The following is a 72,089-nucleotide window of genomic DNA, read 5'->3' on the forward strand; positions in this document are numbered from 1 at the left end:
TACAGATAGGGAAACTGGCAAACAGAGGTGAAATGACTTGCCACCATTACACAGCTAGCAAGCAAGCATCTGAAACTGGATTTGAACTCCTGTCTTCCAGGCTCCAAGCCTGGCCCTCTACCCTGTGTGTTACCCTTACTAGATGGAAGCTCTAACTGCATAGTTTCAGGCAACAGACAGCAGCTTGGAAGAGGTATAAGAGTTTAATGTCTTTAAAATTACACTGTGCTAACTAGGCATGTGGCATCTAGGTGACACAGCGGATAGGGCACCTGGACTAGAGTCAGGAAGATCCTAGTTCAAATCCATCCTCAGACGCTTGCTAGCTGTCTGACCCTGGGGAAGTCACTTAACCCCTATTTGCCTCAGTTTATCATCTGTAAGATGGGGACGGACTGGAGAAGGAAACGGCAAACCACTCCAGTATCTTTGCCAAGAAAACCCTAGTCCATGGAGTCATATAGAGCTGAATGTAACTGAACAAGGACAAGTAAGCACTGTGCAGTGATGGAAAGACTTTCTTGCCTTCAAGTAATTTACATTTTACTACCTGGAGGAAAGAGGAAATAACTCACGCCTCAGTTTCTTCATTTATAAAAATGAAGGGGGTCGGGTAGAGTGATTTCTAATGACTCTTCCAGCTCTAAAATTCTAGGATCAAATATGAGAGAAATTGACCACCTATCAACAGACAGTTGACAAACAGTTTCTGCGCACTTCAAGCAGGGGGAGACATAAGGGACAGGAAGAGAGGTGAAAGAGGGAGAGGGGAGAGGGACAGAAAGTCTACTTTGACCACAGAAGTAAGAAAAGGGTTAATTGCCTGCCGTTCTTCAATAGGGCGCTTGCAAACAAATACAGACATGTGCGCCATTTACCAGCTACCTTGAACTTATTAAGCCTCAGTGTTAAACTAAATTGTTAGCAGCTGGCTATTCACCTAAACCTAGCTCAACTACCAAGGAGCTCCTGAGCGTCCTTGCTTGCCTACGGTATTAAAAACCTGTCTTGGCGTGTACTGACTGACTTTACTGTTGGAAACAAAAAGGGGACGTTTTCAGAAACTGTCTGTAATTTAATTGTCCCAAATCCCTCCTCAGAAACGTGGAGAGCATTTCTCTTAAGCACACCATGAAGCAAAAGGAAGGGCTCTGTGATATTTCAGGGGATCCTCCCAGGGATTTTCTGCTAGGTGCCCTTCAGGCATCTCTTGGGGTGCCCACAAGAAATGACACTAGTTTTCATTTCTATGGCTCTTTAAAGGTTGCAAGGAGCTTTGCTTACAACAATACTAAAAAGTCAGTTGGCCCAAGTGTGATTATTCTTTTTTAATGGGTAAGGAAAATGGGGCTAAATTATTTGCCCGTGTTTGCACATGTAATAATTGTTGCAGGGCTGAAGTTGATGGATGCCCAGGGCTTCTCAAGGCTGAGCCAGTCCAATGCACCTTCCCCTGTACTCCTGTGTTTCTCACGCAAGCATCAAGACTCCAAAACAAAGTTGGACCCGGGTGCCTACTGCCTTCCTGACCTCAGGCAAGTCATAACACCCCTGTGCCCTATTTCCTTATCTGTAAAACAAAAGGATTGTGAACTAGACGGTTCCTTTTCAGTTCTAGCTCTATAATCCTATGATCTTAAATGTTTCTTAACTTTCATGGTATCTAAAATCCTTGATACACGAAAGAAACAAGGGATGGAAACTGGACTTGTGATTACATTAGTATAGGGAACTCTCAGTAAAAATTTTGCTTTACCAATGCATGAATTGCCAGCAATTCACAGTCTTAAAAGAGTTGCAGAAAAGCAAGATTGTGAATATCTATAGAGTAGGTCTTATTTTAAATCTTCTTTGCTTTAAGTATCTGGGAATTCATCCACCAAGTTGTGTATTTATTCAGTCAATCAATCAACCAATAGACATTTATTAAGCACTTATTATGTTCCAGGTACTATGCAAGGCCTTCAGGGATATAAAACCAAAATCAGAAATGGTTCCTGCCTTGAAAAAGTGGGAGATATAACTGGTCTTTGTATAGAAATAGACAAAATAAAAACAAGTTAATTGGGCCAATAAACATGTAGTAAGTACCTAGTGCACACAGTACAGCATGCTGTATTGCCATAGGTCTTGGATGAATCCCTCTCCTGATGAAGATAAGAAGATTTTAGAAAATATTTTTAATAAACTTTGATTAAAATGACAAGATAGAAAATATCCTTTTAAGTCAGTCATGTATTTTTTCCTGTTTCCACTTTGATTTTCATTGTTTGGTCCCCTTTCCTTCTAAAACAATTCTTTCATAAGGGGAAAAAGGAAAATAAAACCCAACCAAGCAAACCTTGAGTTACCTTGATCTCCCTGATTTTGTCTGAATTACACTGTTGGGAAAAGAAGTTTAGGGGCTTGGATTAGATCTAGTTTGACTGTCTTCACTGATGAAATATACTGCACAATTACCAACATTTTGCCTACATGCCTTTGCTTCTATTCATATGGCATTTGGAGAGAACACTGCCTGTGCCCCCTGAGTCATTGCAGAAGTGAAAGAAGACTCTGCAAAGAATGCTTTGCCACAATACATAAAGGCAAGTTGAATATTTATGAGTTTAATTGCTACATATCATGTGCAAGCTGGTTTGTACAGTTTAGTTCACTATTTACATATTTAAAGGGCAAGCAGGAAAGCTGAGTGCTTGGGATCCTCTACTTGCTGAGTGAGTGGCTGGCGAGTTTTTAATTAATTCAAAGCAAAACTTTGAGGGGGGGAATCGCTTCAGGAAAAAAAACAATGATGCATTATTTATATGGTAATGTGGTTTATAGGCTGGTGAATTTTTTTTTATTCAAAGCTGAACTATTTTTTTAAAAAATCGCTTTTAGAAAAATATATATATAGTTCTGTATTGTTTATATGGTAATACAGATTATATAGGTGCAGTTCCCAAAGACGCAGGTTGCTTTCTCACAGGGACTGGAAGTAAATAAACATTATCAATTCAGACTCGCAGGATGTAACATCTGTCTCTGAAGTTCCCTGTGTACGAAAAATAAAAAATAAAATTAAAAGGAATGAAAGCATGAAGGAATTAATTAAAGTGAAAATGTCAAACACGCGGTGCCTATCCAAAATACATTAAGCAGTTTGCTTTTTACTACTTGAGGAGCTCACTTGCCAGCCTACCACGCACAGCCTCCGAGGGTGTATCTGTAGATTTGTGTATGTGTGCATGTGTGTGCATGTGTATGTGTGTTTGTGTGTGTGCTAAAAATAGACGGAGAAACCTAACAACCAGGTTCTGATTGGCTGCCCGAGAAATCTGCCCAGCCAATGGGAACGTCTGGGAACAAAAGTGATTCTTTTGTGTGTGAGATGTTCAACCCACGTCAAAACAGCTTCGGGCTGTAGGAATGATTTTGGATGGGGTTTAACAAGGTAATAATGCATTTCAGCCCCCTGAAAAGGTTTGAGGCAGAAACAAAGAGGGTGGTGAAATCTACACAACAAATGAAGTGTTCGTTTTTTTCTTTCTTTTTTTCCCTTGCTGAGAGGAGAATGAATCACTTGCAGTCCTTTTCCTTGAGTCTCTTCTATAGCCGATCTGCCCTCCTTATTTTCTCCTTCTCGTTTTTGCAAAGAGAAACATAACGTTCAGATTGATGCAACATTGTTCTACGATTGACAAATTTTATATTTGACCCAACATTCTATCAGCCACTAACCTCTTCCGCTTGCGCTAAAACAAAAACAAAACAAAACAAAAAAGAACAAAGGTGAGACTCTCGATTCAAGGACAACGTTTATTTATGCACATCTTGTCTTTCCTTGTTTTTTGTTTTGTTTCCCTAGCAGAAGCCAGTAACTTTGCCTGGCTGGCTGACTTTTAGAAATTTTGCTTCCTGCAAATTGTGCTAGGAGAAAATAAGGCATCCTATGCCTATGCGAAGAAACTTTTGGGCTTGGGTTTGAGAGCAAAATAACCGGCTCGCAGACTGAATGGGCGGCCTGCTGTGAAAAACCTTCGGAAAAGCTGAATAAATAGGGACTTGATGGGAATCAAAATCATTAAGCTTTATATGCTCCTCACCCACGGGGGAGGAAGGTTTTCTGCTGTTTTTTTTTTTTTTAAGGCATTGGTCCTCTAGGGGATGCTATTACACAGCAGAAGATGTAATCCGCTCTTTCCTCTTTCAGTTATAGCCCCTCTAATGTGTTTAAATCACCCAAGAAAACCAGATCCATAGGTGTCTTTCAGGTAGGACAAAGCGAAGAAATACTGTATTTTAAATTCGCCAGCTTGGTTCAGAACCATAGCTATCAGACAAAGAAACACCTAACCGCGCAGCCCGCTTCTTCCTGAGCTGCCATGGTGTTGGCATAAACAACAAAAGGCCAGCTACATAGTAGCTAATAAGTGAATTTCATGGACTTCATGGTCTTTTTGAATATGTAGTTTTGAATAACTACATGGCAACAGTGATGCTGTTTGTCTTCCAAGGTTTATGAAAGATAGGGGGAGGGATTTTCTAGCTAGCCTCTGGGATAGGATGCATATACATACATATACATATATATGCCTGTATGTATATATTTATATATGTATACACACATGCTTACATGCATACATGCCTGGATCAATGTGCATATATTATATGTATATGCATACACATATATATGGAAACCTCATATATAAAGAAACCTTCATATACATTGGAAACCTTGTTATGTGTGTATATGAAACCTTTAAATATATATATGGAACCACCACATGCATGTATATGTATATATTGAAACTTCATATACTTCATCTTATGTATGTGGGTATATATAAAACCTTCAAATACATATGGAACCATCATATGGATGCATATGCATATATTGAAATTTCATGTATTTTGTATATGTGTGTATATGAAAACTTTAAATATATGTATATATATTAATATGGAAACTGCATGTGTGTGTATACAAATATATTCAAATATATTGAAGCTTCATATACATTGTGTGTGTGTGCGTGTGTGTATATATATATGCATACATATATGTGTGTGTATGTGTGTGCATATGAAACCATTATATATTGTGTGGAACCTTCATATACACATATATGGAAACTTCATTTTGTTCTTCTACCACTAAATGGATGAAGAGGACACTCACCGGCCTGTATACATGCATATTAAAAACACAGTATCTGAAAAAGAATGTGCGCTAGATTCATTCTCAGTATTTTTTTTTAATTTATGAGTGCCTTTGTCCTACTGGCAGGTCAAAGGGACTTCTCATCAAATATCTAACTACAGTGATCTCCATGGGAATAGCCAGCTGTTAAGCTTTTTAAGATTCAGGACCCCAGGAGGTCGAGATGGGGCCCCTGAAGCTAGGTGTATGCCTTGTACTCTCACCATCGAATGACTTTCAGATTTCTACACATCTCAGTGGCTTCTCAGCAGTCTGGTCCTTGGCCCTGCCTTTATATTGCAAGGACTGATGATGGGGGAGGTGGGAACCCCTTGTGATCTGTCCCTTCCAATCCATGACCTCTTGGCTACAATGCACTGCACTGCTGAGCTCAAATCACTAGCTTGATGCCTTAGAACATTGGAGAAAGCACTTTTTGGTGCCTTCCCTTGGGTCCTAGTTTGCCCCTTCTAACTCAGTGTGCCTGTGTACTTCAGGATTGTGGTAACTTATAAAAATCTCTCACACTGGTAAAACGGTTCATGTTTTTAAAGGCTTTCATGTTCACCTTCTTATCTGAGCCTCAAAACACCCAGTGAGACAGTGAGGACAGACAGTTATCATGCATCTTTTATGGAGAAAAAAATCCTTCACTTTATTATTTTTTGTTAAGTTATCCTTTACAGATCTTTATGAGACCGGACAGAGAATTGAGCAGAGAATTTCTGAGCAGTGATTTAAGATGTCTTCTGGATAATTTGGACCAAAAAACTACTCATGACAAATTTACTTCTATTCTTTAGGTATTTTATTTCCAAAATAAAATATAAGCATAGATCCAGGGATTGTAGATTTCTGGATGGAAAAGACTTCCCAATCCTGTCATTTTACAAATGGAGAAACTGAGGTTCAGGGAGGTTATGGTTTTGTTTAGAGTCACGGCCCATGTCACATTCATGCTTTAAAAAAAATCTTCAGTAGTTTCCTGTTACCTACAATGTAAAATACAATTCTTAGCCCAGAACTTAAATCCATCAGCACTCTGGTTACAACTTGCCTTTCCAGGCTTTTTTTTTTTTAATACTAATCTTCCAGAACTCAGTGTTCTAGCCGAAATGGGTACCTAGGTATTCCGAGAGCTCATTCTGCTCACTCTTGCCTCAGCAATCATTTAGGCTAGACAGCATGCCTGGAACATGCTCACTTCACATTTCTGTATATTAAAATCCCTTTCTTCCTTCAAATCCCAACTCAGGCACCTTTTCATCTTCCATGAAGCCTTCCCTTTGTCCCCCAGCTGAAAATTATCTTTCTGTCTGCATTTTTTTTTGTTTAAATATCTCCTTTACCCTTATCACGTTCCTCCCCATAAACCACTTGTTTGTCCAAGTCTACCTTATCAGAATTTAAGCCCCTCTTGGACTGGGATGGTACTCTTTTAAATCTTACTACCTAGAGTGCCACAGTAAGTGTTGAATAACTATTTGACCCAAGTGAGTTAAATTGAATTGAATTGGAAAGGGCAGTGGTTGAGGAATAGGAGAGCTTCTCAAGGTTTGGAACAATGGATAGGACATTGAACATGGAGCCAGGAGGACCTGGTTCAAATCCTACCTCAAACATTTTGTATGATCCTGAGCAAGTCACTTACATTCTCTGGGCCTCAGCTTCCTTGTCTGTAAAATGGGGAGGGATCAGGTTCAATGACACCTTCCAGCTCTAAATCTGTGACCCTTTTTCCTTGGCTCTTATGCTAGGGTATAGGTGTCAACAAGGCTGAAACAGTGAGTTAGCACCACCCCTAAGAGATATAGGCATAGTCAAGACCTTAGATGATTAGTGTATTAATGGACCCAGAAGCAATACAAACTGAAAAAGCAAAGGGTCCAGAATTCAGGTGGTCAAAGAAACAAGCCAAGGAGCAATCAGTTCTTGGATTCAGGTCTAGGTTCAGAAATCAGTTAGCCCTACATCAAACAAGTTGTAACTACGGTCAGGAAAAAGAAAAGAGTAAATCACAATAATAGCAAAGGAATTAGCAGGAAACCAGTTGAGAACTCATAAGGAATTGAGTCCAGTACTCGAGTCAAGTCATTGTCATTAAGGATGTGAGCTAACTGTAGCATAGAGACACATTTATTTCCATGTGCTCCTGGCTTTAGAACTGGTGTTGGATTGTACAGGCAGCAATGGACCCTGCAGAATCAAGATGGTGGTGGTGACTGTAGCTGATTGGGGAATAAAGGAAAAAAGACCTCCAGAGAAGTGTGATCCCAGCTCCTGTGACAGGGCAGAAGCTGTAGAATAGAAGAAGGTATTGACATTCTTTCTACCAGGGAGGAATAGAAGGATGACTTCAGATTGCAGAGTTCATGTTGGGAGATTTGGTCAGTTCAGTAAAGATCAATTGCTCTGGTTACCTGGTGTCATAGAGTGTTAAAAAGAGAAGTTGATTGAATTTGGGGGTGTTAGTTTTCGTGTGTGTGTGTGTGTGTGTGTGTGTGTGTGTGTGTATACACACATATATGTATGTGCTGTCATTCAGGAGATTAATATCTATATCACAGGAATATGGTGTGGCTAAAATGAAATAATATGCATCAAAAATAGTATATCTAGAATTAATAAGTATGTCATGTTACTTCAATTAGATTCTATTTAGTAACCATTTAGTCATCACCTGCTTTGAGTGAGACACTATGCTAGGCCTAGAGATACAAAGACAAAAACTATTCCCTGCCCTCAAGGAGCATACAATCGAGCATTCTACATACAGTCTAGCAACTGAACTTTTTTTTATTTAATTGATTTATTTTTAGTTTTCAACAATCACTTCCATAAGCTTTTGAGTTTTAAATTCTCCCCCTCCCTCCCCATCTCCTTCCCCAAGATGATAGGCAATCTGATATAGGCTCCACGTATACATCCCTATTCAATATATTTGCACATTAGTCATGTTGTAAAGAAGAATTAGAACCAATCAGAGGACCCACAAGAAAGAAGCAAGAAAACAAAAAAGAAGGAAAAAAAGTAAATAGTATGCTTCTACCTGCATTCTAACTCCATAGTTCTTTCTCTGGATGTGGATAGCATTTTCCATCATGAGACTTTTGGAAATATCTTAGATCCTTGCATTGCTGAGAAGGGCTGAGTCTATCAAGGTTAGTCATTGCATAACGTGGCTGTTACTGTGTACAACGTTCTCACCGCACTTAGCATCAGTCCATACAAGTCTTTCCAGATTTTTCTGAAGTCCATTTGCTCATCATTTCATATAGCACAAGAGTATTCCATTACATTTATATACCACAACTTGTTCTGCCATTCCCCAATTGATGGGTATCCCCTCAATTTCCAATTCTTTGCCACCACAGAAAGAGCTGCTATAACATTTGTGTACATGTGGGTCCTTCCCATTTGTATGATCTCTTTTGGATAGAGCCCTAGAAGTGCTATTGCTGGATCAAAGGGTATGCACATTTTTATAGCCCTTTAGGCATAGTTCCAAATTGCTCTCCAAAATGGAGATCAGTTCACAACTCCACCAACAATGTCCTAATTTTGCCACATCTTCTCCAATATTTATAATTTTCCTGTTTTGTCATGTTAGCCAATCTGATAAGTGTGATGTGGTACCTCAGAATTGTTTTAATTTGCATTTCTCTAATCAATACTGATTTAGAGCATTTTTTCATATGAGTATAGAGAGCTTTAATTTCTTCATCTGAAAACTGCCTGTTCATATCCTTTGACTATTTATCAATTGTGGAATGACTTGTATTCTTACAAATTTGACTTAGTTCTCTATATATTTTAGAAATGAGGCCTTTATCAAAGACACTGGTTGTAAAAAATTCTTTCCCAATTTTCTAGCAGCTGAACTTCTATTGAGGGTTATGTTGATAACACTCAACAACTGGCTAGGAATTTTTTAAAAAACCCTTGGTTGATTAAAAAGCCATTTTCTCTAACACCAAGATAATTTTATGCATTTTTTCACTGAATTAAACATTTATTTATGTGAATTGACCAAACCAAATGTTTATTTTAGCTTCATGTGGACAAAGACATAAGCTCAGTTTTCCTATGTCCAATCCTTTTCATATGTCCTTATGCCCCCAACTGCCGATCCCTATTCAACAACCACTCTGTTGAGTTGACAACAGCTCAAGAAAATACACAAAGCTGCAAAATACACAAGAAAATACACAAAGTCCCCAACTGTAGCTCTGTGATGCTTTGGGGTGATAGAGAAACCTGAAATTTTGTTAAATTCATGACTTTGAAAGCTATTCCAAAATTTTGTATCCATGAATTAGAAATCTATGGGAAAAGGCTTCACACAATGTTGAGTACATTATTCAGTCCCAGATAAAATCAGCTTGGGCAGAGAGGCACATGAATGACAAATGTGATTTTATCTCTTTTACTGACAGTACCTAATTTATTAATGGTTTATTTTCCAAAAGTTTATTTGCAAGTCAATCCTCTGCAACTGAGAACACATTTCCCCAGAAAACCAGGGATATAAATGATGCTTGGGTTCCCACCCCAGGGAGTCCCATATAGCTGGAGGAGGCCTGGATTATGTGGCAAAATGCCTGGATTAAATTACAGGGTCTGCCTTTAGAATCAACTGAGGCCCAGGAAGATGAAGTTATTAGATGGTAATCTGGGCCAGATTAGTGGACCTCACTGTATCTCAGCTACCTCTGCGGTAAATTTGGGGATATGGTTATACCTCCATAGCATTTGTATGTGTGTGTGTGTGTGTGTGTGTGTGTGTGTGTGTGTGTGTGTGTGTGTTGGTATGTATGTATATGTATGTATATATGTATATATACACACAATAGATAGATGATAGATGGATGGATAGATGGTTGGATAGATGGATGGATGGATGGATGGGTAGAAGGATGGATGGATAGATAGATAGATAGATAGATAGATAGATAGATAGATAGATAGATAAATAGATAGAAAGACAGATGGATAGATGGATGGATAGATAGGTACATGGATGGGTGGATGGATGGATGGATGGATGGATGGATAGATAGATAGATAGATAGATAGATAGATAGATAGATAGATAGATAGAAAGAAAGACAGATGGATAGATGGATGGATAGATAGGTAGATGGATGGGTAGATGGATGGATGGATGGATAGATGGATGGATGGATGGATAGATGGATGGATGGATGGATGGATGGATAGAAGGATAGATAGATTATTAGATAGATAGAAAGATAGATAGATAGAAAGATAGATAGATAGATAGATAGATAGATAGATAGATAGATAGATAGATAGATAGACAGACAGACAGAGGTTGTTTTTATTTGGTTTTTTTTTCAGTTGTGCCTGACTCTTCATGACCTCATTTGGGAGTTTCTTGACAAAGATACTGGAGTGGTTTGCAATTTCCTTCTCTAGCTCACTTTACAGATTAGGAAAGTGAGGCAAACAGGATTAAGTGACTTGCCTAGGGTCACACAGCAAGTAAATGTCTGAGGCTAAATTTGAACTCAAATCTTCCTAATTCTAGTCCTGGTGCTCTATTCACTGCACTACCTAGCCACCCTACATATGTGTGTATGTATATGTGTGTGTATGCACAGACATACACTCACACATATAAACACACATATATACACACATGATATTAACATATGCATATAAAATGTGAACAAAATATATTTTGTTTTCATATATGTATGTATATAAGAATATATGCACAAAAGAAGACTATGTGGGTATAATCACATTCCCTAATTTTATAATTGATATATATGTATGCATATTATTACATATGTATACATACCTATATCTCTATCTAGATTGATGGAAAGAGATGATAGATAGATAGATAGAAGAGGGGGGAAGGGGTGTCAGGCCTCTACACCAGTGATTAAATTGTTGCATAAGATGCTCCTAATGGGGAATGAACTCTGAACTCTGCACAGTCCTCCTCACACTAGAGACACCTCTACCCTTCTCATCTATTCATTTATATATCCATTGTCTATATCTCTATTTTTATGTAATCTATCTACCCACCTATTTATTCATTCATCTATATATTATCTGTATCTGTCTATCTATCATCTATCCACTTACCCATCCATCCATCTACTTATCCATTCACCTATCCATCTGTTTATCTATCTCCATCTAATTTACCTATCTATCCATTCCATTCATTTCTCCATCCATCTATCCATCCATCAATCTGCCTATCTATCTATCCATCTATAATCTACCTACCCACCCATGCATCCTTCTATTCATCATCTATCTATTTTTATATCTATCTATCGTCTGACTTCCAGCTCTCTTTCTCTTGCCCCTATATGTCTGTTGTAAGTTTCAAAATATGTTGTAAGATGATCTCTGTTATAAATTTCAAAATCTAGGTTTATTTCAGATATATGCAAAAGTTTGGGACAATTTTATTTTTAGTCTGTGTCGATTTATTTATTTATTTCCTAGTGCATAGAAATTTGAAATTTGATCATCTAATTCCCAATACCTATCCAATTCTGCCATACCTATCTGTGGAGTATCAACAGCGCTGAAATTAAAGGATACTTCTTTAAAACTAGACTTTGCACTAAAAGAAAGAAATGGACTTCATTCAAGACTACTCACTGTTATGTTGCTTTTCTTATTTAGTTTTTGAAGGAGTAAATAGCATTTCTATTTATTTAAATTTCAAATGCAGATAATGAATAGTTCCTGTGATAATTACCAAATTTACATATTTATAGGAAACAGTCAGTTTGAAGTATAAAATTGTACTAGCTACTATGTACCAGTTTGCTATATAAATACAGATCCATTAATTATCACTGAAGCTATTGTCATTAGCTCCTTAAAAATTATAATTAATGGAAAATGCTTTTTTTTAGCATTTTAAAATATCCCTAAATGAATAAAACTTCTTGTATTCTCATTGCTGAATGTAGATAAGCTTGGTGTTTTTGTGTGTGAAGAGTTTCTGAAGGGGCCCTGAGGGAAAATAAATTTTTCCAAGCAAGCAAAAAACAGTCCCCTTTGAATCTAGTTTATTGCCTTTCCAAAAGGCCCCATTGCACATTTGTTGATGAAAGAAAGAAAGAAAGAAAGAAAGAAAGAAAGAAAGAAAGAAAGAAAGAAAGAAAGAAAGAAAGAAAGAAAGAAAGAAAGAAAGAAAGAAAGAAAGAAAGAAAGAAAGAAAGAAAGGAAGGAAGGAAAGAAGGAAGGAAGGAAAGAAGGAAGGAAGGAAGGAAGGAAGGAAGGAAGGAAGGAAGGAAGGAAGGAAGGAAGGAAGGAAGGAAGGAAGGAAGGAAGGAAGAAAGAAAAAGAAAAATTGACTTCAGGTCTATTGCGCTTTTAATAGATGAACTTCCTAGAACAATCTACTCAGGACCCTTTGAAGTTTCAGACTCAAGGTGCCAAAGATCAAAACATAGAGAGTCCAACATAGAAATTGGGAATATCTGTTAAAGTCAAAGTTTAAATTGCTAAAAGGAAAAATAAATAAATCTTGTTTTTCTCATGTGAGCCAAGACTAAATTGTCAGGCCCTTTCTTCCTGTAGTCACCAAAAAGAACACAGAAAGAAGCAATCTGACTTAGTAGGAAAAGAATTGAATCCTGGAGTCGGAACATTTGGATTCATATCTTGCTTCTGGAGCTTACTATCTGCGTCAAATCGAGTTAACACACATTTATTAAGGGCCTACTGTGCGACCCTGGGCAAGTCCCTTAACACTGTTTGCCTCAGTTTCCTTATCTGTAAAATGAGCTGGGGAAGGAAATGGCATACCAGGCCAGGATTTTTCCCAAGAAACCCTCAAATGGGGGTCACGAAGAGTTAAATGTGACTAATCAACTAAAGAAGAAATTTACCTGCTCTAGGGGCAGCTAGGTGGCGCCATAGTGCATAGAGTGGTAGGCCTGGAGTCAGGAAGCTGTGTCTTCCTGAGTTCAAATTTGGCCTCAGACATTTTGGCGCTGGGTGACCTTGGATAAATTACTTAATCTCCGTTTCCTCAGTTTTCTCATCTGAAAAATGAAGGGGCTTTGACTAGATGACCTTCTGATGTTTCTTTTAATGTAGAACCATGATCTAGGCTCTATTCGACTGTTGTAAATTTAACTGTTAACATTTATGGGCTCAGAGTTTTTGAGTTAGACAAGACTTGAGAAATCTTATTCCAGTCCCCTTCATTTTCCAACTTCTCTGGGCTCAGTTTCCACATTGGGCAAATGAGGGATTTGGAGGAGACGTCAGGTAAGGTCTCTTCTGGCTAGGTGGCCCAGTGAATGGCATATCGAGCCCACATTCAGGAAGAGTTGTTTAGTCGTTTTCAGTTGTGTCCAACTCTTTGTGGGGTTTTCTGGGTGGAGATACTGGAGTGGTTTGCCACTTCCTTCTTCAGATGAGGAAATTGAGGAAAACAGGGTCAAGTGAATTGCCTAGGGTCATGCAGCTAGTAAGTGTCTGAGGCCAGATTTGAATCCAGGAATATAAGTCTTCCTGACTCCAGACCCAGGGCTCTATCCACTGGGCCACCTAGCTGAGTTCAAATGTGGTCTCAGATACTTACTAGCTGTGGAAGCCTGGGTAAATCACTTTATCTCTATCTGCCTCAGTTTCCTCATCTGAGCACCCACTTACAGGGGTTGTTGTAAGAATCAAATGAGATATTATGTGTAAAGAGATTTGCCAATCTTAAAATACCATATAAATACTAGCTTTTGGAGTTATTCCTATTGCTATTATCCTAGAATCCATCATCTAAAGTCAAAACTCTAGAATTTAACCTAGACTTTAAACACTTAAGACTCTCCACCATCTCTAATCACAGTCCAGATTAGTCTAAGAACTGCTCTAGTGCCCAACCAATCCTCTCACCCACCCCACTCCCAACCCAAAAGAGAAAAGAAAAGTTGACATTCTCACCTTGAAAACTTCTGGGACTCTCTCTGGAATACTCTTTCTCCCTACCAAACAATTCCTCATTCTTCAGGTTCTAGCCCAAGCTTCTGTTCCTTGACCAAAAAGGAAAGTTAACTCAATTTAATCAAAAACAAATGAAGTATTTATTTCAAAGTAAGAAGATATTGAAAGTTAACTCAAATTATATTCCTCAGTTTACAAAAGTTTTCAAAATAGTACAGTGGAAAGAGCATTTACTAGCATTTACTTGCTTACTTCCTGTGTCTTTGGGCAAACCACTTAACCACCCTGTGACTCAGTTTCCTCATCTGTAAATCATAAGATGAGACTAGCTTCTGAAGTGTCTTATAAGTCTAGATCATTGACCCTAGGATACTATAATCTTTTGTCTAATAAGGATAAAATTATACAGAAAGAATGGGCAGAGAGACCACAGATATAGATATACATACAGAGAGCATATTTGGGTGGGGGGGATGGATAGAGAGTAGGAAAAACCTGCCTCTATTTATAGCACCCCCTTCTCTCTCTGTCTGTCTCTATCTTTTTGTCTCTGTCTCTCTGTCTCTGTCTCCATCTTTCTGTTTCCATCTCTGTCTCCGTCTCTGTCTCCATTGCTTTATCTCTGTTTCTGTCTACAATTCTTTGACTCTGTCTTCATCTCTTTATCTCTGTCTCTGTCTCATCTCTCTGTCTCTATCTCTTTGTCTCTGCCTACATCTCTTTGTCTCTCTCTGTCTCTGTCTCTCTCTCCACTTCTACCCCAGTCTTTCAACATAAGATAAAGAAGAAATAATCTATACATACCATATACTGGATGGCTAATAATTAACAGAAAGACACTCAAGGCATCCCATTCCATTTTGGGGGAACTTTGGAACAGTAGGATGTGTGGTCCTTGTATTCTGCTTAAAGCTCTCTCTCTGTAGCTTCTATCTAGTATTTCCATTTGAACTGAAGTCATAAAAGTAAGAGTAGTTTTACACACTTAGTAACTCTGACACATCATTTACATCACTTACTTGTGTGCTGCCTTGTGTTCTTCATTGATAATTCCTTAGGTATCTATACCATTAGGAGGTCATGTTATATAATAAATAACGGGGGTAGAATATATTTTGCCTCTCCCTACCTCCTTGCTTACATTCTAATAATGTAGGAACAAAAGTTTACACAAATGAGTCCATGCAGGATGAATATAAGGTAGTTGGGGGAGGGGATGCTGTAATAGGGGATGAAAGACTGAAAGTAGAAACAAAGTAGGTGCTCGTTGATTGGGCAATGACTAAGTGGATTATGATACATGAATTCAATGTAACATTATATTATGATACTGTAAGAAATGATGATTATGAAGAAGACAGGGAAGATTTAAAGCAAAGTGAAGTAAACTGAGTCAAGAAAACCATATACACAAGGAATACAATACTGTAAATGGAAACAACAGTGACCAAGCTCTTCTGAACTATTTGATCATCATGACCAACTTCACCCCAAAGAAGAGGTATGAGCATGCATCCCTTTGCCTTCTGTGCAGAGATTGGGGTGGGGGTGGGAAGTTGTAGGTGTGGAAAACTGCATTTACTGTCAGATTTGGTTGATTAGGTTTAATGAACTGCTTCTCCCCTTCCTGGTCCCCCAAGTTTCTTCTTTATTTCTTGGTATAAGGGATGGCCCTCTGGGTGAGAGAGGGCAGAGGATTCTTTTGACAATGAAGGTGCTGTAAAAAACAAAGACATCTGTAAACATTTAAATATGTTTTTCAAGGACTTAAGACTGGAAAACAGGCCTTCCATAGAGAGGAGAAGTATCCATTCATTCAATTCTCCTTACAAAATTTACTTTTTTATTGCAATTCTCACATTGAACACATTCAGATGTGCTACTAGCCCTCTCCCATTCTCTCACCTAATTGGCCCCCTTTCGAAAGCAGACCACAGGATCAATGGGGCTGAGTCAAGAAGCAGGGCACTCCATTGCTGTGCAAAAATGCTAGGCCTTCCAATTTGACTGTCTCACAGGGACTTTTCTGTAACAAGGGCTTATTCACAATGAGCTCGCCCTTTGCTTAATCCTAGGTCTCAGAACTTCCTCCATAAAAGTTGTGGGGTGTTCCCTGAGGCCAAAAGAAACTTCATGAGAACATTTCTTTGCCTACAACACCATGGACTCTTGGGCCAATATTAACACACGGGCTCTTAAAAAGAAAAAATCCTTTTAAAGTTTTTAAAACAATGATCGCAATGTTTTCCTGTGGATAGCTAGTGGCAAAAATAGCATCAGAAAAAAAAATACTTTGTTAGTTCTGACTCCTTCAGAGGTAGCTGTCATGGTAGAGGAAGGAAGGCTGGACCTGGAGAGTAGAGAGTTGGAATCTGGCGTATAGTCAGACCGTAGGGTTATAGATTTAGGGCTGAAAAGTACCTCAGGGACTATCAAATCCAACACTCTTATTTTATAGATGAGGTAAATGAGGCCCAGGGAAATTAACCTTGCTGGACCTCAGTTTCCCCACTGATAAAATGAAGATGTCCCAAGAGTTGTGACTTGTTCCAAGATCACTGGAGATCCAATCCTGACCCTACCTGTGTGATCTTGGGCAGGTCCCTTCACCCCACTAAACCTCAGTTTCCCCAATGTAAAATAATGAAGCTGGACAAGGTGTGACCCCTAAGGTCCATCTTCAAGTCTGTGATCCTAAGGTTCTACTTGTATACGTACTGCTCAGCATCTCACACAGAGTAATCATGTAATACTTATTCATCAACATCTTTTTAAAAAAATGAAAAAAAAAAACCCAAAGCAACTCATGCCAGCTTGTTTCTATAGGCAAAGTGCAATAAATGAACAGGAGTTATTAAAAACAGATTAGAATCTGTGATCACATCCTATAAATCTGTAGAAAAATGGCTGTTGGAATCCTGGGGGCAATTCTGTGAATAATATGCCAGAAGAGAAAATAAATCAGTCAAAAAATACAAGTTAGACATTTTCTAAATTACTATACAGAGTGAAAAGGAAAGTGGGACAGAAACTTCCTTGAGGTATCTGAAAGAGTAAAAATTTTTCTGTGTGCCCATCTTCTGATCTTGGCATTTATATTAAAAGTTATGATGGATTGTAGAGAGTCAATAGCTCAAAAGTTTCAGATAAAAATATTTGGCAGCCAAAAACTTTAGGGGGGAAAAGTCTTTAGGATGATTTAAGCAGGACACTGTTTAGCAAGAGAGCATTCAGCAGCGGGTAAGCAGGGGGGTGAATGGCATGAAGATCATGCCAAGACAAGGACTGATTAAAGGAAATGTGGATGGTAAGCTTGGATAGTAAAAGTTTTTTGGGGAAAATGATTATAACTGTCTTCCAGTATTTGAAAGGCTGCCATGCGGAAGAAAGATTGGACTTGTATTTGGCCCCAGAAGGCAGAGCAAGGATTATGAAATGGAAATCACCATGGAACCTTCTGATAACTAGATCTATGGAAAAAGGGAGTGATCTAGCATGGAAGGTACTGAGTTTTCTCCTCACTAGAAGTGTCCAAGTGATAGGTGAATAACCACTTGTTAAGGTCGTCAGTCAGAAGTCAACAAGCATTTATTAAGCACCTACTATGTGGCAGAGAGTGGGCTAAATGTTGGGGATACAAAAAAAGGCAGAAAAAAACTTACATAAAGGAAAAATTGAAAATATTCCACAGATAGAAGGTACTGACATTAGAGAGGACTAGGAAAAGCTTCCGGAAGAAAGTAGAATTTTAGCCAAAACTTAAAAGAAACCAATGAAACCAGGGGACAGAAGTGGGGAGGGAGAGAATTTCAAGCCTGGGAGATAGCCAGAGAAAATGCATTAACTTGGAAAATGGAGTCAGGACAGGGACTGGATCTGTGATTTCTTTGGTTGAGGGAAGTCTTAGGTGGAAAACTCCCTCTACCAATGTAGGCCAGCACTTTAAAACTTAAAGTGTTAGGTAGTTATCAGATTACTGAATTCTGTGACTTTGCCCAGGGTCACAGACAGTATGTTTCCAAGGTTCGAAAAATTATTATTTTGCTGTTATGTTAACAACTAATTATTAAATTAGGAATAGGGCTCCCCATCTCCTTATTTCCTTATTTAAGGCTCTCATTGATGAGATTACCCATAATCCTCTGGGAACATGTTCCTTTATCTTGGGTGGGACCTCACCCAACTAAGAGATCTAACTTCTGTTTAAAGTGTAAACAAAATCTAATCTAAGTGAATTCCTCTCCCGAAGCAAGGGGACCATGCCCTTGCACCACTCCATTGGAATTTAGAGTGACCCAGCTCATGAAGGAGAAAATCAACCAAAGAGGTCTGGGTAGAGATGGATTGCTCTCTCCAAATTCTGGAGGCAGCTGATCAAGTCAAGTTCTCAGCAGGAGGAGCTGAAGATTTTAAGCCCACCTCTTCATTAAAATATCCACCAATCAGGATTGATTTTTACTTGTTTGGGGCATCCCCTTTTCCAAAAGTATATTAAGACTTTTAGACTCTCCATAGTTTTGTCTTTGGTTACCAAGAGAAACCACTAACCATCAATTTATTGATTATTAGCTAGCTTAATAAAGAAATTGATTAGTAATTACCCAGAAACTCTGTCTCTCAGGTTTTTCATTCATCACACTGGCTTCAAAGCCCAGTCTCTATGGTCTGCACAACCATGTAATGACAGAAACATAGCATCAGTCAATCGTGTCAGATCTGACAAGGATGTCAACCACTCAAGGCAATACCCAAGAAAGACATCCCTCTAAAAGGAAGTATCTTTGAAAATTCTTAGTTGATTCTTTAATTTGGTGACCTTGAAGGTCCCTTTCAACTGTGACAAAAAGGAAAATATGATTTGTGGATGGGCTGGTCTAACCCACTAATAGTGTTTTATTCCATCCTATCTCAGAATCCCAAGATACACAGGGCAAGAATCCTAATTTTTTGTTGCTCTGGCCATTGGGCATCAAACGGCAAGTAGAAATTGGGGATGCTTATCCTGGAGAAACAATCTTAGATGAAGAGCCCTCAGGGACATTTTAATCCAATTTTCTCATTTAACATATGAGCAAACTGAGACTCCTTTAGATTAAGTGAATTTCCCAACCTCCCATAAGCATAAGTAGGATTCAGAATTTGATCCCAAGTCCTCTGATTCCAAAACCAGTACTCTTCCCAAAGTTCTATGGTAGAGACGCATCAGGAGGGACATCATAGCTGTCTTTAACTATTTGGAGGTGTGTCTTGTAGAAGAAGGATTACACTTGTTCTATTTGGTTCCAGAGGGATGAACCAAGACCAGTGGCTGAAATTGCTAAGAAACTTGATGGCAAGAAGAACAACAACCTTTCTGACTTTTGGACTGACTGATAACGAGGCATAATCCCTAAAGACGTTAAAAATAGAAAGAAAGCACCCAATTTTACAAATGCATTTGTAGTAGCACTCCCTGAAGTAGAGGCCTTGAAATACAATGGGTGCCCATCGTTTGAGGACTGGGTAAACAAATTTTGGTACATGAAGGATGAATGTAATAGTGGAGATGAAGAATTCAGAGCAACTTGAGATGCCTGTAAACTGAATCAGAGTGAAAGGAGCAGAAGTAGAGAAACAATGTGTATATTGATCGCCATGAAAAAGGAAAACCGCTTGGCAAGGCTTCAGAATTTTGGCCAGTTGTGTGAATAGTAGTGACTTCAGAAGACTAAAAATGAAACATGACTTCTACCTCTTGAAAGAAAAGGATGGACAAGATATAAAGAATGATTTGTATTTTCAAATGTAGCTACTGTATTGTTTTGTTTTGATGGACTATTTTTTTTGCACAAGAGAGCTTTGAGTTGGAGTTAGGGTTAGGGTTAGTGGGAAGTGAAAGAAATGCAAAAGAAAATAATCAGTGAAAATATAAACACAAAGAAAAATTCAGAAGTGCGAATGAGTTCATTTTATGCATTATGTTTGTAATCATCATAATTATAACTGTGATGTTCCTTTTAACTTCCCTGTAACCCTAGAAGATTGTGAGATTCTGAAGAGACACTTATCTCTTCTCCCTTTATTAGAATTCAAGACCACCTTCTTTTATTCTGTTTCAAGTGGTTAAATGTATGTATCTTTTGAAATCTCTTTTGTCTTCTGTGTTTATGTTTCAGAGACTCTCCATATCTCTGTTCTTTTAATCAGAAATTCTTAAAAGTCTCCTATTCTAATAAATATCTGTTTTCTACAGGGGATAGTCAATTTTGCCAGATGTAGTCTTTTTTTTTTGACTTTCAATATCATTGTTGTTGTTATTTAATCATTTTCAGTCATGTCTGACTCCTTGTGACTCCATTTTTTTTTTGGCAGAGATACTGGATAGCTTTGCCGTTTCCTTCTCTAATTCATTTTACAGATAAGAAAACTAAGGCAAACATAGTTAAGTTACTTGCTCAGAGTCACACAGCAAGTCAGTGTTTGAGGCCAGATTTGAATTCAGGGAGATGAATCTTTCTCACTCAGGACCTGGCACTCTATTCACCATGCCATCTACCTGCCTGACTTTTACTATACTGTATCACTCTATTTTCTTCTCCTTCATGGTAATTACTGCCAAGTCTTACATGATTTTGACTGTGGCTCCCTTGCAGGTAAACTATATCTTTCAGACTACTTGCAGCATTTTTAATATTGACCTGGAAGCTATGGATTTGAGCTGTTACATTCTCAATTCTTTTCAATTTGGAGTTGGGTTTTTTGTTGTTGTTGTTGTTGTTTTTTCATGAGGTGACCAATCAATTCTTTCCATTTTCCCTTTGTCCTCTGGTTCTAAGAGATTTGGAGCAATTTTTTTTGATTCCTTGAAATATTATATTAACATTTTATGTTGTTTTATCATGATTTACAGGGAGCACAATGACTGTCAAAGTATCTGTTGACCTAGTTTCTAAGTCAGTAGTTTTTGATATTCAATACTTTTAATTTTTCTTTCACTCCATATACCTGAATACCTTCAATTAGCAGAATTAGAGGAATCGTCTAAAAACTAATTTTTGTTCCTATTTGCCCTAAATTAACCTGTTAAATTCTACTTCTCTAAAGTCACTTCAACAAGACTAGGCTTGGGATCATAGATGAAGATCTGGAAGGGACCTCAGAAATTGCATCATCATCATCATCATCATCATCATCACATACTATGAGCTAGGCATTGTGCTAAGCTGTTTAGCAATATTATCTCCTTTAATCCTCACAGAAATCCTGAGAGGTGGATGTTTTACAGATGAGGAAATTGAGACAGAAAGAGATTAAATGACTTGTTATTACTGTCCCCATTTTATAGTAGAAGAGCCTGAGGCAAACATAGGTTAAGTGACTTTCCCAAGGTCACATAGCTGGTAAGTATCTAAGGCACAGCATTCTATCTACTGCACTGCCAAGCTGTCCCCTTTTACATGTGATGAAACTGAGGACCACAGAGGGAAGGGACTTTCCCAAAGTCACCCAGATTTGAACTGAGGCTCTCTAACTGCAAATTCATCTCTCCTAACTAGCCCTATTGTTCTCAAGCTGCTGATGACATATAATTTATATCACATGTAGTGTTTGACACCTGTTAATAAAATATCAATAAATATGCATTAAATTGTTTTAAACTGAGTAATTTGGTTCGTAATTGTTGATGAAGTTGTTTCGTTTTCATATGCTTTCCAAAGAGAAGTATTGTGGAAAGAGCATTGGGTTTCGACTTAACTCTCTTCTCATGTAGCAACCTCTCTCAGCACCTGGGGCCTTCTCACCCAGCAGCACCCCTCCATCATGTGGGTCCTCTTCTCCATTTGGTGAATTCCCTCTGGGACCTGTTTTTGAAGATGTACCCAGGCTGTCCATACCTCATTCCCCTCCCAGCTGTGCTTCCAAGTCTCTGGACCTCATCACAATGCCCCTGCACGTGCACCTTCTTCTTCTCCCCTCCCACCCTTTTCAGTTCCCTTTATTATGCCTTCCCTCATTAATAAGTACCTTGAAAGCAAGAAGTGTCTTTATTTTTACTTGTATTTGCATCCACATGACTTAGCACAGTGCTTAATATATAGTAAGTACTTAATAAATACTTCTTGCCTGCTTGAACACATATTTGCAAATATAAGCTCTAACTACCTATATAACCTTGGATAAGTTATTTTTTCTCACTACGTCCCAGACTTCTCAGCTATAAAATGAGAAGGATTAGCCTAGTTGCCCTCAGATGACCTTTCCAACTCTAAGACTATGGTCTACCTTTGCTCTGGTTCATCTAGGTCCCAATTAGTACAAACAATGAATTCTCTGAAATGCTTGCATGTATTTGAATTCACACTATGCAAAGTTTTAATTATGTAAAATATGGTAATTGGTTCCAGCCCAATGGAAATATACAGGGCAAATTTGAATAATGCAGCCATCTCAGGAGACTCATTTTTCACATTAATTTGGGCCTAGCTGTATTATCTCCTTATGGGAAGAAATATTATTATTATTGTTATTATTATTATTATTATTATTAGCATCATCATCATTGTCATTATTATCATACACCATGTAACTCTTAGGAACATACTACATACACAGTTGGCATCCGATAAATGATTGTTAGCTGACTAGCAAAGTAGTAACATGTTTGTCGTTCTTTCCCGTTCTTTGTCAGAGCGCCAGCAGGGAAAGCAAGTCCTCAGAATTATATGATTTTCCACATGGTCTTAATGATTAATGTTTGTAATCTACATTCCCTGAATGTCATTAACAAATCAGAAAGCATTTGTTAAGCACCTACTATGTGCCAGGCATTGTGCTAAGCCTTGAACACACAGTCAATCAAATCAATAAGCATTTGTTAAGCACCTTCTCTGTGTCAGGCATTGTGCTGAGCCTTAGACACACCCTAGTCAACCAATTAATAAGCATTTATTAAGCACCTACTATGTGCCAGGCATTGCACTAAGCCAAGGAGATACAAAGAAAGTTAAAAATAGTCCTTGCCACCAAGGAGATCACAGTCTAATGGCAGAAACAGCATGCAGACTATATATAAACAAAATATATGTGAGACAAATTAGAGAAAATCAGAGAGGGAAGGCACTAGCATGAAGGGAGGTCAGTAAAAGTTTCTTGCAGGAGGTGGGATTTGAGCTGAGAATTAAAGGAAGATAAGAGATGAGCATGGAGATAATTCCAGACGTAGATGACAGGCAATGAAAATGCATGGAGAGATGGAGTGTCTTGTTTGAGGAGAAAAAAAAGTCAGGGTCACTAGGTAATAGAGAGGAGTAAGGCGTATGAATACTGGAAAGGTAGGAGAGGGTCAAATCATATAGAGTTTTAAACACCAAACAGAAGATTTTATATTTGATGCTGGAGATAACGAAGAGTCACTAGAATTTGTTAAGTTGGGCAGCAAGGTGACATAGAACACTGAGCCTGGAACCAGGAAGACTCATCTTCATGAGTTCAAATCTGGCCTCAGACACTTACTAGCTGTGTGATCCTGGGCAAGTCACTCTACCTTGTTTGCCTCAGTTTCCTCATCTGTAAAATGTGCTAGAAAAGGAAATGGCAAACCACTCCAGTATCTTTGCCAAGAAAATCCCAAATAGGCTCATGAAGAATGACTGAACAACAAAAGGAAACATCCAGTTTGAACTATCCAGTAAGCAGTGGGAGATGCAAAACTGGAGGTCAGTAGAGAGGTTAGAGCAGGATAAATGGATCTGAGACTCCTCTGCATTTCTAATCCATTCTTCTGTATGTCTAATCCATCCATCTAATGCACCGAGGGCCTAGCCACTGTTTTACCTGATGAAAAATGGAAGAAGGTAAAGACAGAGCCTTGGCTTCTCTAGACCTTAGATACCAGGAGGATCAAAAGGGGATAAAAGAAAGTCAGAGGAATCGTCCTCTTAGTCCCAGGCCTAATAAGAGGCAGTTTGATAGAATGGGATCCTCACTTAAAGAAGGATTTCAAGACATTGGATAGAGATTAAATAAGAGAAAAAATAATTAAAGGTTGGAAAATAAGACCTATGAGGAAAGACATAATGAGTTGAGATCACTTAGTTCAGCCATGCAAATTAGCACATTTTTCCTTGCCTAGGGCTAAAAAAAATCCATCAATGTGCTTAAAAGAAAGTTAATAAAATTCTATAGTTCTATTACCTTCTATGGTCCTATTATCTTTTTTTTTTAATTTTCAAAGGGTTTGTGGGGGAAGCCAGTGTCTGGGAGGTCATTTATGGCATGAGAAATAAGAGGGCATAGTTATGGCTGATAGGACCTCACATTTGCAGTGGAGAAAGAATAGTCTTTGGAGTCAGATGAGCTGGGTTTGAATTTCATTTGAGCTACTTCTCATCTGTAGGATTCTGGAAAAGTAATTTCCCCCCTCTCTGAACCTCACTTCCTAGACATTTTTTTGGGGGGGCAGAGAGGGGCAAGGCAAGGCTATTTGCTGTTAAGTGACTTGCCCAGGGTCACACAGCTAGTTAAGTGTCAGATTAGAGACTGGATATGAATTCAGGTCCTCCTGACTCCAGGGCTGGTGCTCTATCCACTGTGCCATCTAGTGGTCCCTACTTTCCTAGCCTTTTGATTAGGGTTTTGACCTAGGTAGTATTTAAACTGCCTCCTTTTTCTAAATCTAGTTGTTAGTGCCTTCACCTCCAAAACTTTAATTTGTATTTATTTTATAATGTTTATTTATGTACATGTTGGCTCCTTCAATAGATTGTAAACTACTTGAGGACAGAAACTTTCGTTTTTGTCTTTGTATCTCTAGTACCTAGCACACTGCCAGGCACATAGTAGAACCTTATCACATGTTCATTGATTAGCTGATAGGCATTTGTTCAGTCATTTTTCAGTTGTGTTCAACTCTTCATGACCTCATCTGGGGTATTCTTGGTAGAGATACTGGAGTGGTTTGCCATTTCTTTTTCCAGCTCATTTTACATATGAGGAAACTGAGACAGTGTCACACAGTTAGTAACTGGGGAAGATGACTCCAGGTCCTGCACTCTATCCACTGTGTCACCTAGCTGCCCATTGGAATGATAAAGTGATTTATTGTTTACAAAGTTCTTTCTTATGAATTCTTATGGAAGTATTAATGTATTCACAGAATCTCAGTGAGCTTTATTGATTTACTTTTGGTTACCTGATTATTAAATGATGGAGCTCAGACTTCATCTGGGTCTCCTGACTCCTCCAGATCTAATGCTTAGGTATGCCATAACATTCAGAGACAGTTGCTAGCTTATTCAATATTCATCACACTAGCTCCATTTCCTATCTCGATGCCTTTTCCCTAGCTGTCTCCCATCCCTGGAATCCTTAGGATCTTTGGCTTCCTTTAAAAGTTCAATCAAAGACGACATCCTGCAGGAAGCCTTTCTGTTCTTCCAGGTGCTAGTACCTTCCCCCTAAACCTACCTCTATATGCTCTAATTTATCTTTGTTTTGTATATTAGATACTGATTTATTTATATGCTGTCTTTTTAATTAGTATATGAGTTCATTGAGGGTCTTAAACCTCAATGAGACAGAGGAAGATTAAATGACAAAAACAGAAGACTTTATAAAGATAAGTGATCACATGGAAAATGAACTTTGGAAATTTCCAGCTCAGTGCAAACATTGGAACCCATTAAAATTACTCCAGTAAATTAAGGATAGAATTTTGAATGATAAGTCTAGGACAGGGATTCTGAAGCTTTTATTTTTGCATTATGGGGATAGACCAACCCACCCAATGTAGAGTTACAGTGGGTACTAGCTAGAATGCAAAATCCCAATCCAAGAACTGAAGCTGAAAATATTGGTAAACTTCAAAACATGAGTAAGATATGTTAAGAGACAAGAGAAGTCCAAGGGGAATGCACTGGAAAAAAAAAAGAAGTCCAAAAGAACTAAAGAAAAATGGCTTGGATATAAGAAATACGAAATTTGCTGGGACAATTAAAGTGAAAGATAAAAAAAAATTAGAAATGAAATGAGTGTTTGGGAAGAAAAAAATGAGAATAAATCACTTAGAGCAACAAGTGGACTCCATTTTTTTAAAAAAGGAATGGAATAAAGAGAAAAGAATTGGCATTGAGAGATTAAAAAATATTAGAACTGAATCAGAAGATTGAAAAATTAATGAATATGTGAGGTATCTACTATCAAAAGCAACTAACCTGGAAAATAGAGGAGACAATTTAAGAATCATTGGATCTCTTAAAAATCATAACCTGTCCCTTCCCCACGAGAAGAATACTACACATCAAGAAATAATAAAATTACCTAAATTTATTAGCAGAGGGCAGAGTAAAAATAGAAACGATGATTGGTCACTGCCTGAAAGAAACCGAGACTGAAAACACCCAGGAATGGTATAGACAAAATCCAGAGATTCTAAGTCAAAGAAACAATACTGCAAACAGACAGAAGAAAGAGTTCATGTACCAAGAAATAAGTCTAGATCATGCTAGACAGAACAGTAATTACTTAAAGGAAGAAAAAAATTCTTGAAATATAATATTGTAAATAACAAAACAAAGGTTTACAACCAGCAATAACTCACCCTGTAAAACCCTGAGTGTAATTTCAGACCAGAACAAAAAAAGGATTTTAATAGAATAAAGGAAGTTAAGTATTCTGGATGAAAAGACCAGCACTAAATAGAATCTTTAAAACTTTTGGGAAACAAAGGAAAGCAAGAAAGGCAGCTAGTTGGCATAATGGATAGAATATTGGTCCTGGAGTCAAGAAGACCTCTGTTCAAATCTAGCCTCAAACACTTGCTAGCTGGGTGACTCTGGCCAAGTCATTTAACCACTATCTGCCTCAGTTTCCTCAACTGTAAAATGGGGATAATAATAGCACTGATAAAACTAAATTTAGGGGGAAATGAGGAAGAAGACAGAACTTACTATTTTGTATAAGTGGGATACATGAATAAGAACAAACAAACATGGTGGAAGGGATAGGAGAAGTGGCTATCTCATGATTCTACTCTGATATGAATTGAATGAAGAAGGGGGTGAACATAGAAGAACTTGGTGTAGAAATGTCTTCAAATGGGAAAAGAGAGAGGGAGAAAGAAATAAAAAAGGGACAGTAGAGTTGTGAAGGGAATGAGAATATTTTCCTCTTGATTTTTGGTATATGCTACTCTAGTTTCTCCTGTATTTATATCTGTGTGTGTATGTGTATGCACTATATACGTAGCTGTTTTTGTTGTGTCTTCCTCATTAGGGTGTGAGCTCCTTGAGATCAGACAGTTTTTGTTGGGAGAGGAAAAGAAGCTTTTTTTTTTTAATATTCCCAGCATTTAGCACAGTGCCTTGCACCTAGCAATAATTAATAAATGCTTGTTGACAGACTGACTGACATGTTCTACGGCCACTGTCCATAATCTTTCCAAAAAAAAAAAAACCCATCAAAATGAGTTATATGAAAACATCTGAGAGTTCTTTTGGTAACTCAGTGTATCATTGATTTGGACCAAAAATTTGAAGTCAACTGTGTTCAATTGTTTTCAGACATGTCTGACTCCTAACTAACCCCATTTGGGATTTTCTTGGCAAAGATACTTGGAGTGGTTTGCCATTGCGTTCTCCAGATCACTTTATAGATGAGGAACTGAGGCAAACAGTGTTAAGAAACTTGCCCAGGGTCACACAGCTAGTAAGTGTTTGAGGTAGCTGGATTTAAACTCAGGTCTTCCTGACTTCAGGGCTGGCACTCTATCCAGTGGGCCACCTAGCTCACTTATCTTGGGTCTCCCTTCTCTCTTCACCATTTTTATTCTATAGCTCCTAGGCTGAAGAGAATTCACTTTATTAGAGAAAATAAAAGAAACAGAAATAGAATAATCTTACTTTCTTCTTATCACCCTTTGACATTTCTTCCACCAGCCTCAAGCAATAGTGTTGTTTTCCCTTCGTTTTCTTCTGCCCCCAACTTAGTTTTAAAAGTCTTTCTTTCTTATATTTGCCAACAAACCCTTACCCAGGCCTTATATTTGTTTTGTTCACTTCCTTTTCTAACCTTTGAGGGCATTAAGATTCTGAAGGGACACTTGTCTTTTCTTACCTTATTGGAATGTAACCATTTCATCATCATTTAGCCCACTGCAGGCACTCAAATGTGTTTATCTTCCTAGGTTTCTCTTGTTCCTTTGTGTGTTTCAAGGACTACTCAGCCCAGTCCTTAATTTGTCCTTAATTTTCAGACTTTTAACTTTCTGACACTCTGGATTCCACGTTTTGTTTTAAGAAGATGAAGGAAGTGTAAGAGTCTGTATATGCCATTGTTTTCTCGGTTAACTTATTTTTGTTTAAAATGTACCTGGGATTTTTTTCTATTGTTGGGGTGTATCTCCCTCTTTGACATATATTGAAATCCACTAAAATCCTACAACAATCTAGTTTCTCAAGCATTAAGCCTGTGGATCACAAGTTCTAGTAATTTCTAATATGCTACAAAGGTTTGGAGTTCATTCCCATCAATAGCCTATGTCTATTGGCCAGGGACTTGTCTATTTTTATGAATTATCTAATTATCAATATTAAATAAGTTTGAAGTATAAACATAAGCTGTCCAGGATGTCAAGCACCAGTGTAAATTCATAACCAGTAGAGTGGCTATTGAACATTTGTTCATAGTTACCTTAAAACAGATAAGCAAAAAATGACAACTCCCAGAAATCCATACAATTATTATCCTATTAAAGATTATACATACAAAAAAAAAGACCTTCTTCTTCTGCATTGATCATGGGTAGATTAGCCAAAATGGGGGCATGTAGTTCTAAAAGAATCAACCGTATTGTTTAGACCACCTAAGAACTTAAATGTAAAATTTGATATTATAAGCATGACTCCTGTGTCCAATAGCAATTTGTTATACCACTGGAGGAACTAAGCCACATCTGTGTTGACACAGTCCATATTCTCAATTAAATTCAATGAATGTTCATTAAATGCCTACTATATGAAAAGCATTAGGGCACAAAGGTAAAAATGAAGCCATTCTTGCCCTCAAGGAGCTTACACTCCACTGTGGGGTGGGGGGTACAGAAAAATAATGCAAAAAGGTTCTTCTTGCCATATTGGAATGTTTAGCTCTTCATCATTATTTAGCCCCTTCCAAAACTGTAAACACAAGTCTCTATGAACAACAATTTAATACAAAATATTTTTAAAATTATGAGCTTTTTGAGGACAAAGACTGTCTTTTTCCTCCTTTTGTATCCCCAGTATTCAACACAGTGACTGGCACATAGTAGGTACTTAATAAATGTGTATTGATTGAAGAAGAAGGCATTAATGACTGAAGAGAACAGCTGTCATAAAAAAAGATATATAGTCCTTTCAGGCTAGATTAGTTATACCATAAATGATTATAGTCATCCTTGAGATAACTGGTCTGGGGAAGTAAGACTGAACTAGTCACACAGCTTCTTGTTTGCCAAAGTATAAAAACAGCCCATAAGTAGTCAAGAGTTTTTCAGAATTATCTGCCAACATTTGGCCTCTTGTTTAGGAAGTGAGATAATTTTAACACTTCTTATAAAACCTCCAAATATTTAGAAATAGGCATAGATGTTTTAAAACATTGTGATTTCCATGCATCAATAACTATTGCTTTTTAAAAGTTCCTTATCAACTTTCATAATTCTCAAGCACAAATATGACAACCTCCTTGATCTGGACTTTTCCCACAAGTGAAATTCTGCTATACGTGACTCCAGTGTTTCTTCAACTAGAGAAACATATTACAAGAATATCACGTTACATGTTACCTTAGAGATCCTTGGCCGCTGTTCGTGATAATACTTACTTATATAAACAGAAAACAAGGATTCTAGATTTAGAGTTTGAAGGCCCCTCAGAGGCTATCTAGTCTACCTCATTTTAAAAGTAGGGAAACTGAGGTTAGAGAGGTTAAATGACTTCCCAAGGTCACACAGCTATTGTTATTTAGTCATTTCAGTCATGCCCCTCCATTTGTGACCCCATTTGGGGCTTTCTTGGCAAGAGTGGTTTGCCATTTCCTTCTCCAGCTGATTTTACAGATGAGGTAACTGGGGCAAACAGGGTTAAGTGACTTGCCTAGGATCACACAGCATCTAAGGCCATCCATTGTATCAATATGATCACGCCCATTCTTTGACTTTTCGATCTATTTCTTGGAGAAGAAAGTTTCTTGAGTCTCTCAAGCAAATGCATGGAATCATTTTAGGTTTTCTTAGATGTTGCTCTTATCTGGACATGCATTCAATGGAAATTTATTAAATAACAATGTGAGACCAGAATTGGGCCAGTATGCTTTACCTTATACGATATATTGGATTATGTAAATGTCCTGTGCCTAGCAAATGGCTGGCAAGTTTCTCTTGGCTGAAAAAAAAAATATCCAGACCTCAAAGCATTATTTCTCTTTCTCTCCCCTGCCCCATCCCCTCTTGTCAATGTAATCTTACTTTTCTTACCTCTATTTGCTACAGAGTGTTCTGTAAATAGGCAGGCTGACGTTATTAATATATCATGAGTGGATTTGAAAGAAGCATTGGCTTGTTTGCTATATAGAGTCCTTCCTAACGCCTTCCTCAAGCTGATGTCTGTGCCTTTCCATCATTCCTTGGTATGTTATAGCTTTCAAATGCATTATTTATTAAAAAGAAATATTTGCTTAAAATTGGTTACTTTTCTGAAAGGTCCAATTACTCAGTTGTCCACTTCCTTTTCAGTTGTTTGCCTGCAGCCATTCCAGGCCTAGTCAGCCCGATAATCAACAGGCATTCATCAGGCACTTTGTAAGGCTTGCCATGTGCCAGGAACTTTGCTAGGCACCATGGACAGAAAGGTAACCATTCTCTCTCCATGTCATCACACCCAAAAGATTTGAATTGTGATTTTATTCTCCCAAACTTTTCTGAGATAAGAACTATTGAATCATCTAGGGCCCTAGATAGCATAATAGAATGCTGGATGTGGAATAAGGAAAACTTGAGTTCAAATCCTGCATCAGATGTTTACCAGCTGCGTGACCTTGGGCAAGTCACTTAATTTCTTTCAGCCCTCAGTTTTCTCTGTTAAATGGGGATAATAATAGAAGCTCTCCCCAGTACTTGTCACCATCCCTGGCACTTAGTAAGCACTTGTTACATTATCTATCTGTCTGTCTGTATGTCTCTCTATCTCCTGTCTATCTATGTATCTATCTATGTATCTATCTATGTATCTATCTATGTATCTATCTATGTATCTATCTATGTATCTATCTATGTATCTATCTATGTATCTATGTATCTATGTATCTATGTATCTATGTATCTATGTATCTATGTATCTATCTATCTATCTATCTATCTATCTATCTATCTATCTATCTATCTATCTACCTGTGCTTCTCTCCCCTGTCTATCTATGTCTGTCTAACTCCTCTACCTACTTATCTACTGACCTACCTGCCTGCCTGTCTGTCTCTCTCCTCTATTTCCCCATTTATCTATCTTTTCTACACACTTACCTACCAATCTACCTGCCTATCTATCTATCTATCTATCTATCTATCTATCTATCTGTCTGTCTGTCTGTCTGTCTGTCTGTCTGTCTGTCTGTCTGTCTACATCCTCTAACTGTGTCTCTATCTGAGCATCAAATAAAATCGTACATAATAATATGCAAAGTGTTTTGCAAACCTTATAATCATGTTTCACTGTTGTTATTAGCCAGAGGGGTGTTAGACAGATCAAATGAGGTAACATAGTAAAATGAGTAGCAAACCTTAAGATGCCATATTATGAGTTATTATTAGTGCAGGGGATCAAGTCCAATTCCTTTAATTTACAGGAAAAGAAACCGAGGCCAAAGAGGTGAACCCAGAGAATCACAGAATCTCAGAACTGTCAGAGACTTGGCAGTCTCTGAAATATCTCAGAAACATGAGCATCCAGCTTTTCCACGCCACTCCCACCTTCTAGCTCATGCATGAACTCTTTTGGACAGTTCTAATAAACAAGAAGCTCTAATCTGCCTCCATGCAATGAGATAACCCGACTAGCTCTCAAATAAGATCAAGAAGGAAGCAAGATAATTTTCCTGTTTCTTCTCAATTTATTAGCTGTGTTTTGTTTACAGCCTCCTCATACTTGGACACACCCTGTCTATTTTCACATTAGCTTCTCATTAAGCCTGCATTCAATCTGGATAATGAGCTTTTTTTTTTTAAGATTTTTCTTCTTTAGTGAGTTTTAGCCGTCTTAATTAGTGGTACATTTTGGGACTTCGTAGCAAAGACATTCATCACAAAGATGATTTCACTGAAAGGGGTGTTTACATTTAAGCTGCTATATCCCTCTGCCAATCCCCTACCCCCATCCCAATCTGCCCACATATTTAGAAGTCAGCATGTGTCCGTGGGCCTGCCTGCTGGGTAATTACTGACTTTCAGTTGTTCTGTTTTTTGTCGCTATTTGTTGTTTCCGTGGGCTATCTTCAGACAGACAAATGTATGGACTGATAGACAGATGATTGACAGATAGATAGATAGATAGATAGATAGATAGATAGATAGATAAATGGATAATTTAACCAATGCTTACTAGGGACAATGCCAAGTGCTGGTGATTCAAATAAAAACATGCTATAGGCAACCCCTGTCCTCAGGAAGCTTACTTGCTAATATAGAAGACAACAAGTAAAACAGAGCTCGAGGGGGAGGGGGGGAGGGAGAGGGTATATGTCAGGTGGCATGGAATGAGATGTCCAGGGAGTTCAATGAAGACTAAGAACTGGACAAGGTAAGGCCAAAGCTGGTTTATTAAGTCTGTAGTTCAGTTTTCTACTGGGAAGGGAATAGAATCAATGGTAGAAGTGAAGACAGCAGGATTTGGAGATGACTTCAGGGCACCTGCATAGAAACTCATGTATTAGTTGTTGGAATCAGGATTTTTCCCTCTCTTGTGAGTTTATTTATTTATTTTTTATGGGGCTTGTGATTTTATTTATGTGGGGAGCTCTTGATACGGAACTCTTTCTACCTTTTCTGCAACCTGCAGTCTTAGAGAATGGACTGGGGCCACTGAGAGGTTAAATAATTTGCCAAGCTTCACATTTCATTTAAAAAATTTAATATAATTTTATTTTGTAATAGACCAGGGCATGAGGGGCAGCACTGCATAATGGATAGAGGTGGCACTGAAAAGAGAAGGACCTTGATTCAAGGGTTACCTTTGATATATACTGGCTCTGTTGACCCTAAATTAAGTGAATTAAATGAATTTGCTTAACCTTTTCATTCAATAAAACACTTAGCAAACATCTGCTGTGTGCCACTCACTGTGCTAAATGCTGAGGATATAAGAAAAGGTAAAAAGACAGCCCTGCCCTCAAGGAGCTTACATTCTTTGGGAAGAAGACAACACACAAAAGAAAACTGAAAAGGGGGGGGAGGAGAGGCAGAAGTCAGTGGAGTACAGCTGATAGGCAAATGAAGAGATGGCTGGCCCAGGCTCCCGCCTTAACCTGGAAGTTTTGGGGGAGCTCTCCACCCTCTAAGCAGAGGGAAGGGTCTGGGGAGGTGGGACAGAGCTCTATAGAACTCTCTAAAAGTATAAAATTGCAGAGAAGTACCAACTTGAATTGATAGGGCAACTATTGTCACCTGGGACTTGCTTATATCAATTAAATCACATATATAGTTCTTGTCACTTAGGGAAAAGCAGCTTAGAGCATTGAATCCTTTCCTTAAAGTCAAGAAGACCAGGGATCAGATCCCACTTCTACTATATTGAGTAAGCATTTATTAAGTGATGACAATGGAGTTAAGTACTGGCAACAGAAAGAAAAAACAGAAAGCATCCCAGATGTCAAGGAATTTATATTCTCATGAGGGTGACAAATTATATAAATATAAGTACATGGAAGATTCATATGAAATAGTTAAAAGGTAACTTTTAAGGAGAAAACTCTACCACAGGGGTTCTTAACCTAGAGCTTATAGAGATTCAGTGGGTAGATTTCAGGGGTTGATGAACTGGGATAGGAAAACAATTACATATTTTTTTCACTAACCTCTAACTGAGATTTCATATTTCCTTCAATTATGAATATTGGCCACAGACTGCATTAGTATTAGGCCATAGCAGTCTGCCAAGGTCGTCTATTAGACCCATACCTAAAAGATTAAGACTCCCTACTCCGATGGTTTGGGGTCCATGAAGGTCCTCCTGCAGAATAATAGGAAGGAAGCCAGGGATTGCAAATGGCAGAGGGAAAGACCAAGCACATTCCAGGCAAAAGCACACTGGGTTTGAGGAATTGTAAGTAATCCAGTATTGCTAGACCATTGGCTGTGTAGAGGGGAAAGGTAGGAAGTGCAGGTCTTTCAATGACAGAAGGAGGATTTTATATTGGATTTTAAGGGCAATAAGCAGCCATATGAGGGAAGAGGAGCAAGTTGTAGGAAAATTCCTTTGGCAGCTATGTGAAAGATAGATTGGAATGGAAGACACTTGATACTGGGACCCCAAATGGGAGATTATTGTGCTGGTTCAGATGAGAGATGGTGAGGGCCTGAATAGTCATGGTGTAAGCAAAGGAAAAGGGATTTTGTGAGAAATTTTATGGAGAAAGGAAGTACAAGTCCAAAAACTTGATAAGATATGGGAAGGGAGAAGGTACTGTGTGTCACACAACCTTTTAGGAAGCTTTCTCAAAATAGGTGTCAATCTGCATTGGTAGAGGGACTCTCCTCCCTGGAAGTTCCCCATCTCAATGAAAGCAAAGTGCCAATCCAAAACATTTATTTCACTGGCTCTCATCTGAAATGCCTTCTCATGTTTTTCTTTACCTTGTGGCTCTCTTACACTTCAAGGCTGTTTGTGTCAGAGCTTTAATTATCTGCTTGTCCCAGGAACAATTACATAATTGTTTTTCATTTTCTTGCTCTATTTGGTGATTATAACTAAAACCCTGAAAAGTACATCAGCTGCATTGGGAAGGAAAGGGATCATTCTATGAAAATATATCTTGAAGAAGAAGAAGGGACTGGAAAATAGTTTATACATAAAGGAGATATACCCTCACACACACATATATGGCCATAAGTCTATTTGAGCAGAAGGAAAAGAGCAGCTTGGATTGAATTTGGGAAATTGCAGAGCTCCCTCATGGATCCCAAACTTCCCATAAAAGCAAAGGCCCATCTCTTTGGAATAAATGGAAAAAATTACATAGTCCAACTCTCTTGTTTTCCAGATGAATGAAGAGAAGCTAAGTATTTGAACATGTAATTGGACTCTAACCCAGCTTTTTTTTTAATCCTTTCATTTTTTTGGTTATATTTTTATGTGGTGATTTCACTGGTTTAGAGAACTCCCAGTGAGGGAATCTCCCTCTACCAGTATAGATCACTATTTTCTCTCTAATTTACTGTCAAAGAGTTGCCTGGATGCCCAGAGAGGTTGTGACTTGCCTAGCGTCAGGCAGATCTTATGTATTGAAGGTGAGACTTGACCTTCCAGTCTTTCTGACTGTAAGGAAAGCTGTTTCTTTACTAACCAAGCCCTCTCTATCCCAGCCTTCTCCCTTCCCTTGTCCAGTCCCCTTTCTCTCACACCACAGTTGCTTGTCTAGACTGGATTCACATTCTCTTCAATTCCTTGACTGGGTTCCCATAAGCAATTAACAGCTTAGAGCCATAAAGAGCCTTGTTAAGCATTGCCCTTACACCCAAGATTCTCAGGATTGGCTGAACAAGGGAAATCAGAGAAAGATTTAACATTACAGACACTTCCTTAGTTAAATAATACTTACCTAGTGACAATTTGTGCTTATGTGCAAAGCCCTACTAACCTTGTGTCACTGGGAAGTTCTAGGTAGATAAAGATTTGAAACCCATTGACTTGCTGTACAGAGTAAAATTTTTTGTTTGTTGTCCGATCGTGATGCTTCCTCTTTGGTTCTTTCTCCTTTTTCTTGACAGTTCTTGAGAAATCCTGATCTAAAGAGAGAATGAGAAACTGAGAGGTTTTTATGAGAGTGCCTTGGATAAAAACACTAAGATTATAGTTTCAACTCCATTCAATGAGTATACCTACTATATATCAGCCATTCTGCTCCTTCTGTTGATACTAGGATAAAAACAAAACAGTCACTACACAAAGGGAGCCCACATTGTATTGGACAGAAATAACATTTATACAAAAAAAGCAAAACACATAGAGGTAGGAGAGGAGACAGACACAGGCTTCAGAGTCAGAAAGACTGACCCAAATTTCTCTTCTTCCTCCAACTGGGGTTGACTTGCTCATGGTCACAGATCTAGTAAGTGTCTGAGACCAGATTTGAACTCAGCTCCTCCTGATGCAGGAGCTGGTACTCTATTCACAGCTGCCCCAGCTCTCTAATTCTTTAAGTTGCTGAACATGTGCCAATCTGCTTTGGAAGAAGTTGCTCACCAGGAGCTCCCACCACAGATGAAATCTGGTTTAAAGAAAGAAAGCAGAAATAAAAAGCATTTGGGGTAGATGAGGAAGCTCTAACAATTGATGTCATCAAAAAGGGTCTGGTAAAGGAAGGAAGTGGCATTTAAGTCAGCTACCTGTCATAAAAGCTCTCTCTCTCATTCTCTTTCTTTTTTCAGAAGAAGAAGGAGATGGAGAGAGAATGAGAAAAAGAAAAACAAGTCAACAAGACAAATGGAGGCATCACCTGATCTTGATGGAGTCTGACAGTGTATGCAGCCCCCCTACCTACTATATTGCTTTCTTCCTGAGCAATGGCAAATTTATGGTAGATGTCCTTACTCATCTAATTTTAGAGCTCTTACGTCTAGGTTTATGATTAACTTACACTATGGTCATAGATTTAAAGCTTCAGAGAACCTTAATATTCATCTAATTAATTAATTAATAATTATTATATATAATAATATATAATTAATAATTAATTAATAATTCAGCTAATATTCATTTTTGGTTTTGTTTTGTTTTGCTTTTTGTCATGGAAACTTTTCACCATCTGAGGAAGTCTATGCACTCCTTCTCTGAAGGGTGCTTTTAAATGCATAAAATAAAATATATAGGGATTACAAAGGAAACCAATTATCTCAAAATACAGTTTTTGAAATATTTTTAAAGTTCATGTACTACAGATTAAGAGCCCATATCTACTCTAACCTTATCATTTTCAAGATGAAGAAACTGTTGCTTATCTTCCCCAGATGACACAGATATTAGGGACCAGAGCTGGGAGGAGGATTTGAACTCAGGACTCTCTATTCTGCTATACTTCTTCCTTGTACAGATGCCATTTCATAGCCATTTAAATTTGGTCATTCTTTTGGTTGGCTTCTGGGACATGAAAAGCATAGTTGGTGAACACTGGCTGAGAGATATTCATTCTGCTTTGCTATTTGTGATGCCCTTGGTGTGGGACCCTAGAAAAATCAAAGCTAGTATGAGAAAATATTAGTCCTTTAATAAGAATCAACAACAACAACAACAACAACAACAACTCTGTGTGAGCTTAGATAACAATTGCATTAGGGAAAGGAGGGAAGTTTTGTCAAGTCTATCCCTGAATCCAGTTTCATAGTTGTAAGATTTTTGTGTCTAACATTGTTTAAACTTGGCAAAATACTGCTTCCTTTTTTGAGGGAAGAAAAGGACTTAAGAAGGCTCATAAAAATATTCAAAAGGTTTTTCAGATGTCAAATAGTTCTTACAAAACTATGTTTTGATGAGTTAAGTGTAGAGGAATCAAAACCATATGGATTATACTTCTTTTTAAATACACACCAATGTTGAAATTAAGGGAAAATCCTTGGAGAGGAAAATGGGCTATAGGTGTTGCCAAACTCCAAATACTCAAAAAACTGCTTTGAGATATTTGATGAATCTAAAGCAGAGCTGGGTTCCTCCATTCCTTATTATCACCATGTTTTCATGTTATATCCTGTAAAAATATAGTGTCAGCAATGGCCTCTATGTGGATATCTCAAAGGAGCTTGGGGATTTACAGATTTCTATAGAATCATCTTTGCCCAAATCCAGAATTCAAAGTAAATCATACTTCAGAATTCAACACAAAGTTCAACATTCTTCACTTGTTAAGAGTTTATTCTAAAATGTCACAAGCCAATCCCAAATAGGAATTATCCCAATAGCAATAATAAATTTTCTTAGGATAGCTTCACTAGTAAGAGTTTCTTCTAGTTAAACAATCATTGAAAGAAAATGTAGACATTTCAGTCAGGAGTCAAATAGCTCACTGTGTCCTATTTAATCTCCACACCCCTCTGATGTAAGGAATGTAATTAATGTTAGCTTCATTTACATCTGAGGAAATTCAAGTTTAGACAAGATTAAACAACATGTCCTCAGTCCCAAAGCCATTGAGAAGCAGAGCTAAAACTTAAATCCAAATCTTCTGATTCAAAGTTTAGCGTTCTTTCCACCATATTGCATTGCCAAGTATGGAAAATTTGGTGGGTCTACTCAATTTAAGTTAATATCTGATTTTAATTTTCCTTTGGAATTTCTAGATGAATGTTCTATTAAAGATGATGAAAAGAACATTTTTATTGAAGACAGTCTTTAACTCCTAGGATGACACCAAAGTCATGAATGGTCTGCAAAAGACAAAGAGATGGAGTTACTGGATCATCAAAATTAGTCAACATGGTGGAGAGTATTGTAGTCCAAAGTGGTAAAGAATAGGATGGACAAGTCTTAACTAAGATCATTAGCAAGTAAATAATAAGACTATTCCTTCCTTCCTTCCCTCCCTCCCTTCTTCCTTCCTTCCTTCCTTCCCTCCCTCCCTTCTTCCTTCCTTCCTTCCTTCCTCCTCCCTCCCTCCCTTCCTTCCTTCCTTCCTTCCTTCCTTCCTTCCTTCCTTCCTTCCTTCCTTCCTTCCTTTAAAAGGATAAGGAGGATTTAGAAACAGCCATTTCAGAGGCTAGATAGCTTAATTTGTGGAATATTGGACTTGGAGTCAGAAATAGTTGGTTTCAAATTTCACTTCTGATACTTACAAACTTTTTGAACTTGAACAAGTTATTTAACCTTTGTGTACTTCATATAAATCTCCAAGATTTAACTTCCGAGTTATAGATGAGCTATAATCTGCATTACTATAGGGTATTGCCACATTGATGAAAATTGATTTCCGTAGCAAAAAATAATTGCATGTGTTTGCTATTTAGATAGCATTTTAAGGATTGTAACCGCATTATCAGTCTACCTATAACATTTATTAAGCACCTATGTGTCAGGCACTGTGCTAAGTGCTGGTAAGTGTTATTATCCCCATTTACAAACCAGAGGTTGAAGCCAAGGGAGATAGTTGACTTGACCATAACCACAAAGCAATCAGAGACTTGCATCCTCATCTTCTCACTCCTAGCTCCACGATCATTAGAAAAACACCTTAACATGAGACACAGATTAACATGACATACCCCACATTTGAAAAGGTTGAATTGTAACACCCCCAAGAACTCTAACTCAATGACAGAAATCTCTTGGGTTAACTCCTTATAACACGATGTGATTAGTATCCTGATTGTGTCATATACTGCCTGAGACAAGGCCAATGAATCCCAGTGGTTAGGCAAATCCCAGGTTAAGGGGAAAGATGATTCTCAAAGCAGGGCATGAGAGCCATATTTTAAACTGAGAGGTGAGCCAGTGTAAACCAACATGGCCAGCATTGACATCACAGTGTCTCAGTACTGTGATGAATAGGAAGTCTGCTTGTAGACTTGAGAGCCTTGGAACCATGGGAAGAGCATCTTGCAGAGCAAAGATTTGGAGCTGGAAAATTGATATTCATTGACAACAGCAACAACAATAACATTACCGTTGATCCTCAAAGCCACTCTGTGAGGTAGGTGCTACTGTTATCTCCACTTAGCAGATGAAAAAACTCAGAGGTTAAATACTTTATCCAGGGCCACACAGCTAGTAAGTTGCCTGAGGCAGAATTTAGACCCAGATCTTAGTGATACCAAGTCCAGGACTCTACCCACTGAGCCACCTAACTGCAAAGTCAAAAGCAGTGATTGTGGCCATTTGTCTGACTCCACCCAATGTCTGAAATCTCTGACCTTTTATTTCATTAAAAAATGTAGCTTCTTCCATTCTCTCTTATTGCTTAGTCATTTTTCAGTCATGTCTGACTCTTCATGATCCCATTTGGTGTTTTCTTGGCAAGGATACTGAAGTGGTTTGCCATTTCCTCTTCCCGCTCATTTTACAGATAAGGAAACTGAGGCAAACAGGGTTAAATGACTTGCTCAGGGTCACATAGCTAGGAAGTATCTGAGGCCGGATATGAACTCAGGAAGATGAGTCTTCCTGACTCCAGACCTGGCGCTATGCACTGCATCACCTAGTTGTCCCTTGTATTCCCTACTCTCTCCCTATTTGGACATACCACCACAGTTATGGGAACAGTTCACCCAACTTAAGGCTGTGATCTAGATAGATTCTTTGGGTAAGTAGTTTTAAAGACCTAAGGCAACTTTTGAGGGTTCTAAAGAAGTTAGGGTCAGAGTAGCATAGATGTGTTATTAATGCAAAAGCCCAACTGATGCACTTAAAAATTCCTATTATCTGTAACTATTCCTAAAAGGGATGCCTTTTCCATTACCTTTACCATCCCAATTAAAAAAAAATTCCCATCAAGGTGGAATATCTGAATTGTTGCCGAGTTTGCACTTCAGAAAACAAACAACAATAACAACAGTAAAACATGGTGGTATCCAAACAGTAAATGTCTGTCTCATGGTCAATTTGAAAAATTAGAGAAGACGTTGTTCTTGGAGAAGTAATTTCTCTGCCCCAAAATACTTCCCATACACTCAGAGATTGGGGATAAGGAGTGGAAGAATGGAAAAGAAATCATGATTTTCCTCTCTTTGCTATAGGGGCCAGGAGTGTGATGATACTAGTAAATATGACCCCTGTCCTCAGGCAGATTTGTAACTAAATCAGAGCTATAACGCAGGATTCTGGCATCTGCAGTGAATTCCCAGGGGGTAGGTGGCAGAAAACAGTTCACTTGAATTAGGTACAGTTGTGCTGATAAAGAAAAAGAGATTGAACTGAACCCTGGAGAAACTGGCCCATGTCTCCAATCTAAAGGCCATGCGGGAAGCAGGAGATTTCAATGGGGACATGGTAGCTGGGATAGAGACACAGCCTGGAGAGAAAATAGGTCTCAGCTGAGGAACACCTTGGGAAGGGCACCCTGCAGTTAGCTGTCTTAGGCTAGATGAGGGAACAAGAAGCAGTCAGATAGTGGCATAGATGCAGGTGAACATTGGATCGTCAAGTGTGGGGAGGAAACAGAGAGGAGGCATGACCTCTCAAATGCCAGCAACCTGAAACAGGGCTCTAGTCATCCTGCCTTGGTTACAGCTCTGGGGCTAAATAGAGACTGCCTGTAGAGAAAGTGACCCAGGGCCAGCATATGATAGGTAGGTTTGTTGATAATTGAAGAACTGTACCTCAAGAACTCTTAGATGGTCAGGCCAATGATGCCAGGACACTGTTAGAAAGCCACCATCTTAGAGTGAGACCATTTGGGAGAAGGAGAAGTCAGATTACTCAGGTAACCCGAGTCAGAGTCCTGAGTTCATACTGAATTTCATGATATAAAATACATTACCAGGAGTCTTGATAGCCAAATCCTTTAATTAAACCTACTTCTATCTCTAAAGAGAAACCAAAAGACAGAGAGAGACAGAAAAAGACAGAGATTTATATTGTACTGAAAATATAGTGTATATGAACTGAGCCCTCTCTTAGAAAAAATTTTTTTTCTCAATGATGAGAAAATTGACTAGATGCTAATCCAGTCACTGTCATTGAACATGTAAATGTGGGGAGACTTTGACAGCCACAGTACACCTAGAAGGTCATATACCTATCAAATATCTTCTAAAGATTAATTTGGAGAAGCTCCAATTCTGAAGTGCACTTTACATTTCTGATTTTAGATAAATATGTTTTTAATATTCATTTGGCATTTATTAAACATACAATGGCTTCCATGTTAAACCAAAATGGAACACACATTTATTTTGCAACTCAAAGCTAAAGAGTCCCAATTTAAAAAAAAATCAGAAGGGAATGCTTATTAAATAAACCATATGTAAAATTAAAAAAAAACCCAAAAAACTGACTTGTCAGTCTTCATTTATCTGAACTGAGTGTTCCTTTTCCCCTCCATCGTCACAGAAGATTATAATAAATTAATGGACAGTTAGGGTTTTCTCACTGATCCAATTCCAAATCTCCAAGGCCAAAGCTCTTGGTTTCACATAAACTTCACAAGGGGACCTCGAGCCACTTCACTCCAATGAGATACCAATCATACTTGACAGGGCTCCCCAGAGAAGGCAGAAAGCCTCTGGGAACACGGAGCTCCATTATCAATCAGCTCTCTTCACCCAATCCAGCAGAAGCTATTCCTTTCACTGGAGTCTAAAGTCATGTTTCTTTCAAAGGGAATGGAGCGTTGGAGCTGCTCCATTTTTAGAAATGTCTTTGCGTGTTATCTGGAACCAAGTCCGACCACACTGTTGTATCTGCTCACCAGAGTACTTCTGATGTCCATACACATGCCTGTTAGAAGTAATGGCCCTGACTTAGGGATCAAGTTTTGCCTCTGACCACCAACTAGAGGGCTGGAACATTTCAGTGGTTTAAACTGTAATCTCCCCCAAGGCTATGTAAATTTTTCTTTTTCTTTCTTTCTTTCTTCCTTTCTTTCTTTCTTTCTTTCTTTCTTTCTTTCTTTCTTTCTTTCTTTCTTTCTAGAAAGAATAAAAATTCTTTAAAAATAAAAAATGCAACTTTATTTTTAAACAAATTTTTTAGACATTCATCAGAAAGCAAATATTAAGCAAAGGAAATTTTACTGGACCTGCTCTCATGAAGTAGTTTGATAACTATTAAATTGAACTGAAATAGAGAAATATACCTTCAGTTTTGTTGCTGTTCAGTTGCTTCAGATGTGTCTGACCCATTTGAAGTTTCTTGGCAGAGAGACTGGAGTGGTTTGACACTTCCTTTTCCAGCTTATTTTGTAGACAAGGAAACTGAGGTAAACAGGGTTAAGTAACTTGCCCAGGGTCACAGAGCTATGAAGTGTCTGTGGCCAGATTTGAACTCAGGAATATATCTTCTTGACTTCAGGCCCAAAGCTCTATGCACTATGGCACCAGCTAGCTGCCCCCTTAGCTTAGGTGAACTACAATAATTCATTGGAAAGTCATTGATTGGTCTTTTATCATTTAAAACCTTCAGAATGAGTTCTAAAGAGAGATTAGGCATCAATGAATCTGAGTTCCTGGCTTTGGTTATGTCACTTCCTTTCTCCAGCCCTTGGTTTCCTCATTGATAAAAGCTGCTGGATTTGATCATCCCTAAAGTGCCTTCTAGCTCTAGGTGTTATGACATGCTAAAATGGAGAAATCTATTTCAGAAGGTGGAGTTTTACAGATGACAATAGTCTGTAATTTGATACTCTGTGGCAACACTGGCCTGGGTATGATGAAAGATATGGAAGAAGAAGAAGAAGAAGAAGAAGAAGAAGAAGAAGAAGAAGAAGAAGAAGAAGAAGAAGAAGAAGAAGAAGAAGAAGAAGAAGAAGAAGAAACAGATCTTATCTTTGAGTATACATATGAAATAACGGAAGACTAATAGGATGAACTAACAAGTGTAGTATAATTATTTTTTGGTCAAGCTGTATCTGAATAGCATGTTTAATTCAGTACTCTATTTAGGAAGAACATTTTTAAAAAGCTGGAATGTATTCATAGAGAGGAGTGGAATCCATGTCATGTAAGCATTTATGGAAAGCCCTGGAAATGTTTAGTCTGGGGAAGAGAAGATTTATGATGAATTAGACTTTTTCTACTTGGCCCCAAATGGCAAAATTGAGAACAATGAGTAGAATTTTCAGAAAGATAGAAGAAAGATTGGCATAGGGAAAACTTGCTAACAATTTGAGCTATCCAAATGCCTCTTTCTGGAGGTAGTCTTTATTCTGGGCAAGCCTAGAGATGCTCAGAGAAACCTCCATAGAGTAGATAAGACTTTATCTGGGCCTTAATGGCAGAATAGCATTTGGATTGTCATAATGAAAGAAGCATACTAGGTAGGGGAAATGGGGTAAGCTAAATCACAAAAGGAAGAATACTTAAGGAAGGGAACATAACATAGGGAAAAAACCACTGGATTCTGCCTCAGAAGTCACAGGTTGAAGTCTGAGAAAATCCACATGTAGAAATTCTGTCTAGGAGCAGATCAGTAAAGGCATCCTTAATCCCTTTGGTTTCTCTCATGAGATTCTCTTGAATTGGTTAATTCTTAGATAAAAAAAATGAACACAGATGAAGTTTTTGTTTCAGTACATTTGATATATCTTGATTAGTCACTGGTGGATGGATATGGACAGGAATCTAACAGATGGGGCTTGTGAGCTATGATATTCTTCAAAAACTCCACCATCCCTCAGGGCTACTCCTAGATCCTGAGTGGGAGCAATTGTCATTATCTGGGAACCTAATCTTCCGAAGCTAGGGTGGATTGGGATAGTAAGTCCAGAGTCTATATTAATTATACATACTTACATACCTGTATATATACATATATACATATATGTCTGTCTATAACTAGATGTATATGTGTGTGTGTGTGTGTGTGTGTGTGTGTGTGTTGTTGCTTCTCTTAACAGAATGTAGCTCTTATTTTGCTTTGGTCTTTTTATCTCCAGTGCTTAGAACAGTGCCTAGCACATAGTAGGTCAAAGTGAGCCAAGTCAACAAATTGACAAGAATTGGTTTACTTATGTCAAGCACTGTGAGAAAACCATAGGTGATTAATAAATGTCAGTTGGTTGATTAAATAGGTTTTGCCTTATAGCCAAGTACTGGGAGCTGAGGGCTCTTAAAGACCTTTTCCCTTTTGTTATAGAAATAGAAACATGGAAAGTTTTTTATTCTGCTTCTGAACAGGAACAGAGTGTATATAAAAAGGTACCAATAGGTAAATTAAGGAAAGCTGAACTTGGACCTGAGTTGGAACCTTGGCTCTGCATTTACTACCTGTGTGAATTCTTGCAGGTCAATCTCTTGTCCTTTAGGCTCCCCAGCTGTCAAATGGGGGGCTGGACTAAGTGACCTCTAAGGCCCCTGCCAGCCCCATATCCATGATCCTATAAAAGTGGTGCTCCCAGGAAATCCCACGGTGAGCTAATTAGAGTGACAGCCAGTCCTCCAAACCTAGCCTGGCTTCCTTAACCCAGAGCTTTGCTCCTGGGCCTCGGGTTACATATATATATATATACACACACACACATATATATATATATACACACACATATATACACATATGTGTGTATATATGCATATATATATATATATATATATATATATATATATACACACACACACATATATACTTGTAATGTGACATAAATCAACACACAAGTCAATTAATTTTGGGAGGCCTCTGTTTCCTGTTCTGCCAAATGGAGGTTGGATTGGATGATTCCTTTCAGTTCAAACATTCAACCATTCTGCCATTGTGTTTCCACCATTTTGACTTTTCTGAACAAAGATTATGTTAGGGACTTGTAGAAAATCATTCATGTTGCTGTCAATTCATAGAAGAAAGAAATCCACTGTAAGTTCTTAGCTGGGAAATATCATTTAAATAAAAGTAATCCATAAAAGAGAGAAATTAAAAGTGACAAGACCAGTTAGAAAAACATTATAATGATTGAGGTGGTATATGGTATGGGTATCAATGGCAGGGGTGGCAATAATAATACTACTACTAATAATATAACAATAACTAATAATTATTTATATAGTACTTTCTATGTGTCAGACGCTGTGTTAAGTGCTTTACAATTATCTGTCACAGCAACCCTAAGAGGTAGGTGATATTATTATCTCTATTTTGAAGAAGAGGAACCTGAGGGAAATAGAAGTTATGTGACTTACCCAGGGTCACTCAGTCAGTGACTGTCTGAGGCTAGGTTTGAAATTGTCTTCACTCAAGGTCCGGTGCTCCACCCACTGTGGCAACTAGCCGATCTATAGTAAGAAGGAATAAGAAGAAACAAATTACCGATTCTCTAGAGCCAAATCTCTTCTCCCTTTAAAAATTAAACTCCTCAAAGGATTGAATGAGCTGCCTAGCAGCTGGAGAGTTGAGCAAACACACTAACTTTGGTTCACTCTTTCCAGGAGTTTGATTGTGAAACTCTGGAAATGCAAAGTGCCAAAGGATAAAGAGGGTCAAGTGAAGGGCTGGATTTCTGTTGGGTTTGCTTTTGTTCCTTAGTATTAGATGTAGGGATTGAAAGCGTAATTTCCTTTATTTAGGGCACTCCCAGAGGGAGAAACTCCTTCTGCCAGACAGGCACCTTCTCTGAAACCTAGTTGCCTTGAACACTGATCAGTTAAGTGGTCAGCCCAAAGTCACGTAGCCAGTTCGCGTCAAAGGTAAGACTTGAACCCCAGGTCTTCCTGGACCTGATATGAATTCTCTATTCACAATGCAGATTACCTTTTTTCTTCATAAGATCAGAGCCTTTCATGTTTGAAGGTAAAGAGGGATGATAGGACAAATTTAATGAGTAGTGCCAAAGATGAGACAATAGAATATGGCTCTCCTTTCCTTCCCTGACCACTCTCGATGCAAATTTCCAAGTTACGAGTTACACAATAGTAGGTTAGAAATGAAAATAAAACAGTTTCTTTTCAGTTCAAACTGAAAAGAAAAAAAAAGAAATAAAAAAAAAGAATTAATGAGGAGGCCTAGGATATATGAAACTTCATTCCAAAGTTGGCAAATCAATTAATCAATCAGGCTTTCAGGCTATGCGTCTGTAACTAAGCTTTGGTTTTAGAAATCTATTAATATTTTGTGGTTATTCGGTCATTCAGTATCTGACTCTTTGTGACCCCATGTAGTATTTTCTTGGCAAAAGTGCCAGAGTAGTTTACCATTTCCTCCTCTAGTTCATTAAGGCAAATAGAGGTTAAATGATTTACACAGCTAGTGAATGTCTGAGGCCATATTTGAACTCAAGTCTTCCTGACTCCTGGCGCAGTATTTTATCCACTGAGCCATTTAGCTGCTTCCATCGATATTTAAAAAAAAAATTACACTTAAATCAGAAATAAAGAACTCATTTCTTGAATTTAATATATCTTCCCTGCCCAGGCCCCAGGGTGGGTATACCTCCAAAAGCTCAGCCATTCCACTCCCCTGAAAAGTTCATCCCTTTTCCCAGAGGATGAGTTCTCAACTTATGTCTCCATCTCCCACCTCTCATCTACCTCCAGTGCCATGTTTCTGTCTGGGGATGAACAAATACAAAGTCTCCTTTACTCCTTCAATGAGTTTAATTTTGAGAGGGAAGAGAGATCCAAAGGATTAAATGGGATCAAGTGAGGGATTGTTGTTGTTGTTGATTTTTGTCTTAAAACTACTGGAGCTTTTTGCATTTGATGCAAAAGGGGATGAAGACTCACTTAAAAAAAGAAACATTTAAGATCTTGGACTGACAGGAGAAGAGTGGGAGCACAGTGATAAAAAAGAAAGCATCACATTTAGAACTGAGATGAAGGTTTTAAACATAGAGGAGATGAAAGACACCTTTTCCTTGGCTCCTACAAGGGTGAGAGGCTGGATTTTGGAGATGGGAGGAGGTGTGTCATGATGAAAAGGAAAGGAGATAGAGAAGAGAGAGCAGTCTATAATAGATCAAGTCTAGGGTTAGAATCAAGAAGACTTGGGTTGGAATCCAACCTCAGACACTTACTTGATGACCCCATTAACTTCTCTGCACCTCAGTTTCCTTGTCTGTAAAATGCGTGGAAGGTAGACTCAATGAACTCTAAATCTCTTGATCTTATGAACTGAGTGGTGTTAATTTCAGTGAAGGAAGGTGAATACTCATCAGCTATTAAATGAGAGTGGGAGGAAAGGGATTCAAGGATAAAGAAGAAGACCCTGACTAGCCATGGTGGGTAGTGTCAGAATCACTCAGTCTCAGAGCTGGATGGGAACTCAGAACACTACCTAGTCCAATTCTTACCTGAATAAGTATCCCTTTAGCATCCTATCCAACAAGTGATTAGCCAGCTTTTGAGCCAAAAGGGAGTGATTACTACTTAAATTAAAATTTCCCTACTCACAAATAAGATATGATCTTTGACAATACTGTATTTTGCTCAGCCATCACACAGAATCACATCTGTAGATTTCTCTCGTCTTGTATGGAACAGAGTGACCCTGTCTTGACTGTTCTTTTCCCAGAGTGGAGAACACATGAAGGCCTTTGGCCTTCTACCCAGGAAACTGGGGTGGGATGTCTTGGGATCAGTCACTTTGAAAGATGCATAGAGTATTTGGGGTTGGCAGGACAGTGGGCTGGCCACATAAGGGTGTACTTCTGTTCCAGAGTCACATGGAGGCTTGACCTCTGGGAGAAAAATATGAGAATGAGCTCAACAGTATCTCCTTTGTTACCCTCTATGCTTCATGAAGGCAGTTTGAAGAATCGGGCTTGGTATTTCTTTGGAGTAAGACTGGGTCTCTTCTACATCACTGTTCCCCATAATTATTGTAAAGTCTGTTATACATGGTGTGAAGGAGCTATCCTGAAAGCAACTGGTTTGGATTATAACAATGCTTTATTGCTGGAATTTCCTACAGCTTGGCTCATTTCTCCTCATATATTAGAAGAGTTTTCCTCCCCAGCATTATTGTTGAGAAAGATCTTCAAACCTTCCCACTGAGACAAATTATTTTGTTTTCGAAGTAACTTGCATGACATTCTCAAAGTTACCAGAAAAAAAAATCACCTACTTTCAATAAATATTTCACCACTCCCTTTGAAGATGTTAACAGTGGTCCCCAATCTAGCTCAGCTTTGTTGTTGGCAGTAGAGATGGCTCACAGAAAAGGCCAACTCTCTCCCTCCCCTTGCCCCCAAAACTTTCATCTAAGTTCTTCCAATATTATTAACCCCATAGAAGGCCTTCTGAAAGAAAAACCAGGATCAAAGTAGCTGCAATTCCTGGAAAATGGAAAAGCTTCAATGTTGAAAGGAAGCAAATTACTAAGATATTTTCCACTCTCTGTCTCTATCTTTCAGTGTGTGTGTGTGTGTGTGTGTGTGTGTGTGCGCGCGCGCGCACATTTCTGCCTGTCTATTTGTCTGTCTTTCTGCTTCTGTCTCTCTGTTTCTCTCTGTCTCTTTCTGTGTGTCTGTCTTTCTCCCTATCCCTCTTCCCTCCTTTCTCTGTTTCTGTTTCCATGTCTCTTTCTCTCTGTGTGTCTTTTTTTGTGTCTCTTCATACATCCGTCTCTCTCCCTCATCTTCTTCTTCCTCCCCTTCCCTCCCTCCCTCCCTTCCTTCCTTCCTTCCTTCCTTCCTTTCTTCCTTCCTTCTATCCTCCCTGTCACTCTTTCTTCCTCTCTCTATGTTTCTGTCTCTCTGTGTTGCTGATTTTTTTCTGTCTGTCTCATTCTCTTGCTCTCTGTCTCTATCTCTCTGTCTGTCTGTCTGTCTCTCTCTCTCTCCCTCTGTCACTTAATGTGGCTCTCATTTTTTCTACAAGGAAGAACCTGCTGCTTCTCTTTGTAATCTCCTGGCCTCCAGAAAAATAACCTCTAGTTGGTGTAGAGGTTAAATGAGATGGGTAAATCAGACAGCCTCCTGAAGTCTCTCCCACTCTAAATCCTAAGTGTTCCTAAGAGTTGGCAACTAATAAAATATAAGGACTGTGTGAGGGAGAAGGCAGAGTCAAGGGTGATTGTCATTTTAAACCTGTTTACACAATGGAAATAGAGAAGTCTGGACCACCATCTTTTCTATGAGTCCTTTCCTCATTCCAACTGACCTCCCAGCCTAGTATGTTTCCCCACAAATTGTCTCGTGCTTACTTCTTGTCTATTTTCAATATTCATAAAAATAAACACATTATCTCTGTTGACTAGAGTGTAAGCTCCTTGAGGGCAAGAATAGGTTCTTTTTTGTCTCTTTCCCCAGCACCTCACTTAGAGCCTAGCAGTAACAGAAACCTAATAAATATTCATTGATTGAACTACTTGAAGAGGGGAGAATTTGGATGGAAAGATTGAGTTCTATTTTGCACCTGTTGAATTTGCAATGTTTATGGGACACCCAGGAGAACATATCTAGTAGATTGGGCATATAGAACAAGCATTGAGCTGACTCTTAGAGAACCCTCTAATTTTCCCTTATTAAATCAATAGTCCCTTTTTAATCATGCCTGAGCCTCCAAATGTTTATGTGATTTCTTATTTTCTTAGTTTTATACACATATGCAAATTAGCTGGAGTATTCATCATACCGCTAACTCTAGGGTTCCTAACAAGATCCTCCATCTCTCTGACAGCCTTCAAATTGCTTTTTTAAATGTTCACATCTCTGTACTAATCAAATAAATGATTTTTCTTTACCTCTTTATAAAATTAAACTGTCCCTGCACAAGTAAGACATCACTCCCCCTAGGTGGTAAAGAGGCTTATATCCTCAAATCTGCACCACAGATCATTACCTCTCTCAAAATGTCCAAATCTCATCTAAAAGATGTACTTCTTCATTCCCATACTTTAGTAATTTATATTAAAATAAAGTCCTTTTTTCTGCTCATATTAGGCACCACAATGTTCATATATGACATTGACAATATCTTATATTCATTATTATAAATCCCTTTATTTACACAAAAACACCTTTCCTTCCCTTTTCATCATTCACTGTTCCTTATGGAAAAGTCTTTAAAAGACAGTGTCTAGGACATAGTAGGTGCTTTTTGTTGACTAATTAATTCAATAGATGCCAAGACTAAAGTGGAGATAGTGCTGGTGCATGATTTTTTTGTCTGCAGGTGATTGTGCACTTTAATGCAGCCTCTGCAACTGAGATGTAACAAAGTACGGATCAATTCTCTGCTCCTTGTGCTAATTTTGACCTAACAATTAACACCAAGAAAACACAGGTGCTCCATCAGCCTTATGTGGAACTGTTGGTTATAGCAAATGAAGAAGTTTTGAATACTACGGAAAAGCTTGCTTACCTTGGCAATATACTTTTCAGGTATGTACACATTGGTAATTAGGTTAGTTCAGTGTTTGGGAGGCTCCAAAGGAAGGGGGTGGTACAGAAGAGGTGACTTATTACCAAACTGAAGTTCTACAGAGCCATTGTGCTGATCTTATTGTTCTATGCCTGTATACCAGGACAGTCTATCAGTGCCATGCCAGGAAACTGAATTGCTTCCATTTGAATTGTCTTAAGAAGATTCTGAAGATCACCTAGCAGGATAAGATACCAGACCCTGAGTCCTTTATTGAACTAAAATAAAACTCTGCTTCAGAGAACACAACTCCAATGGGCTGGCCACATTACTTGAATGACAAACGTATGATTGCCAAAAAGACTATTTTATGGAGAACTCACATAGGGCAAACACTCACTTGGTGGTCAGAAAAAGTGATACAAGAACACTCTTAATGTCTGTCTTAAAAACTTTGGAATTGATTGTGTGACATGGGAGACATTGGCACCTGACCACCTAGCATGGTGTGCTCTCATCAAAGAAGATTCTGTGCTCTCTGAGTAAAGCAGAATTGAAGTAGCTCAAAAGAAACATGAGATGTACAAATTTAGAGTATCCACCCCCAAATGTTCACATGCACTATTTGTGCCTGACCTGTGGCATTGTGAGCTTGTATTGGTCTGATCAGCCAAAGTCAGACACACTGTAACTTGACTCTAACTAATATAATGGTGCCATTTTGGTCTTCTTCGAGAATGAAGAATAACAAACAATTCAATGGATGCAGAAACTGACGCCTAGAGAAGTTAAATATTAATTGTATACATACATACATACATACATACATATATATATATATATATATATATATATATATATATATATATATATATATATATATATATATAAAATCTTTCTTACTATATCTGTCCCCACTGGGCAAATTTAGTTAAATTTTAAAAATACTTGTCACTTTATTCTGAAGGACTTATGATGAAAGGTGCCGTCCATCTCCACAGAAAGAACTGGTGGAGCCTGAATGCAGATCAAAGATACTTTTTCTTTACTTTATTTTTCTTGTACTTTTTTGTCTGTGTTTTCTTTCACAGCATGTTTTACATGGAAGTATGTTTTGTGTCACTACACACATATAACCTATGTCAAATTGCTTACCTTTTCAATGAGGGGGCAAGGGGAGGGAGGGAGAGAATTTGGAACTTAGAATTTGAAAAAAAAAGGTAAATTATTTTTGCATGTAATTGGGAAAGAATAAATATTAAATAAAGAAAAACTTGTCACTCTGTTTTCCAATAAGAGAGATTTTTAAAATATATTTATTATAAGCAAGATTATAGAAAGTTTTACTTTTCTGAATTTAGACCTTAAGCTAAGCATGATATCTCTTGGTCAATGCATTTGATTTGGGGAAATAGCTTGGCCCAGAAGAGCAACCAACATACAGGGAAGCAGGAGACCTAATTTTAAGTCCTCATTATTTCATTGGCTCCTTTCTACCTTTCCATTCTATCTCGGTGCATGTTCGTTTTCTCCACACACACGCTATGGTCCAGCCAAACTGGTCTTCTCTCTGTTCTTCCCACACAAGATTCAATTTCCCATCTCCATGCTTTTACCCTGAAATGCTCTCACTCCTCTCCTTGCCTCTCAAAATCCTTGGTTTTCTTAAGACTCTAGTGCTACATTTTGCATGAGGCTTCCTTAGTGCCCCCAGATGCTCATAACTTAACCCTGCCTGTCAAGGCTACCTTGTATTTGTTATGTATGTTTTCTATTTACATATACGTGTGCATGTATAGTATATGGGCATGTGTATGTATTTATATATGTGTGTATATTCTTATTTGCTAGACTTAAAGCAGAGCCTGACACTTGGAGATGTTAGAATAAAAGTATCTCAGGAGCAGAGATCATTCCATTTTTTTTCTTTGTACTCCTATTGCTATCTTCGTACATGACACATAATGGGTGCTTAATAAATCTTGGTTTATTAATGTGGCCTTGGGCTAGTCAATTTACTTTTCTAGGCCTCAATTTCCTCATCTGTAAAATAAGAAGATTGGGTTAGATAATTTTTAAGACCCTTTCCAGTTCTAACATTGTATCTCATTCCCAGTGCATATTTTTTTTTGTATTTTTCCTTTCAACTACATAAAATACTACATTAAAATTTGTTAACTGTATTTTAATTTCCTCTGATTTGAATGAAGATATTTTATTCGCTTTTATCAATATTACATTGTTCATCTTTGTCACCTTCATTGTTCCTCATCCTGTAACATGAAATTTTCACTACCGTAATAGTACAACTATGGCCTGCTCTCAGCTTCTCAGCAAAACCAATTCGAAAGGGAAAAAATGTAGCCCATATCCAGGCCAATAGGCTAAATGCTCTACTGCCATTAAAAATATGCATTAGAAATACATGGGATTCCTTGCACATTAAGTATTCTGGGATGATCACAACACAAAATTATAACATTTACAGATTCATAGCCAAGGCAGAATTTGCATAAAGAAACAAAAGCTTGACATTTGGAGAAAATGTGGGAGGGGAATTTGCCATATTAGTTTTCTGATCTGGAAGCATGGCGGTGATCATTTCACTCCCTTGTTCAGAAATCTCTAATGACTCCTCGCTGTCTATGAAATATGCCACTCAAGGAACTTACCATATGCAAGTGAGGATGGGTAAGTGAAACAGATCGACCTAGGGCCTTAGCTTTCCCATTGACTTTCTACTGGACCATTATTAAGACACAAGATTAATCTCCCAGAATACTATTTTTTCTCATAATGATATTTTCAGCACTTGAGATATCTCGCACTTTGATAAAAAAACCTAATGGATTTCCCAATATTTATTGGCCTTTGCTTATTGATGCTCATTATTTTTAAGCTTAAATAGCTAATTACCCATCTTCCTAGAAAGTGAACTAAAAATCTGCAAAATCCTAAAGAGATGGCAGAAAGCAGACATTACTGTAGGAAGTGATTGGTTCTTGTCTGCCTGGGTTGATTTGACAGACATGTTGTGTCTGTCACATTTTACTCTGCAACCTGGAGGCTGCAACCTGAAGACAGGAGAAAGAAGGACGATCGTGCAGAAGAAAAGCCCTACCCCTCATTCAATGATGCACAGTTCAGGCAAGCTGTCAAAACAAGATGGTGGAGCCCTATCCCTCACACACTACAGAGATATTGAACTAGAAAGAGCACAAATGACGGGGTGGTGATGGGGTGAGGGAAAGCATTTGTCATCGGGGAGGTTGCTCAGTACTTTCCTTCCTTGTTAAGATAGGGGAAAAATGAGGCAATGCCCCTGCTGGTGATTCCCAACCTGGTAGCTTGTTGCTACTTGCTTGAGGACAAGTTAGTATTGAGAGCAATTTAGAACAACATTTGCCGTGCTGTGTAGATCGAAGGTGCCCATAGTCATAGAATTGGAAACCTACTTTCTTCTACTTTATGGAGTTGATATGAAACCAACCTGAGTATCATCTTTTTGTTATTACTGAGGGATCCTGCCTCAGGATACTTCTTGTGTATATATCTCTATAGATAGCTGGAAAGGATTGGAAAGCTGGCCTAAGATGATCAGATAAGCAAAGGTAAAAGTGGTTAATAGGAATTGTTGCCAGAATGGAGAGGGGAATACCACTAGCTCTCATCTGAGAGCAATTCTGGGATGCTCTTTATCTCTTTATTATGATTTGTCCTTTGTTATTAAAAAAGACCATGACTTCAGGAAGATGATGCCATGATTTGCAAGTGAATTGGATTTATTAGCATGTCATTAGAAGTAGCTAGGGCTGAAGTCAGGAAGACCGGAGTTCAAATCTGGTCTCAGACATTAACTGTGTGACCTTGGACAAGTCACTTAACTTCTGTCTTTCTCAGTTTACTTATCTATAAAATGGGAATAATAATAACACCTATATCATAGGGTTGTTTTGAGGATCAAATGAAATCATCCTAATGTGCCCTTAGCACAGTGCCTGGGCCATTGTAGGCACTAAAGAATAATAGTTTGTTTCATTTGGGGCAAATACCAAACCAACATGGAAAGACCTGTCACATTGACTGAGTATTGTCTCCTTTATGTAAAGAAGGCAGAAGGAAGACATAATACCAAGATCATGGATTTAGAAGTGGAAGATATTGTAAAAGGCATCCAGTCCAACTATCTAATTTGACAGATGAGGAACCTGAGAGAAATCAAGTAATGGGTCTATTGTCACACAGTTAACAATTCTCTGGGGCAGCATCTGAACTCAGCTCTTCCTGATTCCAAGATTAGCACTTCATCCACTAGACCACCTAGCTACCAAGATCTGAGTTCTAGTCCTGGCCCTGCCACTATCTTGTATGGTCTTGAGGAAGTCCCAAGCTCTGTGGGCCTTGATTTCCTTAAAAAAGTTACAAGGTCTTTGAGGTCACCTCTACCTCTAGAATATCACATATTTTGTGTTTTGCGCTATGGTGATCTTACGGATCTGTAATCTCATTAATGTGCAGATTATAACCTCTTCATGCCTTTCATTTCTTGGAATTTTTGGCCATGCACTCTCATAAGTCTTCAAGTTCAAGGAGTCCCTAGGGAATTCTTAGCCCTCAGTAACATTCATCATGGATAAATCCACCCAGTCTTCCAATATCCATAAGGAATAGCCACATGCATAGAAATAACACCACTCAAATGAATCTCATTCATATTCTCCTTGATGATATATTATAGAACTTTATGGAATGGGATTCTTTTGTTATTAATTGTTGCATTTTCAACTATCAAGAATTATTTTTCTCCCTGCCACTCCCTACCTACGAACACAATTGAAAAAGAAAAAAAAACACTTGTAAAAAATAAACATAGTCAAGCAAGACAAATTCTCACGTTAGCAGTGTGCCAAAATGTGTCTCATTCTGCATATTAGCCTATTGCCTCTCTGTGGGAAGGTGGGTCATCTACGATTGGTCCTCTAAAGTCACGATCAATCATTGTGTTGATAAGAGTTCGTAAGTCTTCAAAAGTGCTTTTTTTTTACAGTGTTATGGTACAAATTATCCTCCTCATTCTGCTTACTCCACTCTGCATCAGCCTTTTCAAGTGTTCCCAAGTTTCTCTGAAACCACCTCTTGCTCTATTTCTTATACCCCAATATTGTTCCATTACGTTCAGGTACCATAATTTCTTCAGTCATTTCTCAATAATGGGTACCCCCTTGGTTTTCCATTTTTTTCTGACACAGAAAATATGTTTGTGCCTGTAAGACTTTTTTCCTCTTTTTTAAAAATTTCTTTTAAATACAGACTTAGCAGTCTATCACTCAGGGAATCAAGACTGAGGTTAAGATATGTTAAGTGCCTTGGCCAGAGTCATACAGATAGGAAGTGTCAGAGTCAGTATTTCAACTCAGGTCTTCATGACTCCAAGTCCATCACCCTAGCCATTATCACTGAGGCCCAGAGAAGAGACTTTACTTAACTAAAGTTACACAATTAGAGCCAAAGTCTGGATGGGGATTAAATTTTCTTAATCAGTCCTAAGTTCAGTGCTTCCTGTTGTTTACCAGACTTCGTGGTCTTTAAACTTTTAAAGAATGTAAAATTAAGCAGTGTCAACTAAGCTGTTAACACATTTATTCAATGAAAAAACTTTTCTCCGAAAAGTTACCATCAAACACTTTGAATCTGAAAACTATACTTACAGAGTAAAAGAACTCCAGTGACTACCTTACGCTAGTCACTTATATTTGCCAATGGAAAGGAAAGAAAAAATCCATCTCTTCTGAGTTTTGGACTGGGTAATAAATCACCACTGTATGTAATGTCTAGGTGGCACTGAGGATAGATTGCTGGGACTGTGGTCAAGAAGACCTGAGTTCAAATATAGTTTCAGACCCTCACTAGCTGTATGACCCTGGGCAAGTCACTTAATTCCATTTGCTTTAATTTCCTCATCTGTAAAATGAGCTGGAGAAGGAAAAGACAAACCACTCCAGTATCTTTGCCAAGAAAACCCAAATGGGGTTATGAAGAGTCAGACATGACTGAAAAATGACTGACTAAAAAATGAGGGATTGGACTTTAAGATCTTTAAGGTCCCTTCTACCTTCAAATATGTGCCCCCATTAATAAAGGAAAGGTTCAAACTGGGTCCTCTGACTCTGTTCACTGAACTGTGTTGCTGGCTTATCATATTTGTGGTTTTTAAAGTAAGTATATCTGTAGAAAAGGGTTAATTCACTTCTAAAAACAGAAAATGTACATGTTTGTAACCTGACTTCTGCATCATATTGCAGACTGCCTTAGACTTCCATAGACCACCATTGGTCTGAGGACCACACTTAGACATTACTCATTGTGTTGAATTGAATCAAAAAGGGCTTTGGGTGGATAGCTTAGTCTCAAAAAGATGTACCAGGCAATATGCTGCCTCTTCACTTTCTTCTATCAATGAAGACTGAAAGCCATGCCTCCCCCACTTCCAATTTTTAAATTAGAACCAAGCTAAATTAGTTCCTTGTTTTTTCAGCTTTTGCAGCTCATGCTATGTAAGAACAGAAATTAATAATAAAAGCAAAATGAAGACCAACCAGAAACACACACATGCACACACACACACACACACACACACACACACACACACACACACGATGGAAACAAAAATAATTAAATCTCTCCATTGTCAAGAAGCCAGAACCAAAAAAAAGAAAAATGAAGCCATACATCCCCCCCTTTTTTATGCCCCACCTCTTCCAATATTTGCAGGGGTCGTGTTCTTTAGCTAAATATTACTTTGAATTGTGGCTAAACTACTTGGAGGTTTTTGTTCAAAGGTTTACTCCTCGTTTCAACTTGAAGCCACATAATGCCTTCAAAAGAACAAACATAATTAAGTTAGAGGAAAAGGCTGCCTGCTGCTGACTCTCCTGCAGTTGATCATTTCCAAGAATGGCCCTCCTCAAAATAGCAGATGTTTGCCGAGTGAGAGCAGAGGTGAACGTTCTCTTCTAAGAAAATATCTTCCTAGAAAAAAAAGGTGGAACATCTCTTCCTCTAACTAAGGAGTCATTTGGGGTTGGCTCTTCCCCTCCTCTCCTCTTCCCCTCCCTGTGTTTGGAGGGAATCAAATACGAAACATGATTCCAACTCTTCAATCCCGCATGATTTGCCTTTTATTTATTTGCACCATCATCCTTATGACTCTACTTCCTCCCTCCATTCTTACCCGCCCCCTCCAGCTGGAATGGTTTGCTCCTTGAATGGTCTGCAATGAAGGATTTGCTCTTCCATCTTTCCCTTTTCCCTACAACCTCTCTATATGATGGATCTCCTTGACTCAGGCCATTTTGAGGGAATCCAGATTGTTTCTGCCTCTACCCTCTTCTCCACCCCAAATGAATGATGGGAGGGAGACCAGCATAAATGAACTCTAAGGTGTATATAGGCTGAAGTAAGCAGAATTGTTAAGTAGACAAGAATCATTTAGGGGTGGAAAGAACTTTAGAAGCCATCAAGTCCAACCATCTCATTTTACACATGAGGAAACTGAGGCACTAAAAGGGATGAGTAAAACTAGAACCAGAAAGGACCTTAGAATCCATTGAGCCCAGTACCCTCATTTTATGGATGAGGAAACTGAGTCCTAGAGAGATTATGACTTGTCCAAGATCACACAGGTAGGAGAAGTAGCATGGGGAAAGGAAGATTTACAGAAAAAAAAATACACACACACACACACACACACACACACACACACACACACACATATATATATAATACACATACTTTTATGTATACATGTCTATATATGTGTGTGTGTGTGTATATATATATATATATATATATATATATATATAGGGGGAATACAAAAGAATATAATTAAGATAAGTAAGCAAGCTCCTTGAGAACAGAGGTGAGACTTTTATTTTTGTCTTTTATCTTTAGGTTCACAGTGCCTATCATGACACCTGGGCATAGTAGGTGATTGATAAATTTGTTGTTGTTCAGTCATTTTTTTGGTCATGTCTGACTCTTTGGAGTTTTCTTGACAAAGATACTGGAGTGGTTTTTTATTTCTTTCTCCAGCTCATTTTATAGATGAGGAAATTGAGGCAAACTGGATTAAATGACTTGCCCAGAATCACACAGCTAGTATGTGTCTGAGTCCAGATTTGAACTTGGCTGTCCCTGACTCCAGGCTCTGCACTTTATCCTCTGATGTACATATTGTTGTGGACATGCATGTGTGTGTCTAAGCTTCTCTGTACCTTGCTCTTACCTGAAATCAATTTGAGTACCTAGCTGTGACTATTTCTATCAACAACTCATTTTATCTCTTTCTTTCTCTCTCTCAGGTTATAGGTACAAAGAGTGATAGGATCAGGAATTAAGAATCAAAGCTCTAATTAGAAAGGCAGCTGGTATAGACTCCCTCGTACATAGAAAATACTTCGTGAATGCTCGTTGGCTTGACTTAACTTGACTTGACTTGAAAGAGTATTGAATTTGGAGTTAGGAAGACCTGGGCAAGAATTCTGCGATCAGGTATTTACTAGCTGTGTGACACTGGGCAAATCAATGAACCTCTAAGGGCCTTGGGGTCTTCATGTTTAAGGTGAGAGCACTGGGACGAGTGACCTCTAAGGTCCCTTCCAGTTCTAAATCTATGATTTTGTATCTTAGACTCAATAAGCATGATGTTTATTCTGGGGCACATATGAGTCTGAGTGTCTGGTGAGTAGTCCAAGATCTTGGTTTTTACCGAGTTTAGAAGTCTATAAAAGTATACATCCATTTCAAAGTACTCCAGTTCAGTGGGGCAAAGGGCTGGTAAAGGTTTAAGGAGCAGAGCATTTACTGATGTACTCTAGCAAGGAGAGCTGTATGGTCAAGTTTTTGCACTAGGCTAATAGTGATGCATGTTGGACTAAGGATGAAGCATGTTTGGGGGTGCATGGTGTTTGAAGGAGGAAACTTACCCTGGGAGGCTACTATCAGTATTCACTAAGTTTCCATTTCATTGTATAAACCCCCAATTACCTTGCCTAGTTCTCCCTCTGCTAGCAAAGATGGCTGTATTTGAATAAAAGTGGAAGATGTAGTACCATCTATTCAAGGGTGGACTTTAAATAAATTCCTGTCTCGGGGACCTCCTTGCAAACTGTACTTTTCTTCACAATTGTCAGTAATATTATCAGAAATTTTCTTTGTTCCTACCATGGCAGATACATTTATTAGTAAGAAATTGAATGGTGCTTTTGGTCTTGAAAACAAAACAATGTAAATAGTAATGCAAAAATACTGGCTTAGAATTTTGTTACTCCCTGAAGTAGATGAACTTTTCTTTTCCCATGTTCTTCCACCCTTGTGCCTTTTTTTCAGAACTTTCCTCATTATAAATTTTCTCATTATCAAGTTAAAATGTGTCATTCGGGGAATCCACTAGGAACAAGAACAAATTTTGAGTAGCAGACTTCAAACAAGAGGAATGGAAAATTCATTTTGAAGGTCAAAAGCAAGGAGACAGCCTGTGGTAGTAATAGAGATGGGCAAGGGTTTAGAGGAGTTGGTGTTTATATTTGGCAGATGAAACTAATGTGTGATCAGTTAATGCCCAGATGTTATAAGTTGTACTAAATGTACAAGAAGGGATACAGAAAAGGGAAACAAAACAAATTCTATGGTGAGAAAGAGATCATAAGATCATATATTCACAGCTGGAAGAGACCTTGAATGTCAATGAGACCAGTCCCTTCATTTTACAAATGGGAAAACTGAGCCTCAGAGAAGTTAAATGACTTGTTACCCTTGACAGGATCACATAGCTAGTAATTGTATGACGTGGTGTATGAACTTAGGTTAGCATAACAATCTCCACTTTAAAAATCTGACATAATAATAAACAACAAAATTAACATTTTCATATGTCATATATACAATAGGTGTTCTAGGGAAGATATCCTCAGAATTTCAGCTGCTGTGACATTAAAAAGCCAAATATTAAGGACTTCAAGATTGGTCCAGAGCTAGAAATGGCATAAGACATGGACGTCCCATGCACTTTCATAGATGGAGAATCAGAGAAAACAAGATGGCACCAGTAGAGAGAGAGTCGTCTTCTGGTTCTGCTGCTGAGTTTCTGTTATGTGACAGTGATGTCAAGGCTGTATCTCTGGATGAAAGTGCATTCATGAAAAGGCTAAATGTTTGCTAGCCCTTTGTGGGAATTGCTATTGGGTAAGCTCAAACTATATTCTTTGAACTTCTGGATTTAGGGGATGCCCATAGTCTGACTAAGGGCTACTGTGGGTATACAGCTTGCTTGGTATTTATTTTAGTGTATTTTATTTCATTCTTTTTGCTCCTCTGGGCAGGAATAAAAGGATTGTACACCTAAACCATGACTTCATTAGTAACTCCATTATAAAATAATCATGAAATTGATAGCAAGACAGAAGGCTGAAGTCTCCTTGTAGATTCAGACTTATTTAAGAGACTAATTGGATAAATCCTTATAGATGATATCCCCAGATGAATGAAACTGGCACTGTCATCCACAAAAGAAGCAGAGCTAATACATAGAGGTAGTCAGCTCTCTGAGAACCATAAAGAGCTTAAAATTTCCCAGTGTAGTTTTTGGCGTTCATTGAGGTCCACAACCACCTGGGTAAGCTGTCTGCATGTAATTGTTGGTTAGGATCCTACAAGTGGCCAGCAGGGCCCATTGGTGGTCAATTTTAAATCAGTTTTATTAGAACAATATGAAGAATATATCATTCTCTAGATGAGCATTATATTTCCAGAAAGACAGGAGAGCATCTGAATGTTGGCCTTGATGGTGTAAGCCCTTGCGATCATGTAATAGGAGGATCAGTTGAAGGGATTAAGGGGTTTGGCCTGGAGGTAGAAGATTGGGCATTGAAGGTGGAGTGTATGGGTTGTAATAGTGCTAAATTCAATATCGAATAGATCAAAATTCCAATCTTAGCTCTGACACAGTGTCCTCCAAATGTGACCCTCACTTATTTTCTCAGAACCTCAGTTTCTTCATTTGTAAAATTCTGATAATAATCCTTGTTGAGCCTCTCTCACAAGGTTATTTTGAGGAAGAAATGAGAATGAATATTACTTATCAATCAATTAGCAAGTATTTATTAAATATTTACTTCACTCCTGGCACTGCGCCAGGCTCCGAGGTCATGAAGACAAAAAGAAATAGTCCCTCTTGTCCTTAAGGAGTTCATATTCTATTAGAATTTAAAGCACTATGTAGGTGATAAATAATATTAAGCTGAATATTAGGCTGAAATTCAAGAAGTTGAAATCTTTGGTAAAGGAGAATAGACTAGGTCATTGGCCACAAAAACAGATAAGTGGTAATACCAAAAGGAATTTGAAGGGAGAGTCAATAAGACTTGGTACTAGACACTCTGACTTAACTTGGTTCTCCTGGGACATAATGGTGGCCTCTTCTTTAGAGAGAAGGGAGTTGGGTAAAGAACTTGCATTTAGGAGGAAAATGATAAAGGAAATGTCAGAATTGTTGAGTTTTGAGGTGACAGTGAGTTCTCACCAGTAGAAATGCCTCCAAGGAGTTGGAAGCAAGATGTTGATAGGTAAGGGGTGGCAGAGAAATGGCATGGGAGTCATTTGCATAAGCATGACAACTGGGCTAAGTTCATGAGGGAATTGAGTACAGAAGGAAAACAAGAACTGGGGAAATACAGTTTCAACCCTTTGAAATAAGAGATCATAGGATCAGAGGAATCTTATAGGTCATAGCTCATTCATTTTACTATTTTTCCCATTTTTTTTTCAACGAAGATTTTATTTTTCTACTCCCCTTATTGGAGAAAAAATTAAAACAAACCCCTTCTAACAAATATGTATAGTCAAATAAAACACTTTTCCACATTGCACATGTTGAAAATTAGCTATCTCATTCTTTGTCTTGAATTCATCACCTCTCTACCAGGAGATGGGTAGCAGGCTTCATCATCAGCTCTTTGGATTTGTCAACTCCTTCACGTTGACATCATAATTTAGAAGAATCATTAGAGACCATTCAGTTCAACAAGTTATTTTACAGATGAAGAAACTTAGACTGAGGAAAATGAAGTGACTTGTCCAAGATCTCACAGGTAGCCAAGAGAGTCAGAATTTGAATTGTTTCTCTTTTGGCCTGAGGGTCTTCCTCTCCCAATTTGATTTTTTTTTTTATTAAAGGGGTCATCCCTTCTTAAAGAGGCCTATTCATTGAATGGGTGTTGCCTCACTTCTCCTAAGTTAGAATTCAGAAAGACCTTAACTTAAAAAGGTCAAGGTCTCCCACTGCATCCTGGGCCATCTCCAGTTGTCCTGATCTATATCTGGCCACGGGAACCAGATGGCTCTGGAGGAGAAAGTGAGGCTGGTGACTTTGCATAGCTCTCTTTCACTTAAATCTAATTCCATTGTAAATCATGTCATCACCTTCCTGATGTCATGGTCCTCTTCAAGAACAAAGGACAAACCACACAACTTGAATTCTGATGCTCTGACCCCACAGCCAGCACCCTATGCACCAAAAGCTGGTTCTTAGCAGCTGAGAGCAAGGGGAGTCTTGAAGAACATCTGTGAGCAGTGTGCTCAGGATTCCATAAAAGATAAAAACATGCATATTTATTTTCCATAAGGACTGAAGGCTTCAACAAAGGGCCAACTGAAGTTGAGCATCATGAGCCTGAGACAATGTGAGGGAGTCTACCTCTGTACTCCAGAGCCCATCATTCATCTTAATTTTTCCTCCAGTGAAAAGTATGTGTGTGTTTTTCCCCATCCAAAACAAAATTAAAAACCAGAGTAGATTCTTGAATCGCTTTGAAGCCAATTTCAAAGTCTCTCAGAAACATTAATTACTGCAACACCTTGAGAATTATTTAAGTGATACTATTTCCATTGCATGTAAAAATCCAGAAAATTTAAATACCTTCCCAGAGACCACACAGCAAGTCCTTGGAAGAGCTGGAAGGGGACTTAGTGTTCCTAACCTCCTCACCCTGTGACTTCTCTGTGTACTTAGTAACCCTCTTACATCAGAGAATTTGGGGAAGAGTTATCTATCTTGTCATCAGAACAGTGGCCAACAAATAAACTACAAAACTTCTTTGAGAGTATATGACTATTTGTGGTCTATTCTGAGACCTTGGGGTCGGCACAGTGTTTCAATTAAGCCACTCCAAGTGCCACAAACCAGCCAACACCTACTGTGGATGCTTCCAAGGAATCCACATGGTGTTCTGTGGTTTCATTAATATACCTCAGTGTATCCTTTGGGAACATCCTGGTTTTCCTGGTCCATTTTGGACATCAATTAAGTAGATGGCAAAATGAACCGTAATGACGTTTGGGAGTAATAAAAATAATGCTGGCCCACAGAGGCCCAGGGTTCTTAAAAATTCCACGAAGTATGTAGGTGACTTTCAATTGGTTACTTGATCATTTTGGACCAGTTTCCTCTTCTGTAAAATGAGGATCATAGAATTAGAGATGGAAAGATCCCTGAAATAAATATGACTCGGTCATAATTAATAATTTCTTAGATAAATTTGGTAGTCTTTTTGCTAGAATTTTTTTAGAAATTTCTGAATTGATATTTATGATTGCTGTTGCTATATACCACACCTTCTTTGTTTAACTTTCCTTTATTTAGATATTAAAACCATATTTGCTTCCCAAACTGAATATTGTACAATACTTTTTCTCAATTTTTTGCAAATAATTTATGCAGTATAGGTATTAATTTTCTTTAAAAGTTTGAAAAAGTTCTCTTAAATATTCTTTTATTGCAGACCAGATTATTCTCCTGAATGCTAGAAATTTCCTTTCATCAAAACCTTTGGTAGTAGTTTTATAGTTAATTCTGTTCTGTTTCCTAAAATTGGATTATTTGAGATTTTTATTTGAAATTCTGTGAGCTTGAGTATTTTAGATTTTTTAAGGTAATCCTCTATTTCTTATGTGCTCTGTTTTGGTGGCTACAAATTTGTGCAAAGAAGGTTCTGATCATTCTTTTTATTTCTTGTTGGTTTAGTGAATTTACATTTTCTTTTTTCTTTTTTTGCTTTTATTGATTTAGTTTTCTACTCTATTATTTTTTTAGTTGGAGAGGCTAAATGTTTATCATTTAAAACATCTTTTCAAAGAAGCTTTTAGTTTTATAAGTTCTGTAGTGTTTTGTGCTTCTAATTTATCTATTTCTCCTTTTTTATTTTACAATATTTACTCTTTTATGCTTATTTTGGCAATGCTTATTTGTTGGGTTTCTAATTTTTTAATGCTTATTTAGGTTTTTATCTTTATTTTGATAAAACACATCTTAGGGATATAATTTTTCTTCTGAAGATTGCTTCTGTTGCAGACCAAAAGTTTTAATATATTGGCTCATCATTAGTTTTGTCTTTTACATTCTCATTGTTTTATGATATATTCTTTGACTCCTTTGAAATTCAGATTTCATTATCAGGTTTCTATTTAGATGTGTGTCTTTGTGCTTCTTAAATTGATTACTATATTTAATGAGCTGTGGTCCATAAAGTATGTGTTTAGGATGTCTGCCTTTTTACATTTATTTTCTATTTCTCTGTGCCCTAAAATATGGTCACTTTGTGAAAGTGTCATTGATGCAGAGAAATATTTTATTCTTTAGAAGGCATTCAGAAGGCATCATCAGTTTTACATATCTAACTTCTTTAATAATTTCTTCAATTTTGTATTTTTATGTTGATTATATTTCTGTTTAATCTGCCCAACTCCTAAAGGAACATTAAAGTCTCTTCCTATTTTGTTTCTATGTCCTTTTGCAACTTAGTATTTCTTTATTAATTTACATGCTATGTCATTTGGGTTACATAAATGTAATATTGATGTTGGTTTGTTGTGGGTAGTACATTTCAGCATAATGTAATGTTCTTGTTTGATCTGTTTATATTGTGATTTTTTACTTTTTCTTTGTCAGATACCATGATTACAAATTATGATTTTTTTGCATAATTTGTAAACTTTTTTCCACATTCTTATTTTTATGCTCTGTATAGCTATTCCTTTTGTATGTGTTTCTTCTGGGCAACAAATTGTGAGGGGTTTTTTTTCCTGTCACCTCATCTGCCATTCTTTCATTTTATTGAATGGTTTAAAACAAATCCTTTTATTAAGGGATTTGTTCTGTGAAGTTTGGATTCAGTCAAGGAGCCAACTGAGGACCTAGAGGGCCACTTAAATATTAAAACTTAAATACACCATAAGAAAGGAAAAAATGTATTATAATACTAATATTAGTTAATTAATTGAGATATGAATTAATTAATTAAAATAATATTAAATACTCAAGCTTAAATATAAAACAGGAAAAGAACAAAAAAGCATTGTCATGTGCACAGCAGAACGTGAGAGGATTCAAAATATACAGAAGTAAATTTACATTTCAAGAAAGACTATATAATAAATACTATATATTGTGTTCAGATCTGTCCATCTTTACCTCCTTGTAAGTTTTCTTTTGTTCTCTGCTGTGCACTTTTTACTTTGTTCTTTTTTCCCCCTTCCTCCCCCTCCTCCCCCAAGAAGGTTAAACACACATATACACATTCACATGTATGTGTGTGTATATACACACACATACATGTATGCGTACATATATACACACACGTGTATGTACATATTTGCATGTATGTGTGTACATATATACATGTATACACACGTGTGTGTGCTTATATACATGTGTGCACAAACATGTACATATACTTAGATATCTATAATCATACTCATATATAGACATATACATTTGCATGTATCTATGTAAAGCAGTATTATACTTGCTTGTCCTCTTTCTCTGAGGATGGATAACTTCTTCCTACATTGGGGCGAGTCTTTCCATATTTCTAAGTCCACCAACACATCATTTCCTATAGCACAACAATATCCCAATCTTATGCTGTCTAGTTATTTTAAATAGTCTAAAACACTATTGATTAATATTTTACATTTTTAACGACTGGCTTTCAGGGGGTGGAGTACCCATGACACACTTTTAAATTTAATCTACATTATTAACATTTTCTTTATCACTTTCTTAAGTCTATAAATCCACAAAAACAATGAATTAAGATCTGATCCATAGTACTTGCCATTTTCCAAAATGTGAATGCTCACCCTGAAAATTTAACAGCCAGATCTTACCAGCCAGTATGAGCCAACTCTAGTATACCACTGCCTATGATGGTCTAAAACTACAACTGTGCTATAAATTGTCGTCAAGTTCTTGGCCTTCTCTCTCAAAGACAATCTTTATTGTTGATGACACTAAGGCTTGTTTGTTTGTTTGTTGTTTTATTTTCCAAAGTTCTGAGTCAACTTTTAAAGAATAAATCCATTTAAATGCTTTCAACTGAAACTTAGGTGATCCTAATTCTCTTTAAGTTAGACTTTGGGTTGGGCTGCCTCTCGTAGGTTGTCGAGCTAGTCACAGAATCTCCTTTTGACTCAGAATTCTATGATTTTTTTTTTATTCTTAGGAAGACTCTTGACTGGGAACAATAGCACAGCACCCCCTCCCCCAAGAACATTTCACTTAGCATCTGCCTTCACTACTCCCATGGTAGGGGCTTCCTAATAGCCCAAGTTGAATCCATCAAAATCCATTTATGAAGCCAGGAAGATTGGTTACAGCTGCAGCACAGACCTCCATAAATCTATAGATGGAGAAGTGGAAACACAGATGTTTTCAAAATTCAGCCCCCACTGTGCAGCTTCCAGTTCTGTCTGATTATTAATCAGAAGGTTTAACAGTATAAACTCTGAATACTACCAACATTGTTAACAGAAAACTCCTTTATTGATGTAATTAAAGGGATAGGTATGAAATATTTGTGATATAAAAATAACTTGAGCAGAGTGGTAGATAGAAAACTGTCCTCAAGAACCATGACAACCTATACTCAAGTCCCACACATGACATGGACTACATGGCCCTGGGAAAGTCACTTAACCTCAGTTCTCCAGAAAACTCCTGAAGATCTTAACTACAGGGCGTGTGCCATGAAATCACAGATATGGAGTCCAAAAGCAGGAATAATAGCTAACTTTAATGTTCACAAAATGATTTCCTCATAAAGACACTGTCAGTCATGTAGAATGAGTATCATTCTCCTTATTTTATGGATACTTGAGTCTCAGTGAGGTTAAGAGACTGGCCAAAGATCACATAGCTTGTAAGCATCAGAGCTGAGATTCAAATCAAATATGCTGACTCTGAGTCCTATAGTTTTCATCTCTGAAAACATCTCTTTTATCCCTACATTTGGCATTCTAATACACATACCCATCATCGCTTGCCTGGCATCTTATAATAGCCTGCCAACAGTTATTTTCTCTCCTCTGTTTGATATCTTTCCCAATCCTTTTTCACAACACTGATAGAATAATCTCTCTTATGCATAAATCTTGTCATGTTACTCTTTTGCTCAAGACACCTCAGGAGCTCCCTATTGCCTGTGGAGCAAGTTAAAACTCTTTTGCCTGGCATGCGCACACTTTCCAGCTTTATCTCCTGTTACCGTCACTTGAACACTCTTCACTTTGCATTCTCAGATGGCTCTCTGCCTCCCCAAACCTCTACTGTACTTTTATCTCTCCTAACCTTGGATCTCACATCATTCCCTACATCTAAAATATTCTTCATATGAGTTCATCTGTTGAAAGCCATATGATGCAGTTTCGTAGCAAGCAAGATCTGGAGTCAAGAAGACCTGAATTCAAACCTCACCTCTGATATCTGCCAGCTGTGTGACCATGAGCATGAGTGTGACCATGAGTATCTCAGTTTCAGTCCTAATCCATAAAAATCCAACAGTAAACATTTATTGCATCTCTGAACTCTGCTGGTTGTTGGCAAGTACCATCCATGACATGGCTGTGTGGCTCTAGGCAAGTCATTTTACCTCAGTGCTTCAGGAAACTCTTGAAGACCTTAAACTGCCTTTAAATCACAGATCTGGACCCACAAAATGGGGAATAATAACTATTTTTTAATGTTCACAGAGTGATTGAAATGAAACAATCTTATTTCCCTCTGGAAGATGGCTTTGCCACCATTTTCTTACCTGGGAAGTTCTCTTTAACCCTGCTGACCCTTCATCTGGTTGGTCAGTTTCTCCAAGAAATTCCATTTAAGGAAAGGCCTATGGCAGCCATATTCACTTTTTTCCCTCCAGGCTACATTTCTGAGTCTCCAGACTTCTTTCCTTATCATTCTGCACATGAATACTTTTCCCATTCCCCCTTTTCCAGCTTCTTTTCATGTGTTAGCTTTTCCCATTAGAGTATAAGCTCCTTGGGGACAGAAACTGTCTTTCTCCTTGCTTCGATTTATATTCCAAGCCCTTAACAGAGTGCCTAACATTTTGTTGTTTTGTTCTTCAGTCGTTTCAGTCATGTCCAACTCTTTCTTATCACATTTGGGGCTTTCTTGGCAAGAGTGCGGGCTGGTTTGCCATTTCCTGCTCCAATTCAATTTACAGATAAGGAAACTGAGGCAAACAGGATTAAACAACTTTGCTCAGGGTCCTACAGCTACAGATACTTATCTGAGGCCAAATTTAAACACAGGAAGATGCTTCTTCCTGACTTCAAGCCTGGCACCGTGCCACCTCACTGCCGCCTCTCCCAATATTTAGTACATGCTTAACAAATGCTTGTTGACTTGACTTCCTGCCCTCAATGGGCTTATATTTTATCATAAGAGACAATATGCACATACATAAATCAGTCAATTTTCTTCATTTGTGGTAGTTCTATAAAGATACCACAAACACTGAAATAATGAATGCTGAACAATTGCTTCTAGGAGAAATACAGGGCTAGGCTCCTATGAGTTTCTTGTCACAATATTTTCACTGACTGATCAATATATAACCTTGTTTTCTGTATGGTTCTATTTAAAGATACCTTTTTAGTAGAATTTCTTACAAATAATTATATACAGTGTTAACAGTGAACCGACAAATAGCACTATCGCCTATGCCTGAACAAAGCTTATGTAATATCTGTATTTTCTCCGTAAGGCATGTCATAGCTTTCTGTATTTAGGAACACTAGACAGAGAGAAGGCACTAGAATTAAAGAAAATCAGAAATGGCTTCTGGTAGAAAGTAGGTTTTTTTTGTTTTGCTTTGGGTGAGACAATCAGGGTTAAGTGACTTGCCCAGGGTCACACACCTAGTAAGTGTCAAGTGTCTGAAGCTGGATTTGAACTCAGTTCCTTCTAACTCTAAGGCCAGAGCTCTATCTGCTGTACCACCTAGCTGCCCCTGAGAGTAGGATTTTAAATGGCAATTATTATTAAAGTCCAATTCAAATGCCACACTTTCTAGCAGGCTTCCTCTAAGTCCATCTTCCTACCTCAGCCTCATGAACTTAGTAAATGACCTTTCCCTGCAAACTTCACAAAAAAAACCTCAGTTTTTAAATTTCTCTGGTATATGGTCATCTAAGTTTTTTGCTACTGAATTATGAGCTCTATGAAGGGAGGGACTGTGCCATTGTTACACTCTATCTCCCTCAGTCTCAACCATAGTTATGAGATGTTTGCTGAATTTGAATTTGGTAGGTGCTCCAGTATGCTACAGGAGATAGAAAAGACATAGTAGAAACATCAGGAATCCACAGTCTAATTTGGAAGGTGGAAATGATATTGGGCAAGTTATTTAAACTCCTTTGGCCTCATTTTTCTTATATGTAAAGTAAGGGCGTTGGCCTAAATGATTTCTAAAGTCCCCTCCAACTCTAAATCCGTGGGTGCCTATAAACTAACACATGTGGTACCACGAAAGTCATTATGAGACTTTCCTCTACCTCACCATCCCCCATCCAATCACTTGCCAACTCCTTTTGAGTCTACCTCTGACATGTGTCTGGCATCCATTTCTTCCTCTTCACTTCCAGTGTAGCAACTGTTTTTCAAGCTCTCATCATTTCTTATGTAGATTATTGTAATAATTCCCAAACTGGCCTTCTCTTCTTCAATACGACCTTATTCTAATCCATTCCTAATGTACCACTCTGAGCGCATTACTGTTCTTCTACAAAATCTTCACTCTTTCTCCATCCCCTCCTGAATAAAGTATAAAATCCTCAGCATGTACTTCAAGATCCAAAACAATCTGGCTCAAACCTGTATGTTAATGATCTTTGAAAAATCATGGAGTGAGAGAGACCAAAGAACTGGGACTTAGGCAACTGGCCCATTGACGTGAAATGGTAGAAGATGTTGTCTCCAGATCAATCACTTGTGAGATTGACTTTGATTCTTGGTGAAATTCTAAAATATCTTATAAAAGGGATGGCTTGTGAGAATTAAGAAAAAGAAGCAATGATCAGTAAGCAAGAATGGCTTCATCAAAAACAGGTCATGATTGGGGCAGCTACGTGAAGCAATGGATAGAGCACTGACCCTGGATTCAGGAGGACCTGAGTTCAAATCTGCTCAGACACATAATACTTACTAGCTGTGTGACCCTGGGCAAGTCACTTAACCCCATTGCCTAGCCAAAAACCAAACAAACAAAAAAACCAGGTCATGATGGGCTAATCTAGTTTTCTTTTTTTTTTGACAACATTGGTAGACTTCTACATCAAGAAAGTAGTATAGATGTAGCATGTCTGGATGCCAACAAGACATGTAACAAAGTATGTCATGTTTTCCCTGTAGAATACTAAGGGTAAATGAAATAAATGATAGTATAGTTAGGTTGGTGGAAAACCA

General features: G+C 38.0%; 1 long non-coding RNA gene across 3 annotated transcripts; it reads right to left on the minus strand.

Annotated features, from left to right (window-relative positions):
• Positions 1-5,814: 5,814 nt before the first annotated feature.
• LOC110221722 (uncharacterized) lies at positions 5,815-36,975 on the minus strand. 3 transcript variants are annotated; one of them, XR_002328209.2, is made up of 4 exons: positions 36,603-36,975; positions 35,998-36,145; positions 14,138-14,226; positions 5,815-6,177 (listed from the first exon to the last, which is right to left on the minus strand). It is a non-coding gene; the product is annotated as an uncharacterized LOC110221722 (long non-coding RNA). The 3 variants fall into 3 exon arrangements; XR_013482868.1 differs by lacking the exon at positions 36,603-36,975 and adding an exon at positions 36,414-36,588; XR_013482867.1 differs by lacking the exon at positions 36,603-36,975 and adding an exon at positions 36,243-36,378.
• Positions 36,976-72,089: the final 35,114 nt, after the last annotated feature.

The sequence above is a fragment of the Phascolarctos cinereus genome, unplaced genomic scaffold, assembly GCF_003287225.1.
Source record: "Phascolarctos cinereus isolate Bilbo 61053 unplaced genomic scaffold, phaCin_HiC Scaffold_1;HRSCAF=81, whole genome shotgun sequence".
Lineage (NCBI taxonomy): Eukaryota > Metazoa > Chordata > Mammalia > Diprotodontia > Phascolarctidae > Phascolarctos > Phascolarctos cinereus.